The sequence below is a fragment of the Setaria viridis genome, chromosome 2, assembly GCF_005286985.2.
Source record: "Setaria viridis chromosome 2, Setaria_viridis_v4.0, whole genome shotgun sequence".
In the NCBI taxonomy this organism is placed as follows: Eukaryota; Viridiplantae; Streptophyta; class Magnoliopsida; order Poales; family Poaceae; genus Setaria; species Setaria viridis.
In genome coordinates, this window is record NC_048264.2 from 21,143,705 (window position 1) to 21,215,420 (window position 71,716).

General features: G+C 43.9%; 4 protein-coding genes across 4 annotated transcripts; 2 read left to right on the forward strand and 2 right to left on the reverse strand.

Annotated features, from left to right (window-relative positions):
- Window positions 1-28,123: 28,123 nt before the first annotated feature.
- LOC117843582 (serine/threonine-protein kinase D6PKL2) lies at window positions 28,124-32,702 on the reverse strand. The gene is made up of 3 exons (XM_034724228.2): window positions 32,516-32,702; window positions 31,370-32,333; window positions 28,124-29,232 (listed from the first exon to the last, which is right to left on the reverse strand). The coding sequence occupies exons 2-3, from the start codon at window positions 32,227-32,229 to the stop codon at window positions 28,371-28,373; spliced, it is 1,722 nt and encodes a 573-aa protein (XP_034580119.1). The 5' UTR covers window positions 32,230-32,333; window positions 32,516-32,702; the 3' UTR covers window positions 28,124-28,370.
- An 8,465-nt stretch (window positions 32,703-41,167) lies between these two features.
- LOC117843585 (small ribosomal subunit protein eS19) lies at window positions 41,168-44,162 on the reverse strand. Its single transcript, XM_034724230.2, has 4 exons — window positions 44,001-44,162; window positions 41,918-42,008; window positions 41,633-41,816; window positions 41,168-41,542 (listed from the first exon to the last, which is right to left on the reverse strand). The coding sequence occupies exons 1-4, from the start codon at window positions 44,088-44,090 to the stop codon at window positions 41,470-41,472; spliced, it is 438 nt and encodes a 145-aa protein (XP_034580121.1). The 5' UTR covers window positions 44,091-44,162; the 3' UTR covers window positions 41,168-41,469.
- Window positions 44,163-60,613: 16,451 nt separating this feature from the next.
- Window positions 60,614-61,770, forward strand: LOC117845700 (norbelladine synthase). The gene is made up of 2 exons (XM_034726765.2): window positions 60,614-61,046; window positions 61,231-61,770. Exons 1-2 carry the CDS (start codon window positions 60,863-60,865, stop codon window positions 61,530-61,532), a joined length of 486 nt encoding a protein of 161 aa, XP_034582656.1. The 5' UTR covers window positions 60,614-60,862; the 3' UTR covers window positions 61,533-61,770.
- A 1,296-nt stretch (window positions 61,771-63,066) lies between these two features.
- On the forward strand, window positions 63,067-63,996 carry LOC117845408 (norbelladine synthase). The gene is made up of 2 exons (XM_034726445.2): window positions 63,067-63,332; window positions 63,426-63,996. The coding sequence occupies exons 1-2, from the start codon at window positions 63,101-63,103 to the stop codon at window positions 63,734-63,736; spliced, it is 543 nt and encodes a 180-aa protein (XP_034582336.1). The 5' UTR covers window positions 63,067-63,100; the 3' UTR covers window positions 63,737-63,996.
- Window positions 63,997-71,716: the final 7,720 nt, after the last annotated feature.

The following is a 71,716-nucleotide window of genomic DNA, read 5'->3' on the forward strand; positions in this document are numbered from 1 at the left end:
GTCAACTAGTCGGAGGCGATTCTGACTAGTTGTCGATGATGCGAAGTTTGCCCTGACTAAATTTTTAGTCGAGATGAGGAGTTGGAGTAGTCCGTCCTCGACTAGCCTTGTAGTCGAGACGAGTAGTGGAAGTAGTCATCAGTGAGCGTCATGATGTGCTCGGAGTAGTTGTCGGCGAGCCGCCCGTAGTAGTCGGCGAGCGTCGTGACGTACTCGGAGAAGTCATCGGCGAGCGTCATGACGAAGTAGTCGTCAGTGTGTTGCCGAGCGAAGTAGTCGAGGAGAGTAGTCGAAGTCATCGCCGAGATGAGTAATATGCCTGCACCGGCTCCTTCAAGTTTGAGGGATCCGTCAAAGTACATTACCCAATGTTCTGGTCGTTCGACTGGTGTTGGAACTTGATTTTCAGTTCATTCAGCTATGAAGTCGACCAAAGCTTGGGACTTGATGGTTGTCCTTGGCTTGAAGTCCAAGGTGAGAGCTCCGAGTTCAACTGCCCATTTGGAGATTCTGCCCGTGGCATCTCTGTTGTGGAGAATTTCACCGAGCGCGAAGTCGGAGGTGACTGTGATGTTGTGCTCTTGGAAGTAATGGCGCAGTTTCCGGGAGGTGAGCAGAATTGCATATAAGAGTTTTTGTATCGGTGAATACCGAGTTTTGGAGTCAGAAAGTACTTCGCTGACGAAGTAGACAGGTCGTTGGACCTTGTGAGCGTGGCCCGGTTCAGACCGTTCGACTACTATTGCCGTGCTGACGACATGAGTAGTAGCTGAAATGTATAGGAGCAAGTCTTCGTTTGGAGAGGGAGCGGTGAGTACAGGAGGCTTTGACAGGAAGTCTTTGAGCTGTGTTAGTGCCTCATCTGCTTCTTCCGTCCATTTGAACTTGCCCTGGCATTTGACAAGCTTGAAGAAGGGTAGTCCCCATTCTCCGAGTCTCGAGATGAACCGGTTGAGAGCGGCCATGCAGCCTGTGAGTTTCTGCACATCCTTAATGCTAGCTGGTGCCTGCATGTTTGTGATGGCAGATATTTTTTCGGGGTTGGCCTCAATGCCGCGATGGCTAATGATGAACCCGAGTAGCTTACCAGAAGGTACTCCAAAGACGCACTTAGTAGGATTGAGTTTCCATCGAAAAGTGCGAAGACTAGAGAAAGTTTCCTCCAAGTCAGCAATGAGTTCCTCCCAGTTTTTGGTTTTGACGACGACGTCGTCGACATAAGCTTCGACATTGTGGTGAAGTTGCTTTTCGAAGCACATCTGTATGGCCCTTTGATAAGTTGCCCCTGCATTTTTTAGTCCGAAGGACATTGTTTTGTAGCAAAAAGCTTCGAAAGGCGTGATGAATGCTGTTTTGGCTTGATCTTCTTCTTTGAGGCTTATCTGGTGATAGCCGGAGTAGCAGTCAAGAAAGCATAGCAAAGCGCACCCAGCGGTGGAGTCAACCATCTGATCGATTTGGTAGCCCAAAAGGGTCTTTTGGGCAGTGTTTGTTGAGGTCGGTGTAGTCAACACACATCCTCCACTCATTTTTTTTCTTACGAACGAGCACAGGATTTTCGAGCCAGTTAGGATGGAAGACTTCTTTGATGAACCCTGCCGCAAGTAGCTTAGCTAACTCTTTTTTGATTGCTTCTCGTCTGTCCTGAGCGAACCGGCGTAGTCGTTGCCGTTTTGGAGTAGCTTTGGGATCAACATTGAGAGAATGCTCAATCTGTTCCTTGGGCACACCTGGCATGTCAGCCGGTTTCCTAGCGAAGATATCATGGTTAGCCCGAAGGAAGCTAACGAGCATGAATTCCTATTTAGGATCTAGCCCTGTTCCGATCGGGGCTGTCTTGGAAGGATCACCCGTCTGGAGGTCAACTGATTTGAAGTCTTGCTCACTGGCGAGTTTCACCTTTGTGGACCCCGACTTGTTTTCCAGGATTTCTAGTTCGGTTGGATGGAGCTTCTTTGAAGCTGTGAAGATTTGTTGTATGGGACTAGGTGCTTGAGGAGTCGCAGCAATTTCCACGGCTTCGGTGTCACATTCGTAGGATCGCCGTAGATCTCCTCGCAGCGTGAGTTCTCCCTTGGGGCTTGGCATTTTGAGTACCAGGTAAACATAATGTGGTATGGCCATGAACTTGGTGAGTGCTGGCCGTCCGAGTATAGCATGGTAAGATGTCTCGAAGTCTGCGACTTCGAATCTAATGTACTCGGTACGGTAATGTTCTTTAGTTCCGAAGGTGACTAGAAGGACAACTTGTCCTAGTGGTATAGCCGTGTTTCCAGGCACGATGCCGTAGAAAGGTGAATCCATTGGAGTAAGCATTTCAGTAACGTCGAGGCACATCTTCCTCAATGTCTTGGCAAAAATAACATTGAGTCTGCTTCTGCCGCCGATGAGTACTTTGGTTAACTTTGAGCCTGCCACAACTGGATCCAGGACTAGTGGGAAACGGCCTTTGGTCCATTGATCTTTTCTGCTGAAACAAATTGGAACTTCTGACCATTTTAACGGTGTAGGATCCGTTGGTTCGATGGCCATGATCTCCCTGAGTACGAGTTTGTTGGCTCGCTTGGATGCAGTGCCTGGGATACCGCCGAAAATGACGTTGACGGTTTTTGAGGCTGTCTGGAAGTCGCCTTCTTCGTCTTCGTCGTTGCGGGATTTGTTCTTACCCTTATCTCTTTTCTTGGTGTATTCTTCAGGCGGTGGTGGTGCGGGTAAGTCTTGCATGACTCGGCGCATGCTGTAGCAGTCTATCGTCGAGTGCTTGCTAGTCGGGTGCAATGGGCACTGCTTTTTGAGTAGTTCAATGAAAGTTGGCCCTTCATCATTTCTGCGGGATTCCTTTTTCCCGGAGTTGGTCATGGCGGCAACAGTGTTGTCGGGCTTCCTTTTGCGATTGTGATTACTCGAATAATTGTTTCGAGCATCATTATGCTGAGTTCTATCTTGGTCGTTATTATGGTTGTTGTCGCGTCCACGGTTACGGTGGGAGCCGAACCGTTCTCGCTCTTTGTCTTCCTCATCCGTCCACTGCTGCACCATGACTTTGAGTTCTTTGACATCAGCTGGTCATCGACGACCGAAGTCTTGGTACGTTCGTCGATCATAGAGTCCATTCTGGAAGCACTCGATGATGTCTATTTTGGAGATATCAACTATGGTAGCCTTCTTTTCGAAGAATCGTCGCAGATAATCAGTAGGGTTTCACCGTCCTTTTGCTTAATTTGGCTTAAGTCAATCTTGTTGCCTGGTCTAGCCATGGAGCCGGTGAAGTTGTTGGTGAAAGCCTTTGTCAAGTCTGCCCAGGAGTCAATGGACTTGGGCTTGAGCGATTCAAGCCAAGTCAACGGTGCGGGTTCCATGCATATGGGAAAGTGAATAACTTTGGTATCGTTATTGCCCCCGGCTGCTTGGATGGCTAGCGAGTAGCATTGTAGCCATTGGATTGGGTCTTGTTTGCCATCGTACTTGGTGATTCCGGTTGGCTTGAACTTTTTGGGTAATTTTGTTTTCATTACCCGGTTTATGAAAGCAGGAAAATGGTTGTAGTTGTCGACTTCTCGTTCGCGCTGACTGTTGAGAATTTCTCGCAGATCGCTGAAGTTGGACATTTTGTGGCTCTTCCAAGTTGGGCGGATGCTTTTAACCGAGTTGGTGCAGCTGACCTCACCAACATCCTTATGACGAGCAAGGGCCTTATGCTTGCTTGGACCTTGGCTGTGTTGCCGAGGTTGGTTGACTGCGTTGTTGTTTTTTGGGACTGTTATTGTCTGCAGCTCCCCTGCTACCTTCTTGATGAGCTGTGATGCGAGGAACAGATGGGATTGGCGATTCTTTGTCGAGTAACTTGTAAGCTTGCTCCACGAGTTGTGCGATCAGTCCGTTGCCGCGCTACACGAGTTGAGGTGTGGCTGCGTTATCCTTATCCTGAGGCATCAATGTTGTTAAAAGGTTGATTGAGGCGATAGCCATGAGTGGAGTATTGTGCTCCTGAGCCTGGACTGCGTTGAAAGCCCTCTCAAGATTTGTAATGGGAATTTTTGTAGCCATCGACTTTCGTCACTCAGCTCGAGTAGCGTTGCGCGTCCTTCGTTGGTTGCGTTGCTCGGAGGTTTCATCGTGAGGGGCGTTAGCTGTAGACTCATCTTCGGAGATGTTGTCGATTTGTGCTAATCGCCTGGGGGTTCTGTTCTGGCTGGTACCCGGGTTGTTATTCTGAGTAATAACAAGTATCTCCCTGTCCGGGTAGTAGCTCCCGGAGCTTGATGTTGCGATTTCTGTGGAACTTTCCTCGCGGTTGGAAGTGAGTGGAACGCCTTCTTAATATGGGAGGTTGTCTATATGGGCGACAAGGTGCGAGTCATAGCCACGGTCAAGGAAAGACGATCGCATTCCCAGCCAGTGGACGACTCTGCCATGTGATGTTGAAGTTATTACCAATCCTTGGGCTGGACCAGATAATAGTGTCTCTAGCGAATAGGACGAGTCGGAGTCAACGTCTTCATCATGCCCGAGTTCGAATCGGGTTCAAGTAAGAAATCCTTGGTGAACTTTGGTTGTGTTGCGGAGTCAGTGCGAGAACCGCTCTGAAGTCAAAACCGACTCGGGCACTGGCTGGAATCGACTAATCCGATGCGAGTCCGACTCCAAGTTCCGGGGTCAGTTGAGCCCGACCCTTTGGGGGAGTAGCTCTACTTCGCCCAACCCTGAGGGGTGAAACTCCGCCTCGCCCGACCCTGAGTTCTGGAGTCGGGTGCGCTCGACCCCTGAGAAGAGGGTTGGAGTAGTCCGAGGCGAAGTCGAATCCGACGCGTAGTCGAACTCGAACTCGTCGACTTTGAAATCTTGGTTTTTTCCGATCTGATTTTTTTGGTTTCTTCTCCTGAACGTTGACGATCTGGCGCTGGAACAAACCCGAGCCATCGGTGACGCAAAACCAAGATCCGAAAACGAAGGTGGCACCGACTTCGATGAAGAAAATGGGCCTGATGATGATCTTTGCCATTGAGTTCGCGCTGAGAAACTCGACGAGTCCCCCTACCTAGCGCGCCAGCTGTCGGTGTTTTAGACTGGCAACCCGCCTAGGGGGTACCCTAGGTGGTCTTTTATGCGGTAAGGATCGTCGAGAATCAAGGAATCGATGGTGACGCAAGGAACACGATTTAGACAGGTTCGGGCCGCTAGATCGCGTAATACCCTACGTCCTGTGTTTTGGTTTGTATTTGATGAACTGAAGTTGTTCTTGAGAGGGGTCCCTGCCCGCCCTTATATACACGGGAGGGCAGGGTTACAAGTCTGAGTCCTAGTCGGGTACTATTACAGAGTTCTACTCGGTAAGGCCCGAGTAGTTTTCCATAAACATACTTGACTAGTCCGAGTAGGATACGCCCATCCTTGTTCTGATCATGTCCGAGTACGCCCCACGGTGGGTCGTCCAGGGTCTACTCGTGGGCCTGGGGTGTATGCCCGACAGCGAGCTCGCAACATAGTTGAAGTCGTCGATGAGCTGCCCGTAGTCGACGGAGTCATCGGCAAGCCGACTGTGGTCGTCGGCGTGCCTGCGACATAGTCAAAGAAATCATCGGTGAGCCGCCCGTAGTCGTCGACGAGCTCGTGATGTAGTTGGACTTTCGAGTTGTAGTCGAACTCAGAGTCGCTGTTAGACTTCAAGTTAGAGTTGAAGCTGGAGTTGCCGTCGGACTCTGCGTTGCGGTCGAACCCGGAGTCGTCGTCGGACTCGGAGTTGTAGCCAGACCCGGAGTCACCGTCAGACTTCGAGTTGTAGTCGGACCCGGAGTCGCCGTCGGACTCCGAGTTGTAGTCGGACCCAGAGTCGCCGTCGGACTCCGAGTTCAAGTCATGGTCGGACCCGTAGCCGTCGTCGGAGTTCGAGTTTGAATCGCGGTCAAACCCGAAGTCATCGTCAGAGTACGAGTTTGCAGTCGAACCTTGATCCGAGGTTTAATTTGTCGATTTTCTCAATGAGATTTTCTACTTCTTGTGGAAGAGAGTTCCCGTCGAGGCGTTTCTTCTCCTGGTTGCCGATGATGCAGCATTGGAAGGACCTAGTGCCATCAGTAATGCAAAGTCAGAAGTCGAAGACAAAGGTTGCACCCGCTTTGAAAGCGAATGCCGGCTTGAGACGAGGTCCTTCAAGCTCGCCCGATGATCTCGACGATCTGCCCCACGGTGGGCGCCACTGTCGGTGTTTTATACCGGCCATCTACCAAGGGGTACCCGAGGTAGCAGAATGTGTAGTGGGGGATCGCCGGACCTGGAACTTGAAGGTAAAAGCGAGGACACGAGACATGGATTTAGACAGGTTCGGGCCGCTAGAGTAGCATAATACCCTACATCCTGTTTAGGGGTGTTTGTATATTGCGCCCTGCGCTTGGGTGTTGAGGTATGACCTGCCGAGCTAGGTACCCCTGCCCTCCTTTATATACTCCAGGGGGCAGAGTACTAGTCAGATTACAAGGAGGAGTCCTAGTAGGATTACAGGGGATGAGTCCTAGTCGGATTACAGGGGATGAGTCCTAGTAGGATTACAAGGGAATCCTAGTAGGAGTCTGACTTCTTCCTTCCTTGCGGGTATTGGGGATGTATCCCCGACAGAACCTCCTGCAGAAAGCTGATGAAGAAAATGATGGGCTCCAGGTACTCAACAGATGTCTGAGGACCCGAAATGAAGGTAAGTTGTTTGTCCTTCGTTACTTTCAAGTTGTTCTTGTCCTTGGTAGTACTAACTTGTTCTTTGCTTTTGTGCTTGTAGAGCTCTCCAAGGAGAATAACGATAGGGTCATGCCGTTGACTGGCAGAACGTGTACTACCGGGTCACTGATGAAGTTGACATAGTGACCAAGAAGTACAAAACCCTGGAGCACAGATTTGATAAGGAGAAGCAGCTTCGTAAGGACGAGGAGGTCTAGCTTGTCGATCTGATAGAGAAACTTCAAGCGAGGTAGGCTAAGCTGGAGGCGAAGGATCTTGCTCTCAAGGAGCTATCAGAGGCCGCTCAACCCATAGATGACATGGTGGAGCCCCTGGAGGAAGGCGTGGAGTCCCGGTCCTTAGTCGAGAGACTCAAGGATTTACCCAAGAAGTTCACCGGCTACATAAAGAAGACTGCAGAGTCTGTCTCCAAGCATATGCTGGTGATGGTGCAGTCGTTGTACCCACAAGCCAACTTGGCGCCTGTGGCAGAAGGCATTGCTGAGGACTACTCTGATGAGCAGTTCCAGCAGTACTTGGAGGAGATGGCTCCCATTGCTCAAGAAGTAGCTAGTTAGATAGACCTTGAGTAATCTGCAAAACAATTGTTTGTAATATAAACAAGTTATGTTAATGCAAATTATTGGAAGTCTTGTCGCAATTTTTTGTTTGCTTGTTGACTTGTTTGAATTCCTTCGGTTTAGTGCCTCTCACAGACCACCTAGATGTTTGCTCGTTTGGTAGTCGTGAGTGTCCGCGCACAAGGCTGCTCCTGGGAGCCTCTTCAAATACACTATGTAGAGTACCTTTAGGATGTGACTCCATTTTGCAGAGCTCCAGTACTCGTGTATCTGGGTAGTCGAACTCTTCAAGCGAGTAGACTCTTTAGGACTTCCTGGACTGGAGCTTACCTTTGCAACCTTTCTGGGTTGTTTGGGTGCTGTGCTCCGAGGACCTAGAACTTGCAGACTTGTTATTACAAGCTGCGGCTAGAGGGACTCGGGTAGTATAGATCACTCCCAAGTAATTTGACAACTTCTGTTTGAGAAGACTGTCGATGGACAGATTTTGTCCAAGGAGCTGATTAGCTCAAGATTTGTGTGTGCAGGCTTGCTTTTGTGCAAGTTGTTGCTATCTAACAAGTTGAATAACCTGAAAGATAAGTGTGCAGACTTGTGAATACAAGCTGAGAGTGGGCAGAGACTAGTCTTTTTGCGATAAAAAATAACTCTACTTTATTTAAATTGTAACTGTACAGCTGTGGCCGATGGCCGGTTTACATGAGTATGTAGACTATGGGTAGAATCGAGACAAGTGTTCAATGTTCCACGAGTTGTCGACTTCTTCACCAGGGAGAGTTTGGAGCCTGTACGATCCAGGTCCAGTGACCTTTGAGATGATTTAAGGCCCCTCCCAAGGCGAGTTTAGCTTGTGCAGCCCCTTGGTGTCTTGAATATGCTTAAGAACCATGTCGCCTGTGTTGAACGAACATTATTTGACATTGCGATCATGATAGCGGTAAATTCCTTCAAGGTATCTTGCTGACTGGACAAGTGCTGCACAGCGAGCTTATTCGAGGTTGTATAAGTCTAGACACCTAGTTTCTTCAACCGCACCTTCCTCATATTGCTCAACTACTGGGTAGGATGGCTTCTGATTCGTAGACTAGGAAGAAGGGTGAGTACCCCGTAGGCTTGCATGGCTGTGTGTGACGCACCCAGAGGATATTGGGTAGCTCCTTGAGCCACTTGCCTCCTTTGGCATTGCCAATGTCGTGTAGTCTCTTCTTGACAACTTCCAGTACCATCCCGTTCGTGCGCTCAACCTGGCTGTTGGCCCTTGTATGGGAAACAGAGACAACTACTGGGGATTTCCACATGACGTCGGTGGGTAGGATGGCTTCTGATCCGTAGACCAGGTTGTAGGGTGACTACACCGTAGGCTTGCACAGTTGTGTGCGACGCACCCAGAGGATATTAGGTAGCTCCTTGAGCCACTTGCCTCCTTTAGCATTGCCAATGTCGTGTAGTCTCTTCTTGACAGCTTCCAGTACCATCCCATTCATGCACTCAACCTGGCTCTTGGCCCTCATATGAGCAACAGAGATATACCAGATGTCAATCCCGTTGTTCTCGCAATACTCCCAGAACTCGTGATTGTTGAAATTCGAGCCCAGGTCCGTGATGATGCGATTGGGGAAGCCTTAGTGATGGACGATCTCATCAAGGAAGTCAAGTACTCTATCTGCCTTAGGGCAGGTCTCTGGCTGCACTTCAATCCACTTGGTGAATTTGTCAATCACCATGAGTACTCGGTTGAAGCCCCCGGGCGCCGTAGGTAGAGGACCAATCATGTCTAGCCCCCAGCATGCGAAGGGCCAAGAGGGCGGTACGGTGATCAGCTTGTAGGTAGGGATGTGCTACTGTTTGGCGAAGAATTTGACAACCTTGGCATCGGCGAACTAGTTCTTCAGCGTCCTGGAGAGATGTAGGCTAGCAGAATCCTGCTCTGAAAACTTTGCCCACAATTGTTCTGGATGATGCATGGTTGCCGCAGATGCCTTTGTGAATCTCCTCCAGTATGTCCTTGCCGTCTTCGTGTGAGACGCACTTCATGAGTAATCCTGGTGATGTGCCTCATTTGTAGAGCTTATCCCCGACTAGAACGTAGTTCTTGCCACACCGTGAGACTTGCTCTGCTTCTGTCTTGTTGGGAGGCAACTTGTGCTCCTTGATGTAGTCGATGAAGATGGTTCTCCAATCTATGTCGATCATCAGAACCTCTCAGTCTGGCTCATTGTTGCCTCGATCGGTGGTTTTTGAAGGTGCTGGCTCTGCTATGGATGGCTTGTGTAGTTCATGGATAAAGACCCCAACTGGAACTTGAGCACAAGTAGATCAGAGCTAGGACAAGACGTCTGTGGCTACGTTATTGTCACGAGCCACATGATGGAACTGCAGACTAGAGAACTTATTCTCCAGCTTGCGCACTTCAAGGCAGTACGCATCCATGTTGTCCTTGTGGTGATCCCACTCGTCGTTGACTTAGTTGATGACCACCAGTGAGTCGCCGTAGACCAACAATCATTTGATTCCCAGCGAGATTGCTAGGCGAAGCCCGTGTAGTAGCGCCTCGTATTCTGCTTCGTTGTTGGAGACCTCCTAGAAGATTTGCAAGACGTACTTGAGTTGTTCACCTTTGGGAGAGATTAAGAGTACTCCAGCGTCGGCACTCTCGAGCTTGAGTGATCCATCAAAGTACATGACCCAATGCTCTGGTCATTCTGCCAGTGGGGGTACTTGATTTTTCCGCTACTCTGCCATGAAATTGATTAGTGCTTCCGACTTGATGGCACTCCTTGGTTTGAATTCTAGGGACAAGGCTCCGAGTTCTACTGCCCACTTGGAGATTCTTCTTGTTGCATCTTTGTTGTGGAGTATGTCTCCCAAGGGGAAGTCTGTGATGATGGAGATGTTGTGTTCCTGGAAGTAGTGTTGTAGCTTCCGCGAGGTGAGTAGTAGTGCGTATAGCAACTTCTATATTGGCGGGTACCTTGTTTTGGAGTCTGACAACACCTCACTGACGAAGTAGAGGGGCCTTTGTACTTTTTATACATAGCCTGGTTCTGATCTTTCGACCATGATCGCCGTGCTGACAACATTAGTAGTTGTGGCGATGTAGAGCAGCAAGTCTTCATTGGGAGTAGGCGCCGTGAGGACGGTGGCTTTAACAGGAAGTCCTTCAACTGTTGAAGGGCTTGTTCTACCTCCTCGGTCCACTAGAACTTGTCTTGCCGCTTGAGTAGTTTCTAGAAGGGTAGTCCCCGTTCCCCAAGTCTTGAGATGAATCTGTTGAGGGCCGCCATGCATCCAGTTAGCTTCTGGATGTCCTTGATGCACGATCGAGCGTGCAAGTTGGTGATGGCAGCGATCTTCTTGGAATTAGCTTCAATTCCTCGATGGCTGATGATGAACCCGAGTAGTTTTTCAAAGGGTACATCGAACACGCACTTTGTTGAGTTCAGTTTCCACCGGTATGCTCGCAAGCTTGCGAAGGTCTCTTCCAGATCCGCAATGAAGTCGTCGGGATTTCGGGTCTTTATGACCACATCATCCATGTACGCCTCTATGTTGCGGTGTAGCTGGTTCTTGAAGAACTCCTGGATGGCTCGTTGATATGTGGCGCCTGCATTCTTCAACCCGAAGGACATCGTAGTGTAGTAGAAAGCTCCGTACGGGGTGATGAACGTGATCTTGACCTGGTCTTCTTCCTTGAGTGCTATCTGGTGATACCTCGAGTAGCTGTCGAGGAAATAGAGTAGAGCGTCCAGCCGTCGAGTCGATGACTTGATCAATCCTAGAGAGCCCAAAGGGATCCTTTGGATAGTGCTTGTTGAAGTTTGTGTAGTCGACACACATCCTCCACTCATTGTTTTCTTCTTCCGCACCAAGACGAGGTTAGCCAACCACTTTGGATGAAGGACTTCTTTTATGAAGTTAGCCATGCGTAGTTTCGCTAATTCTTTTTTGATGGCTTCTCTTCTATCTTAGGCGAACCGGCGTAGTTGTTGTCACTTGGGTGTAGTTTTGGGATCCACATTTAGTGAGTGCTCGATCAACTCCCTGGGAACCCCCAACATATCAGATGGCTTCCATGCGAAAATATCTCGGTTGGCCTAGAGGAAGCTGATGAACGTGTCTTCCTATTTGGGATCTAGCCCTGCACCAATCAGGGCTATCTTGGAACTGTTGCCGATCTCGAGGTCAATGGCTTTGAGATCAATCTCTCCTGCTAGCTTGACCTTGGTTGCCCCCAACTTCTTTTCTGGGATTTCGAGTTCTGTCGGGGATAATTTCTTGGAGGCAGCGAAGACTTGCATCATGGAGTTTGGCACCTGAGTAGTCACTGCTAGCTCCACAGCTTCTGTATCACAGTCGTATGATCTCTTCAAGTCTCCGCGTAGGGAGAGTACTCCCTTGGGTCCCGGCATCTTAAGTACTAGGAACACGTAATGTGGGATGGCTATGAACTTGGCCAGTGCTGGTCTTCCGAGGATGGCATGGTACAAAGTCTCGAAGTCAGCCACCTCGAACCGGATGTACTTGGTCCGGTAATGATCCTTGGTCCCGAAAGTAACTAGCAAAACCACCTGACCAAGGGGCACAACCGCATTACCCAAGTAATCCTATAGAACAGAGAGTTCATTGGGGTGAGCATATCTGTCACATCGGCATCTTTCTCAAAGTCTTGGCAAAGAGCACTTCTAGGGCTGCTACTACCGTCGATGAGTACTTTTGTGAGGCGAGAGCCTGCCACGACTGGATCCAGGATGAGAGGATAGTGTCCTGGGTTGGAGAAACTAGTCCATTGATCTTTTTTTGAAAAGGTGATTAGCACCTCGAACCACTTATGGAAAGTAGACGTTGCTTGCTCAATGGACATGATTTCCTAGAGGGTTAGTTTTTGGGACCGCTTGGCAGTAGTACTCAGAGTACCGCCAAATATGATGTTGACGATGTTGGACGGGTTCTGAAATTTCCCATTGTAGTCCTCATCTTCATCTTCTTTGGCCTTTCCCTTGTCTTTAGCTCTAGAAGATTCTAGCATATCTTTCATAACTCTACGAAGGCTTATGCAATCGATTGCAAAGTGTTTGGAGTTTGGGTGCCATGGGCACTGCTTCTTCAGGAGCTCCTTGAAAGGAGTCCTCTCTTGGTTTCCACCGCTCTTCTTGGAGGATTGGGATATTGCCACAACAATATTGTCTGGCTTCCTCTTGCAGTTTTGACCACCCGAGTAGTTGCCTCGGTTGTCGTTGGGACAACCGTTACGATTCTTGCCATTACTTTGGTCGTTGCTTTGGTTGTTGTTGGTCTGGCCTCTGTTATGGTTAGATTCAAACCGCTTGATCTCCTTGTCTTCTTCATCTGCCCAGGCTTGTATCATGGTCTTGAGAGATTGGATATCTTCCGGGTGATTTCTGCCAAAGTCTGTGAACATGTGGCAGTCATAGAGGCTGTTCTGGAAGCACTCTATGGCGTCCTTCTCCGTGATGTCCATGATTGTGGCCTTCTTATCAAAGAAACGGTGTAAATAACTACGCAGAGTCTCGCCTTGTTGCTATTTGATTTGCAAAAAGTCAATCCTGTTGCCAAGGCGTTGCATTGCTTCGGCGAAGTTGTTCGTGAATGCCGCCATCAGCTGACTCCATGTATCGATGGAATTCTTCCTTAGAGACTTGAGCCAAGTGATTGGCCCTACCTACATGCAGATGTGGAAGTAGATGACCTTGGTGTGATCATTTCCTCCCGCTGCTTGGACCATTAGCGAGTAGCACCGCAGCCATTGGACTGGGTCCTGCTTACCATTGTACTTGCTGATACCCGGAAGCTTAAACTTGTCAGGTAGAGTTGTCTTGTGTACTCGGCTTGAGAAAGCGGGGAACCCGTCAGTGTCTTCTCCCGAGTAGTCAACTTCTTGATCACGTTCATGGCGGCACCCTTCAATGATGTCACACGCATCGCAATTCTAGTTGATCTACTGGCAAAGGTCGTAGGGTTGCTCAGGTTCCTCGTAAGGTCAATGGGGGCCAAGGCCTCCCGAAGGTCCCGCCCGACTACCTTCCGCCTTGTGTTGACTTGCCTTGGGTTGCTCTTGTTTTTGGTGGCTTCGTGGCGACTTGGATGCCTGCCACTGCTACCATGGTGGGAGGAGGTGCATCGAACTGAGTGGATCGGACTCTGCGATCGAGTAGTTCGTACGCGTGCTCCACCGGGAAAGCTGGTTGGCTAGTATACTTGTCTTGTGCCATCGCCCGAGTGAGCAGGTCAATAGAGCCGACGACGGTGAGAGGAGGGTTATGTTGGTGCGCTAAAACTGCTTCACACGCTTCATCCAAGTTCATGATGGATAGATCATTTGCCAGGCGGCGTCGATGTTCTGCTCGCTTCGCATTTCTTGCTCGTCGGCATGTTCTTTGATCTTCCGTATCTTCTCCTTGAACATTGGCAGAGAGTTCATCCGCTGACATGTCGCCTGGATGACGCTCGCGTCTTGGAGTTCTTTCTAGTTGCTTTCCGCCGTCATCATTGGCTCTTTGAGGAGTGATAATGGCGAGTAGTTCTCGCTCTGGGGAGAAACTACTCGAGCTTGATGTGATGATCTCTGTAGGGCCATCTTCTTCATACATAGGAGACAGAGGTGTTCCATCCTAGTATGGGAGGTCATCGAGGTACGCGATGAGGCATGACTCATCGTCCCTGGCAAGGGCAGATGGTTTCATGTTGGGCCAGCAGACGAATCTGCCTTGTGGAGTAGATGTGATTACAAGGCCCTGTTGCGGACCTAATAAGGGAATCTCCTCATCCGGATCCGAGTTGTAGTCGAAGTCCTCGATCGAATCCGAGTTGGATTGGGATCTGAACAAAGAAGCTTGGTAGACGGTGCCTACGTTGCGAAGTTTGAACGGAAACTTACTTGTGTTGTAGACCGATGCACACGATGGCTCGAGCGCCAGCTCGTGGGAACCAGTCCAACTGGTGGGAGAAATCGAGTAGTACTTCGATTTGCCACTGGGACCTCGGAAGAGGTCAAAAATTTTGTTGAATTTTCAACGAAGTCCTCCAAAGCTTGGCGATGGAGGTTCATGTCGTAGTGCTTCTCCTTGGGGCTTGGAAGGATGTAGCGGTGGAAGTTTCCAGTGCCGTCCGCGACGCAGACCTAGGAGCCGAAGACAAACATTGCGCCTTCCTCGAACGCGATGGTGGGCTTGATGATGACTGGAGCCAATGAGTTCACCAGTGGATTTTCGACGAGAGCCCCTACCTAGCGTGCTAGCTGTCGGTGTTTAGACCTGGCAACCTACCGAGGGGATACCCGAGGTAGTGTTTTGTGCGTGGGGCTCGCCGAAGACCACGAACTTGAAGGTGAACTTGAACATACAATTTAGATAGGTTCGGGCCGCTTATGTTGCGTAATACCCTATTTTGCTTATGTTTGGAGGGGATCCCTGACTCGCATTATATTACCAGGGGCAGGGTTACAGGTCGGTTGTTGTACAAGAGTACTAGTCGGATTCGACCAGAGACTCCTACTCTAATTGTTATGAGTAGTTTCCTAATTCTTGACTAGTCCTTGCCTGCCATGTAGACCACACCGTCCTGCACCGTAGTCTTCGTGCCTGATACGTCTTGGTGTACAGCCTAGTATTCTAGGACTGTCTAAGTCTCCCAGTAGGCCCATAGGTGTATGGCCGACATGATGAGCGGCAATTGCTAGTAATATTCAGATAGCTTCAAGTCTTGCCACCGGTTCAAATGTTTCTCCAAAATCCAATCCCTCAATTTGAGTGAACCCTTGAGCAACCAACCTTACCTTGTTTCTTGTCACCACGCCATTCTCATCTTGCTTGTTGCGAAACACCCATTTTGTTCCAATGACATTTTGCTTGGGTGAGGACCAATGGTGATCACTCTTGGATGATGAGTGATTGACAACGTTATGTTGGAATGATGTTGCTCTTGGCTTTTGATGTGCAAATGTAGGATGCGGTGTGACGGTCAACAGCATGCGGTGAAGGTCAACTGAAAGGTTCATGCTAATGGACCAAGGGCGGTGAAGGATGAACGTGAGTAGGCTTGGACCGATGGACCCGAGGAGTCCGGGCGGAGTCATGGGTGGCACATATGGTGCATGGAAGAGCAAGAGAACATGATGGGATGGAGACTGTTGGAGGTATGCCCTAGAGGCAATTATAGAGATGATGATATCTGATTGTATCCATGATTTGTATATTGTGTTCATTGAATATCCATTAAAGGCTACTTGAATTGATCTGCAATTATGTGAATTGTATGTGGAACTCTTTACTTGTATGGTTATTCTAAAAGTTGTCCCTAGTCGGAGTTCATGTGTGGACACACATGAATATTAGACTAGTACATGTATTAGTTGATGACTATATTTCACAAGTCATGGACATGGAGATGTCAAACTAATAATGTAGGCATATGTAGAGACATGTGCTAGGACTGACCCAACGCGAGAAGTAGTTACCTCTTTACACAACATGTACGCTTTGTCCTTAGACCTCAGATTGTCGCATGTATTCAAGATGTGGATCGACTTACTTAGGGGCTATCAAACGCTACACCGTAACAGGGTAGTTAAAAAGGTAGCTCTCGGGTTTGTCATGAAGCATGCTGTGAGGCATGGTCAATCAAGATGGGATTTGCCCCTCTCTGATTGAGAGTGATATCTCTGGGCCCCTCGAGTGACCGGATCCGAAAATGCATGGCCATGCTACGTACGAATAAGAGTTAACCTACAAAGGGATTCCGAATCACAGGATCGAGAAAGAGCGGTCGGCTTGAAGCTAGACCAAATATCGTGAGGCAAAGGGAATAGCATGTACATGATGTTGTGATGGTTCGTCTGATATGATCTTCGTGTGCGTATAGGAGTGGCACGTCTTGTTAGAGGCCGCTACCGGCTATTGGGCTGAGTAGTACTCAGGCCATGTCTATACGTATCCGAACCCATAGGGTCACACACTTAAGGGGCTGGAAGCTCAATTCGGATATGATCCGAGTTGGATCAGGTTTAGAAGTACTAATGGGCCTCGAACCTAGAGGCCCGTCAGGAACCTCTATAAATAGAGGGGTGGGGTGCCCTAGGGTTTCATCCCTTTTGGCCGAAACACATCTACCACGCCTCCCACGCCCTCGCCCAGTTGCAACTCGCGGACCTAGCAGTCCGGCTTGCGATGCTTCCTCCCTGCACGTGTGGATACCTTGGAGGTGCTGCACCTGCAGCACTTGGACGAGCCACGACGAGCCGCCGACGAGCCACAACGAGCCGACGACGAGCCGCGGTACGAGGACGACCTTGCTACACGTGGATGAGTTGCTGAGGAGCTGCTCGACATTGACGTGATCGACTTCGTGTTCGACTATGTTGATCGACTTCGCTACCCTGACGCGATTCGACATCTTCCGCACCAGTGCGTCAAGTGGTAATCCCGTGATCCATATATGGCAGTTTTCCTGGTTTACATGGTAGAAAAAATTTATTTTGCGCTAGCTTAGCCTACCTCGTAGCACAATAGAGATGGCATCGGTCGAGTCAAGCAGGACGGAGACGAGTCAAGTAGGCGGCCTGGGAGCCGGGAGCGAAAGACTTGGAGGCGTCAAAGGCTTGGCGGAGACCGAACACGCATCGACATCAAGGAGGTCATGTGGCGGCCAAGCGGAGATAGACGGTTTGAGTGGTTTGGGCCTCAAAACCACCCCACGCACTCAGGTTTGCCAGTTTGGGCCTCAAAACCGAGGGCGAGCCCGGTAAAGGAGGGCACGTGGCACAATCGCAAAGCTTGCATCGAGGCGAAGCAAAGTCGTGAAGGTGGCGTGTCCATCTAATGAGCGCAGAAAAACTTGGACCAAAATTCCCCTGCGTGGGTAATTATCCTAGTTGTAGTTATAGGGGTAGTTTGGTCATCCATCCCAGACTATAAATATGGGTGGATGGCTGTTCATTTCAAAATATCTTTTCAAAAACCCTAAATCATTTGGTTAGAAGCTAGCCAAGTGCTTAGTGAGAGAGCAGAGAGGGAGATTAGAGGGTGATTTACTCCTTTTCTCTTGATTTCTTCATCTTTAGTGGGTGGATGAAGGGAGGAGGCTATTCCTCATCTTGTAAAGATGATTTCCTTGTGATTTGGCTTTAATAGATGTCTTGATTCGTGCCAAATCTTTGATTCCCGAGCGTTTTTCCTTTTCAGTATTTTCGGAGCATTTTTCGTGGGATTTGCATTCTTTGCGTTTGAGTCCAAATCCTTCGAGGTTTGTTGGGAGAATATTTTGTTGGGTCCCTTGTGAACATCTTTGAAGTGATCCCCCCCCCCTCAAATCCTCCACGGATTCGGATTAATTTGGCTTTTCCCCAAAAACCACTCCTTTCTTGTGTTCTTGACCGAAATCATGAATTCAAAGGGGGAAGTTTTGATCTTTTTTGAGGAGATCTTTTGGGAATAGCTTTGGTATGTTTTTGAGGATCTATGGTTAAAATTTCATGAATTTTGGAGGTCATTTGATCGAATTTTGAAGTGTTCACCTAAATTTTTTGGGTTGTTTTTTCTGAGCTGTCGGAAGTTCCGACACAGGACCGGAAGTTCCGATGAGTTAATTTTTGAAAACCCAAAAGTTCCTATCAGCAGTTTCTCAATACTTTCGATAGGTACTGGAAGTTCCGATATGGGGTCAGAAGTTCCGACGAAACCACGGAGGACCCCTCTCGGAGTTTTCAAGACAGTTCCGATCCCACCTTCGGAAGTTCCGATAAGATGTTGGAAGTTCCGATACCTGGAAGGTGTTTTAGGTTGTTTTTGCATAAATCTTTTGTGTTTGCTTCCGTGTTGCTTCTGAGCCTTCCTAGCATTGTTCCTAAGGTCAGTAGGTCCACTGTGACTACATGATCTTGACAATAGCTAGAAGAGAGGGTTGAAGGTTACTTTGAGACTTAGATCGAATTTCATGGAGAGTTTTTGAATAGGCTCCCATTCACCCCCCCCCTCTGGTCACCTATTTTGCTCCTTCATTGGGGCATTCCACTAAGGACCAAACTTCATTCCGAGTGAAGTTGTTGAATTCTTCTTGCATGGCCACCACCCAATCCGGATCGTCCAGCGCCTCATCTACCTTAAGAGGTTCCAAAGAGGAAACAAACGAGTAATGTTCATGAAAATTTGCTAATCTAGAATGACTAGTTACCCTTCTTTGGTACTTCCCAAAATATTATCGAAGGGATGATCATGTTGAACACTTTGATGAACTCTTCGATGTGGGTTAGGAGCTTGATGTTGTATCAAATCCTCGTTCTCATCTTGATGTTGTGCACTTTCATCAATATTTCCGGAATTTCCGGAAGTTTGTCCAGAGTTTCTGAAACTTGTGGAGTTTCCGGAAATTTCTCCAAAGTTTTTGAAAGTTGCGGAATTTCCGCAAGGTTCTTTAAAATTTCCAAAACTTGCAGCGGTTTCTTGATTTGTAGGTCCATGACTTATGACACAATCATCTTTCTTCTCTTGAGGCTTGATTTCTCTTGTGGCCATCTTCTCAATAGCTTGCGATGGAGGTTCTTCATCATCTACAACATGTGAAGTAACTTGCTCTACTCGAGAGCCGTTAAATTCATCAAATGTCACATCACACGCAACTTCAACACAAACGGTAGTTTTGTTGAAGACACAATAGCCATGAGCATTTGAGGCATAACCAAGAAAAAATCCTTCATCAACTTTAGGTGCAAACTTAGAGCTTTTGGGCTTCTTTTTGAAAATGAAGCACTTACTTCCAAAAACTCTAAAGTAAGACATGTTAGGCTTTTTATCGGGTAAAAGTTCGTAGGCGGTTTCGTGCAACATCTTGTGAAGATATAGATGGTTGATAGCATGACATGCCATGTTGACTGCTTCCATCCAAAATTTATCCGAGATCTTGTATTCATCAAGCATTGCCCTTGCGGCTTCAATAAGAGTTCTATTCTTTCTCTCCACAATCCCATTTTGTTGTGACGTGTATGGGACAGAGAATTCATGACCAATGCCTTCCTTGTTAAGATACTCTTCAATATCTGTGTTCTTGAACTCGGTGCCATTATTGCTTCTTACTCTCTTGATCTTCACTTCAAACTAATTTTGTGCTCTGGTTGCAAATTTCTTGAATATTCCTTGAACTTCGCTCTTGTCATGCAAAAAGAACACCCATGTATACCGAGAGTAATCATCAATAGTGACAAAGCCATATTTGTTTCCCCCAATGCTAACATATGCCACGAGACCAAAAATATCCATATGCAATAATTCAAATAGTCTTGTGGTAGTGAGAATATTCTTGGAGGGATGAGGAGCACCAACTTCCTTGCTGGCTTGACATGCACTGCAAATTCTATTTTTCTCAAAATGCACATTTATTAGTCCTAGGATATGTTCCCCCTTTAGAAGCTTGTTAATATTATTCATCCCAACATGAGGTAGCCAGCGATGCCAAAGCCAACTCAAGCTAAACTTTGCCATTAAGCATGTATCAAGTTGAGCTTTATCCGAGGTAAAATCCATTAGATAAAGTTTTCCCTTGATTTCACCCTTAAAAGCAACGGAGTCATCACTTCTTCTAAAGATGGTCACACCCAGATTAGATAACAAACAATTGTGACCCATCTCACAAAATTGTAGTCCAAAGATTCAATCAAATAAACATTGGAAATTGAATGATCGGTTGAGACGGCAACATTACCTAGACCAATAATGGTTCCTTCACTATTATCACCAAATACTATCTTCTCCTTTGGATTTTTTTTCATTTCACATGAGGAGAACATCTTTTTCTCACCGGTCATATGATTTGTGCATCCACTATCAATCACCCATTTCGTTCCACCGGCGGAGTAAGCCTACAAAACAAATTAGGCTTGTGTTTTAGGTATCCAAAGAAATTTGGGTCCTAGAGCATTAGTCATAAGAATCTTGGGCACCCACACGCTCCTTTTGATAAAAATGCTCTTGGTGCGGTTACCCACATACATAGCGATCACTTTACCCTTGTGATCCCAAGTCAACACATAATCGGCATAGAAACCATTTTGTGAAGCATATGGCTTGGGCTTCTTGGCTTGCTTTGGTTCAGTGATCTTGGGCTTGTTTTGAGAGACATGGGGCTTGCCTTGTCTTTCTTGGGAGTTGTAGAAATTGATGGGCTTGTTGTACTCAAGTTGCTTACCATCAACTCTTGACCTAGTGGTTTCATACCATGTACCACCTTCTTTAACCCCATGCCCATAGTGTGGTTGTTCTTCACGAATGGAATGGGATCAAGTGATCCTTGCTCATACTTATCTAGTCCCTTTCCATCCTTGAAACCAAACTTCTTCATGTAGCTTGACCCAAAGCCATTTGTGTGATTCTCAAACTCACCCCTTTTGGAGGTGTCTTTTCTTCATTGAGAAGTGAGTTTGATAACCTAGCAATCTCTTTCTTCATAGCATGCATTTCGGTAATGTTAGTAGCACAAGTGATGAGGACATCCTAGAAAATGTGCCAAACCATGGACCAGTTGAAACAAGTCAAGCACCAATTACACCAATACAAGGACCTATCACACGAAGTCGTGCAAGGAAACTGCAGCAAGAGGTGAACTCTCTCCTTACTAAATTTGATTACCATACAAATGAGAATTTTATACTACCTAAATGTTCTACTTTTGTATTGCTAAGGTTTACGCATATTGGAGCTGCTGCTGGACTAAAGGAGACAAGTTACACCGAGAAGGAGACGAGTCACGCAGAAGCTGAACCATCACACTGACTCCTGACATCAGAGCCATGTTCCAAGAGACACACACACAAACTGGTCAAGATTCACCATGCATAATGCACATGGACAGAAAAATAATCAAGTCTTGCTTCACCTCTAACAAATGGCTTGTCTTTTTGACTTTCCATTAAGGAGTAATGACCATTTAAGTGAAGGCTGCTGGGGAGGCTGAAGATCATGCGAGGCTTCTCGGGAACCCCTATTTTCACCTTTTCATATTCCTTTATTTTTGTAAAAACTTATGGAACTTTCACACCTAGCTAGGAGGGAGCACGATTATGAATTAAGAAAAATCCATCAGATGGTGTTTCCAGCCAAGAGCTGTTGAGTGACTTACCCTAAAATTTCTTGCGAGTTCTTCATCGACTTGTGAGAGACTGATTCACCGGTATATATGTGAAGGTTTCTCTGGGACCCCCTAATTCATGCTCTATGGTTTCCAGTTAGGCTGCACTGTTTTGTGTGGATTAGTCCCAGTTTGTGGTTCTGCAGTCGTTCGGAGGTAGAGTCAAAGTCCATCAAGGTTTCGGTGCCTCTCTCCCCGTTGCTTGGTCACAACCAACCTTGACCAGGTCTAAAGCTATCCAGTTTGTGTTCTTAACTTCGTGGAGATCAAGTCAAGTCCAAGGATTCGGTGCCTCTCTCCTCGTTACTTGGCCACATTCCAAACTTTGTCAGATATAAAGCTAGTTATCCCACTGCATTGTTCAGCAAGTTATCTCTTGTCGTACCTACTACTGTGAAGATTGGGCCAACCCACGGGTTTTCCCCTATCAACAAGCATTTATAGCAACATTATAACATCTTGTACAACCATTGCTTGTAGAGGCACTAGAAGATATGGATGCATCATTAGAGTTGGATGATGTACTCTTCTTAAGAGTGTTGAGTTGAGCTTCAAGTGTCGTGTGATTGGCTTCCAAACTTTTGAGGTTCTCTTGAAGCACAACCTTTTCATTCTTAAGACTAGCACTAGTGTCCTTAGCTAAGGATAGTTCCTTAGTTAATTCTTCCACTTTCATCTTCTTTTTAGTAAAGGGATTTTCAAGGCTAAGAATTGTGTCAATTTTAGTCTTAAGCAAGTTCTCTTGCATCTTGAAACACTTCTTTTCATTTTCAAGGGAATATACCTTAGGTCCTCTAGCCATGAAGCAAGTATGAGTAAAGTCATCTTCATCATCGGTAAGGTCTTCAAACAAAGATGACTTAGAGGTTGGCACTTCAATAATCATTGTTGCCAAACCCACATTTTCATCAAAGTCCGAGATTTCTTCATTTGAGTCCCATTCTTGACCCAAGTGAGCTTCACCAACATTTTTCTTGTACTTGCTCTTGTCAAAATTGGATGAGTCATTTTTCTTGATCTTAACTTCCGGGCAATTAGCAATGAAATGACCTTACTTGCCCTATCCAAAGCATGGTCTCTTTGACTTCCTCTTAGTTTTTCTCTTATCTTTGTTCTTGTCAAAGAAACCTCTCCTTTTCATCACCTTCTTTATTCTTCTCATGAACAAGACTATCTCTTCCTCATCCATACTCTCACTATCACTATCATCACTATCCTTCTTGATAGTTGCCTTGGATGATGTGCTTGCTCCCTTCTCTTTGTTATTGTTGCTTGCCTTGAGAGCTACCCATTGTTCTTTTCTAATTGCTCATGAATCTTGGACATTTCTTGGGATAGCTTGGATTCCTTGACGATGATAAGATGTTCTTCAATTCTTCCAATCACATTCACCGGAGTGAAATTCTTGAACCCTCTCTTCTCCCTAATCAAGATAGGGAGTTGAACATCTCTAGCCATATAGGCCGAGAAAATCTTATCAACTACCTCTCTTCTTCCCCACTTGTCACTTTCAAGAGATTTTATCTTGTTAATGATCTTGTTCAACCTATTCTAGATCTCTTGTGGTGTCCATTTTCCTTAATGATGAAGCGGTTGAGTTCACTTTCCAATGCTCTTATCCTTCCTTCTCTAACCCTTCTTGCTCCTTGATGGTTGATGAAGAGAGTGTCCCATACTTCCTTAGCGGATTGCAACCTATCAATCTTATCAAATTCTTCAGCACACAATGAGCTCTTGATAAGATGCAAGACTTGATAGTTGCGTTGAATATCAATTCCATGTTCTTGTGTAAGAGTAGCATCTCCGCGTGGAAAAGTTATACCTATTTCAACAACATCCCAAAGTGCGGGGTTGACCACTATCAAATAGTCCCTCATCGAGTTTTTCCACTTGTAATAGCTTACCCCATCAAAATAAGGAGGATTTCCCAAGTTGATAGACCCGGATAAGGTGTTAAAATTTAAGCGACCATAATTGAAAGGGTTTGGTAAAACTCTCTTCATGGACCACGACGTCTGGAGCTGGTTGATCTTGCATCATCATAGTCGAAGTCGTCATTGGAAGAATCTTCACTTTCTTGATGCCTCCTTGCACTTGTGCTTGCTCCACCATCACCTTCTCCTTGAGCACTTGTTTGTGCTCCTTGTGGCAGCACGGGTTGTTGAGTGACATTTAGATTGGTGATATCACCTCCTTGAGGCACCTCTTGACTACCCTGCGTCGACACCTCGATACTCCAAGCGGTTAAGCTTTAGTCCGGAGACCAAAACTCTGATACCAATTGAAAGAATCTAGGATGTCGACTAGAGGGGGGGTGAATAGTCGAACCTGAAAATTTTTCACAACTTCGAACAAGTTTATTAGCAACTTCCAGAGTTTCCGGAGATTGTTCTGGAAATTCCGCAACTTACGGAATTCCTAGAGAAATCTACGGATTCTCCGGAGATACAAGATTTTGAACTACGACCTTATGTAAGACTTCCTCAAATGTAAATAAATGAATATAGGTTAAGCAACACGATATTCTAAACCTTTGGTACAAGATAGAACAGCTGAAACCTTCCTAGAAAAGTAGATTGAGCACAAACACTAAAAATATGTTCTATTCTTGAATATGAACAAACTTAAGAACAACAGGCATAAGAGACAAAGGATTTGTTTACCAGAGTTTAGCCTCACACCTTGAAGCCTACATCTTCGTTGAGGACCCACGAAGGATGGACTTTTCACACATAAGCCACTTTCCTCACTCTAGCGACCACAAAGATCAAGCTAGAGTCACTTACTCAATCATTGGGTAATACAAACTTCCCATAGGCAGCCACAACTTTGGATGCTCCACGGGCAACGTCTAGCCGGCTAGGAGCTTGAAGCTCCAAGACTAACAAACACGAAATCACCGGCTTGACGAAGAACAAGGTGCTCAAGAGATGGGAAATCAGTTCACTAGCACTTTCCCTTGCTCTCCCTTGAATCCCTCCTTAAATCCCCACCAAATCTTCACCTAAAGGCCAAGAGAGTAGTAAAGAGGGGCTTTGAATGCTTCTGAACAGCTCAAGTCAAATTTAGGTCGAGAGAAAGATTGTGGGAGAGGGTGAGGGGGTATTTATACCCCTTCACCCCGAAACTAGCCGTTGGGGGTTAAGTTTCGGAGTTTTTTGAAACTTTTTCTGGAAACTCCAGAACCCCTGGATTCTTCCGGAATAATTTTCGGAAATCTCTAGACCTCCAGAATTTTCCAGAATACTTTCCGGAAACTCTATAATCTCCAGAATATTCCGGAAAAATCCGAAGCTCTCAAATTAGCACCATTCTAAGTATCCCCATGTGATGTGCAGGTACAAAGGTTTCCTCATAGGTTGGTTAGGTCATCTTGAGCATCTTTTTCAATGTAAAGACCAAAGATTACACATTTCTCTTGATAGTGCGGCATTTCTATACTCAAATTCAAACAAAAATAAATTTAGCCATGCCCTTTATCTATTCATTTCCTTTTTGAGGGGTCAATCACAAGTGTTCCATGTCCATCATTCCTTTTAAACCTGCTTATGTACTTGAAAGTTCATTAGACAGTTAAGCTCGCATCATTAATCCACCAAAACCTACTTAGCGGGCCAAAATACTCTTCATTACATCGTGATACTTTGATAATTATGTGACATAAACCATCATTAGATGACACTAAATCATCTCCACCGTAATCTTGAAGTTGAACATCCGGGGATATCAAAATATTGAATCAGTGGTTAAAAATAATGGCAAGTCAGCAGTTATGCGGTGACTTCAGAGACTTGAATCTTGCCACTCCAAAGGATGTGTGTCAATGCCGATAGCTGACCTACTAATAGATTCGGCACTGAGCCTCTTGGATTGGATGCCCACTCAGATATAACTAGGTGCCAATCATCGAAGAAGATATTAACAAGACCACATTTAAATGCTTTGGTCAATATAATTAGTTAAGAGATTAATTTGCACCAACTAAAACATAAATAACTAATATCACACTTTCAAAATACTTAAGAGATAAAAATATATTTTTTTCCTTTTTCCCCGACTCCTCGAGGAACCATGAGCCAGCACAGGTTGAGGCAGAGTACGAAGTTGATTTTCTAGTTTTTTTAAGAAAAATGCAAATTTGCTCTAATACTTCCTCCGGAATTCTTGGATTTTTTTTTAACAAAGTTCAAGCCAATAGAAAATGACGCATACACCTTTTCTTAAAGCCCGTTGGATAGGTTTTACTTGGTGAAGCAACGATATTATCAGTTGGTGCTTCCTCCGTCTTAAATTATAGACCGTTTTAATTTAGCATTTCTAAATTTATAGATTTTTATTATAAATTTAGATATAGCGCATATCTAGGTGCATAGTAAAATCTAATCTATGATCTAGAAAAGTCAAAACATACTATAATTTGGGACACGATTAATTTAGGATGTACTCCCTCCGTCCCAAATTATAGGTCGTTTTAGTTTTTTTAATTTATAGATTTTGCTATGCATCTTGATATATATTATGTCTAGATGCATAGTAAAATGTATGGATATAGAAATACAAAACGACCTGTATAGAGGGAGTATCAGAAAATTAATCGCCGTGGGGTTGTTATTTTGCACGGGAAGTTATGTGTATACCTGAAATGCATTGTGTTCGTGCATTTAATTTAAATCGCATGATAATCCTTATATTTGTAGACGGACGCATCACTAAATTTGCAATTGCTTTTTTGCTATACTACAATCTGAGTCCTCGCCATCGATTCACTCCCATCCTCTGAAGCAGTAGCGGATGCAAAGAATGTAGCAAAGGAGTGCTTGTCCTATTTGACAGCGCTCTAGAAAAATTTTAGATCACTTAGAAAGGTATTTTGTTTATAGAAGCAATTTTGTAACTCAAAAGCAATTTATAAGAAGAGCGAAATGCAGGTCCATCAACTGGAGGTGTCACTTAAATCCATGAATTCTGAAAGTGTACTCTTAGATCCATAAACTTGTTAAGTTGTTCGTCGCAAGTCCATATCCATCCACATGTACATGTATCTCCTCTCTCTCTCTCGTCCTTCTCCAGCTTCCTCTCTCTCCATGGTCTATGTCTGGTACATTCCATGGAGCAGGTAATGCACGCTCTCCTGCCACCTCCCAACTCATGTCGTCAATGCAACTTGAGCGCCTGCACGCCACCGGTCGACCACCCCACACCGGCGCTAAAATTCACGGTGAACATCTGTACGCAGCTCGCTGGTGGGCATGCGTGCGACCGGCAATCCGCGGCAGCTCATGATGACCTCACCGATGTTGTGGCTGACTGGCTGTACTGGCAGGTGTCCATATGTGCGGCCAACAGTCCACAGCGCGGCGGCATGCGACATCTAGCTCCACCGCGCCTATCGCGGCGGCGTGCACCAGCGGTTAGCGTTGCCGCTTCCAGGTCTGCTCCAACCCGGTGCGTTGCAAACGGGAGCAGTTGGATTAAACAAAGTCATGAGCATATATATGATCCAACAATCTTACAAAGCCATGAGCATGTGATCCTAATCTTAAACGGCAAACATGAATTTCATAGCACAAGAAAGCAATCTCGACGGCCATAGGTGCGGTCCTTGTGCTTGCCTCTCTCTTCTTTGTCTCTTCACTCACGCACACCTGAATGCGGCCGATTCCTGTGCGACCTATTTTGCCAGCCGGGAGCCGTTCCTGCCAGTCGCCCCTTCCAATGCTGCTAGATTTTTTTTAAATAATGTCCAATGCCGCTGGCTACGAGCACACTGTGGCTCGCCATCATTCCCCATTCCCAATAGGCCATAGCGACGTCGCCAGTGCATGAGGTCAGGCAAAGGCTCGCCTGCTCGCTGCTATGGTGCAACTCGTCATGGAATGCGCGTATGATGAGAAGGAAGCATATTAGCAGAACACAGCCATGGACGTGGTAGCGGGCCGGAGAGCGAAGCTCCGAGCAGGCCACCGCAAGGGAGGAGGGCGTGCGAATGGAGAAGGAGCTGGTGCGGGCGTTGGAGGTGAAGAGGTGAGAGAGCCCATCTCATCTACAACATGCTCGATGAAATGCTCCAAGCAGAGGACCATGGGTTCAGAGACGAGATGGAGTGGGAAGAGAGAAGAAGCCCAGTCAGCATGCCATGGCAGTATTAGATGTCTATGTGAAGTATCATGAACCTAAATAATACAATTTAAAAAGTTGATATACCCAAAAATGCACTTTCAAAGTTTGTGCCTAAGTGCCACTCTCTAACTAATTAATGGACCTCACTCTTATAAGAAAGCGTAGCTATTCCAAAACGTTTTATAAGAAATCTTGAACCATCATCCAGGTTCTAACTCCGAAGCAATTTTCTGTGAACCGATCCAAAACTGGATCAATCTGATTGTACACATCTTTCGAGTAACACAGTACAATCTTCAGATTATTCAGCATGCCACTTGCTCATTATTATCACAAAAGACAACGTAGTATGATTATCACCGAGGATTCTAAAGGTTCCTTAAGTTCAAACACCATGATGAGCTCCTTACCTGCCAAGTATTCTGAGAACTTGTGCAATGAGTGGACACAGGGCTAGCAGATGCCAAAAATCTAAAGCATTTTGTAGGGGCATGCAACTGCCACGACTGATATTTTACCATACTAACAAGGTGTGATGAGCTTCCATGCACACCATCCAGATTGCAAAATCGCAGTCACATATCGAACGAAAAATGTTTCCATGTTATTGAGAGAACCTAGTGCAAGGTAACCAATGACAGATTACAAACTCCACCGGGTAGAGGCTCCCATCTAATGAAATGGACTGCAAGCCAAACTGAAAGAGAACGGCACTAGGGACCATATGCATCTACATATAAAGTTATTAGGATCCAGAGAGAGAAAAAGAAGTCTAAGGGGAAAAGGATGAACTTTACAACTTGCACATGGGAGATTATAGATGACTCTCCACTAAAAGAACTCCAATTCAAGATAGTCTGAACCTTTCTCAGCTGCTGATGTAGCCTTCTGGCTTGACGAGGCTACTGAACGAGGGATCTCGACTGGCTTGGGGATATCTGGTGGTGTGGCGCACCTTATCAGTGCCCAGTTAACACCTTCGAAGAAGGGGTGCTGTTTTATTTCTGTGGCTCCACGCTTATAAGCTAATCGATGCTGCGGTTCCTTGATGAGCAACCCCCTAATAAGATCCCTTGCAGCGAAACTCACTACTGGTGATTCTGGGAACCTTAAGGGCTGTCCAACTACATTGAACAAAGTCGCCCTATTGCCAGAACCTTTGAATGGAGTCTTGCCAAAAAGAAGTTCATACAAGAATATCCCAAATGTCCACCAGTCCACAGCACTTCCATGCCCCTCGCCCTTTATAATCTCAGGTGCCAAGTACTCATGGGTGCCAACAAAAGACATAGACCTTGCATCAGTCGGCTCTGCAACAAGCTCAGGAAGTGGTCTGACCTGATTTGCCAAGTCTGCCTTTGCCTTCTTCTCCTTTTTCTCTTTCTTGGACTTGGAGGAGAAAAAGCGAGGAGAGAAGCATGTGGTCGTCGTAACACAAGATGGCTGAATGCAGGCTGGCTCAATGCACACAGGCTGCACACAGTAAGCTGGATTGCCCTTTTGGTTATCAGCACTGGGATTAGAATATCTCAGAAGTGCAGGGCTCACAGCACATCGGAGGGACAAATCAAAATCCGACAGCATGATATGGCCATCTTCTCTCACAAGAACATTCTCTGGCTTCAAATCACGGTATATGATACCAAGCATGTGCAGGTATTCCAGAGCCAGAAGAACCTCTGCTACATAAAACCTGCATTCATTTCGACGTCAATGTAAGTTCTTAAACCTGCAGTTGTCCATATACAAGAATCAAGGCAGCATAGCATGCTAAATACAAAGAAAGAACGAGAGTAATATTCTATAGCATCAGAAACTGGTGGACGTATCAAAGCAACTAAAAAACTGTCAAAAGTGGCATCATTTAAGAAAGAAAACATAAATGAAGTTCCTTTACACACATCCACCTTATTATAGACTGAAATGGAGGGGAAACAATTGAGCCTACGAACTAGTAATGAATACCTTGATAAGTTAAAGGGAAAAAGGAAAGATCAACATGAGATGAGAGATAGTAAAGCTAAGTTAGAACAAAGGTTTCACACACACGGTTCATCTGAAACACAAGTATCAAAATCAAAGCACAGCATGAGGGGGCAAAATGAATCGGACAATAAAAATAACATTTGCTAAAGAACTTGATACATGTGCTGCAGTGTCACAAAAAGAAATTGAGAGTACAGCTAATATCTATGCCAAAATCAGATGGCATGCAGAGGTAAGCTAATACACATATGCAGTCCCCAAATAGCAGCAAGAAATAGGCACTACTATTCATATGCTGTTGCTCAGAGCCTCAGATGCTGGTGTTATTCCTTATAAAAGTTTGCCAATGAAATTTCTTATGTTGTACCCATGAAAGACAGGGCCTTAATGTTCATGATCCGAAGGTATGCCAGACTTTTAAAAATGAGACATGATTTAAAACCCAGAACAAAGATTCCATCCAGACAAAAATAGGCACTACCTCTGTTTTTATTTAATTGATGTTGGTTAGTTCAACAACATCAAGCATTCAAGAATGGAGGGCGTACAATTATAGATTACAAGGTCCACTTTCTATTATTATATATTTGTAAACCTAAATCATTTATAATATATGGAAGAATTTTACATGTTAAAAATCCCAGGGGAGGGGGGGTTCTAAACTTAATTAACAATTTAATATTTCACTGAAAAAGCATTGTACAAACAAAATAGTGAAATACCATCATTTATTATTATATTACATCGCATCTACTATCAGAATAAATATTTCATGCTGATATGTATTTTTGGGATACCTAACTAGTGCAAATGGATGTGTTTTCTTCCAGCAACAATCATATCAAATGATAAAAGAATAGAGTAGCTACAAATTATCCAAATGCAACAGGAGACAAACCATATGCCACATCAAATCCTTAAACTTGCAAAGTTTAAAACACTTTTGGTTGACAACTCAAATAATTTGAACACAGAAAATAGATAAAAAAAATGGTTATATTAGAATTGTATCAGGCATGGAACAAACTGAAAGTCCAAAGACCTTTAAGCAAACTATGCTAATAAAAAACTCTTGCATGAGTACACTCCCAAGACCCAAGAGTCTCATACAACCATCAATTCATTGACAGATGAAAAGCTGACAGGTCTACTGATTTCAGTATTTTGTTGCTCCACTGCACCTTCACTTTTTACAAATATGTAATCTAGTCAGGTAAATTCGTCCTTTTGATTCCAATAAACATACACATCAGTGCTCAATTTTCAACAAGCAAACAATCAATAGGAGAAATTCAATTTCAACGGTTCCTTGGTAACATCAACTAGGGAGAGGCAACCAAAACCGCTTCTCAAAAAAGTAACTGTTAACAAGAAAGATGATCCACACAAATGAGTGCACTTCCCTTGTAAAAATAAAAGACTCGGGATAGCCATACAGTTCACTAACAAAAAACTCATCATTCAACACTTTAACAGGATAACAGTAAAAGCCCAGAACAAATAATGCTAACTAAATTGCAAAAACTGGCACATGAAAGGAAACAGATTGTATAACTACCTTTCACGTTTTTGAAATGATTGGGAGAACAGTATAAGCACAGCACCAACGTGAGGTACAATGCTGACAGTTATCCTCTAATTAGGCGTTACTATGTAATCCTGTCCACACTAATGATTACATAGTAAGAAAAAAACAATTTAGACGTTATCCTCTAAGGGTCGCCAAAACTAACCGCATTGCAATATTTAGTATACGCCAAATGAATGCTTTATCAAAAAGAATGAATGGAAGAATTTCCATGCATAGCTGCCAAACAACAAGCGATTGGAAACAAGGCACTTACTTGGCAGCTTGTTCGGGGAAATACTTGCCAGGCTGCTTTTGCCTTAGGGTATGCAGGTCACCTCCAGGGCAGAACTCCATAACCAAGCATGAGAACTTGTCCGTTTCAAAGTGAGTATACAATGTTGGAAGAAAAGGATGGTCCAGGCACTGCAATATCTCCCTTTCAGTCTGTGCCCTCAGCAGCTTTTTGCGGCTTGCTAGAGATGCCTTGTCCATAATTTTCATAGCAAAGTAGCATTTCGTGCCACTAAGCTCTGACAAATACACGCTGCCAATGTCACCACAGCCAAGCCTCTTGAGCAGCCTGAAATGACCTAGACCTACTGAGCCTTCTTTTGTTCGGACCGCCTGAATGGCTTCCCACTTTGAGTCATTCGATTTGTGAGGCTTGCTGACACTGCTGCATATGCTGCTGCAGGTGCTCTCATCGCTCACATCACTACCACCACTGGCCCGATAGAGGCTACTCTTGCCGCTCTCAATCATATCAGCAGCTTGGTCGCTGACCTTGGCGCTCCCGCTTGCTTTTGACAGGCTGCTCCCCCTGTCGCTGCATTTAGCTGACACTGAGCTATCCTTAACGCTACCCCGCAGCGAGCTCTTCTCAGCATCTTCACTGTCATCCAGCTTCACAGAACCATCAGCAGAATCGCTGATATCCTTGCTGCTTTCTCTCACCCCAATGGATGTAGGCGCATCGCCGTCCGTGATTTCACTCAGCGAAGCAGGCCCCAGTTTGCTGGCGTTCTCAGCCGATTCTTTGGAATGTCCTTGGGAAGTCAATGGTGCGGCGTTACCCGCGACGGTTTTGCCGCATTTCTTCTCCGCGATGACCTCAGGAGCGGCAGCCGAAGCCATCACGACACGGACGCAATCGAGAATTCCCTATGGAGACCACCACGCCCCTCCTGCCATCGCCGCGGCGACTAACCAATCAGGAACCGCGGAGGCAAAATCCAATCCTGCCACAGAGATTGCGCGCAGATTAGGTTGGGGGAAAGGGAGATGGATGGATGAACTGATCATGAAACCAATCGAGAACCCAGAAATGCCTAAATATCAGTCGATGGATCTGGACTGGTTAGGGTCCCCCGTCACTCGAGGAAATCGGAAGCAACATGGGGGTGAGGAGAGGACTGATTACCGAGTAGGTGCGGTCTCGGGGAAGTTCGCCGTCGCCACTCGCCTCCGCCTCCGCCGCCGCCGCCAGTGGGTTCGGGAGGGGATCGAGGAGGGTGGTTCCCCACGGGGAGGGGGTGGCAGCGCAGTGGAGGGGAAATGGAAGGGCGAATGAATGGGAGGAAACCTAAAAAAAATGGGGAACGGATTATGGACGCCGATTGAAACATCACGTGCAGCTTTATTAAGAGTGAAATACTAAATAATACAGTACCCGTTTTGTAGAGTTTTATTTTCTATAAAAAATTACCAATCCTCCTTCACCTTAATAATAATAATAAATTATAGCAAATTGGCTCAACTAAGTGAGGGGTGAGAAAATGTAACATATACTTTGAAGTCACTTTAAGGGCCAACGTAAATGTATCATAGCCATCGAGTTCATCTAGCTTTGATTTATTATTTTCGGATTACAAGGTCACATCTCACATGCACCTATCACATGTTTGAAAATACAGAGCAAAGCAAATCTGGTTTTGATTTATGATTTACTTGCATATCAATGTCTTTTTCATGCTACAAAATTTATAAGTAAAAAAACTCATGCTACCACATGGCTTTAAATTGTACTCCCTCCGTTCCAAATTGTAAATCATTCCAAGAATCTTAGAGAGTCAAAGTATCTCAAGTTTGACCAAATTTATATGATAATATAATAACATTTATGATGTCAACTAAGTATCATTAGATTCTTTATCAATTATATTTTAATGTATATCTATTTGATGTCATAAATCTTTATATTTTTCTCTATAATTTTGATCAAACTTGAAATGTTTTGGATCTCCAAGATTCTTGAAATGACTTACAATTTAAGATGGAGGGAGTACCTGATAACCCATTGGGCAACAAAAGTCAAGCAAAAACCGCCTTGAGATCGGGTTGGATCTCTTGCTTGAATATAGCCAAATAGAACTTTGACTTCTACCTATTACCTATTACACTATAATATTCCGATCCTATAAATTTAAATTGTGACCACATAAAATAAGAATTTATGTCATATAATTTTTTCATTTATAATAAACTTTGGACTTCCAAATTTTGAAAAAGTTATAATCTATAAATATTATATGAAGCTTATATTATAGAATTTTGTTTTGAGAAAAGAAAAGATTATTAGCATTAAGGACGGAGACAACCGCTACGAGAGCCATGGCACCCCTACGATTGATTAAGTTCACTAATTAGTACATTATAGATATGCACGCAACAATGATAAAACTTAAAATAGAAATGTTCTAGCTCCGTCCGTAACCACCAGCATCGTCCGTGATGGGGCCGGCTGCTCCGATGAGAGGTTGCTGGATGGGAGGGGCTGATTTAGGTCCTATTTGGCATAACTTCAGTTTTGGGTGAAGCTGCTCCACTCTAGAACTTCAGTGAAGTCAGCTCCACTTCAGAACTCCAGAACTAAAATAGGATGTTTGATTGGATGGATGCTATCAGCCCCAAAAGAAGACCGATTTTAGTGTGGATTGCCATTGTTGCTCCTCAATTCAGGCCCACTTGTCATCTTTCTGTCCCATCTTCTTCTTCCTCGGAACCTACACCCCACTGATCGAACACCAGCATCCCTACGCTGCCCAGGACCTCCACGATGTTGCCACTACCTGGCCGCAGGGTGCGAGGAGCCACCACGGCCAGCCGCGGGGATGGCCACCGCCGCTGACGCTGTTGTTGATGTCGGCCTCGCCGCACAGGCGTGAGAGGAGGAGCGGCAGCACCGGCAGGGCCTCGTGGAGGAAGACGGCGCGGACCTCAGTGGCGAGTCGTGTGGCGGCGGTGGGGGTGCGGACGAGCGCGAGCACATGGGGGACGACGTCGACGCCGGCGCGGCGGTGGAGCCACATGAGGAGCGCGGCGACGGGCTTGCGCAGGATGGGAGGGGCCATGGCGGCGTGGCCGATGGGGAGGGAGGGGGCACGACGGCCGGCGGCATGAGGGAGGGGCTCGTGCGGCACGCAGCGGTCGGTGAGGCTAGGCGGTCGGCGGGGCTAGGCGACTGAGCGGGGCAAGGCAGCCAACGGCGGGGGTCGACGGCGGTCGTCGGTCGGGGTGACGGCGGCCAAAACCCTAGCGGCTACCGTGCTCGGGAGAAAGAGGAGTCGGGACAGAGGAAACAGAAGAGGCGCGAGATGGAGGAAACAGAGGTGCGGGGGAGTCTCGGAGGAAAAGAACAAACTATTTTTTTAATCTTAGGTGAGGGCTTTCTTCCCTCTTATCCATGACATGTAGGTCCCGCGGTACAGTATTTAAAAAATTCTAGAAAAAGTAGGAGAGCCAAACATCTAACTTTTTATTTGCTTATCTTCCCCGGCAAGCTGGTTCTTGGGCAGCTGGACTTAAAAATAAGTTGAAGCTCTGCAATACTAATTTGGATGCAGCTAATATTAAACATTATGCAATAATTTTGGATACAGCTAATATGATTCATTATGCAATAATTTTCTTTTCTCTCCTAACCCAGAGACCGAGGCCTCCCTTTATCACGTTTTCATATTTTATGCAATGTTTCATTAGCAGTTTCATGCATGTTTTCATATTTTACTGACATAATAGCTAAATTGGTTATTTAAATTTTATCGAAGACTCGTACCCCACGTTTCCAAAAGGCCCTCAATTTTTCTTTCTTATATTAATCTAGTCCCTGGTGCTTCTTGGCTTCCGCCTAGTGCCAAGTCAACCAAGATGTCATAGAGGCTTCCACTCTAGACCAATCTCAATTTACATTGGATGCCGAGGGGTTACATAATCAATCTAAGGCCACTAAAAATTCAATAGATCAATAACATAAACTAACCAATTTATGCCAGGATCCTTTTCTCCTACGAGCATCTGTGGCAAATTGATCTTCCCCTTTTCCCTTTATCCTCCCATAGGGAAATCCCCTTTCACAATTTCTGGATTTCATCTCTAGCAAATTGATCTTCCCCTTTCCCCTTTATCCTCATGTAGGGAAATCCCCCTTTCACAATTTTTGGACTTTGAAGATGAGCACTACAACAGATCCCTTTTCTATCCCCTTAAAGCCTCCTTTGGAAGCACAGGGTTGATTAGGCTATGGAAGAAATGCCCCTACAGGGATTTTTCTTGATTTTCAAATCCCTTCCACCAGAGGGTTTTTCTGGCCCCTCTCCCCCGTCACTGTTTGGCTGCTGCTAGTACAACCCGATGCCACCACTAGCCGGCTGCTGCTGCTGCTACTGTTGCTGTACCCCATCGCTGCTGCTGCTGCTGATTTTGCTCATCGCTACTGCTGCTGCTGCTATGGTACTCATCAGTACTTTCCTGGAATCCTACTCCGTTCATTTGTTTAACACAAAATCATCGACCGTTCAACCGCAACCACACACACAGAGAACAAAAAGAGAAACTATGCATAACTCGCCAAAAATAATGAATACAAGTTGAACAATAGTCACTTGGGTTCACAAGTTTTTTAACTTCAATAGAAACGAATAGACAGAACATCAACCGACTCACAAGTTTTTTAACTCACAAATAGATAGAACATCAACCGGCTCACAAGTTTTTCAACCGGCAAATAGACAGAACATCAGAAACGCGCTCCACAAGTTTTTTAACTTCGTTGTTAATGCAATACAAGTTTTTTTAATAAACGAAGCCAAAGATCTTCCCCCAACCATTCTCTTTGTGCCTCTTGGTTCTCTTCAACACTCACAAATTTTAGTAAATAAATACTAGAGTTGGTTCTCTCCATCTTGAACTTCACTTTGCACCAATTCTCGTGCCCTTCCAAGATTTGTGTGACCTTTTCAGCACCAGGTAGAGTTGAGGTGTGCTTCGGCCTTTTCTCCTCATATAGACACTGTTGAAGCGCGGGGACCATAACTAGGAATAGCTCGTCATCCTCTTCTTTCATGCTCTAGCATGAATCTCCTAACTTCATCCTTCCAAGATTCCATTATCTATATATATAAGCATATGGTAAGGCAAGTAAACTATGTCACTCAAATGCATATTGTCTAGAAAAAAAAAGAAAAAGCTCATAGGTTATAACAACTGAAATACTTGCAAGAATATATGATATAAGCTAGCATTTTGGTTCGGGATCAAAAAGATGGCAAACAGATCAAGGCATACACTATTTTTCTGGAAAGAGCACTGTTGGATCAAGGCATCAACTAGGAAAAAGAGATAAATTGACTAGAGAAAAGAGATGAAAACTTCACTTAGAAGCGAACTATGTGATTACTGAACTCTACACATTTTTCATGGAAAATTAACTAATTGTGGAAAATTCAGTTCAAGTCCCTGATAATATCAAATTCAAGGAATCTCAACTGAACTCGGATAAATGAAACTAGAGTCTTCTTGCATGGCAATCTTGATGGTGTCGAGACAAGAAATCAACTGAAACCTAAGTAGATATACTGTGCAATTTTTTAAAAAATGAACATACAGTGATCCCTATACTTGAATTTAGCCAACATGGGAAAACATAGACATGCAAAAGTTGTGCAGCAAAGCAGGCATGTAAATTTCCTTCTCCCAAGAAATATTGTTTATAAAAAAGGGACACATACAAAAGGAAAACAGATATTTTTGTTCAGTGTTTCTAGGTCCTTAACTGAGTAATGAACTAAAAAGTGAAAACAGATAGAAAAAGGGGGTGGGGGGGGGGGGGGGGAGCGTCAGGAAGCAAAACTATCTCCCAAATCCCAGATACAGAGTGTAGCCTTTTGTAGAAACATCTATTTGCTGCATCAACCACTCTTGCTGTAAACGATGTCCCTCTTCCTGTCAAACACAGGTTCATACAAGAAGCTAGCCATACCATTCTAAGAAGATGCCATCTCCAATAGTATTTTAAGACGGTGTGCCGAAGAACATGATGTCCTCTCTACATGCTACTTGGAGCCATTGAACTACAGAAAAACAAGCCACTTCCTCCCTATGCTATCAATCAAAAAAACACTCTTTGCAGAGACCATATCCCTACTGGATTGAACTATCGAAGGGGGGAGGAGATCAAAGTAGCAGGAGCTCGATCTGGGGAGGACGAGGAGGAGAGAGGAAGGGCTCACCGGATCTTGGGACGAGGCAAAGCGGGGTGGTCACGGAGCAGTGGTAGAGATCGAGCCGACGCAGGGATGGAGAGCCGGTGGGGAGGCGACGGCGAGGACGAGGAGGCGACAAGGAGCAGCGATGAGGAGCCACAGGGAGGCGGAGCACAAACGGCGAGGTTCTAGATGAGGAGGCGGCGCGTCATTCGCAAAGAGCACAGGGAGGACACACCTGATGTCTCTAGGTGGGAGAGCTCCGCTCCCGGGAAAATGCGTGGGTCGGGTGGGCGAGGCCCGTCGCAAGAGTTTCCAAAAGCTGGGTTAATTTAGCCCGTGGCCAATTAACGTGTGGGCTTCCAGCCCAGGGAAAACAGCGGGATCCCCGTAGGGATTCGGGCTTCCAAATTCACCCTTAGAAATCTACGTCCCTTTCCTTCTCTACCTCTACAACCGCAAGATCTACAAGCCACACGACTTTTGTGGCCGTCCGATCCCCCGCACTGGCTTGACGATGTCGTCCGCAAGCTCCGCACCAGCCGTCCTTTGCGCACGCCGTTGGGCTGGCGTCGCTGTCCGCGAGCTTCGCAAGGCCGTCGGCACCGGCCGCACGACACCATCCCGAAGCTCTGCAGGGTGTCGGTCGCGCACCACACCGCCATCCACGGCTGTCGCAGCCGCGCCACCGCCGCCCACCCCTGCCTAGCTCGAACGGGCCTGCCCCGTCGCTGCTCCACCCTGGCCGCTGCCGTGCGGGCTCGCCGTTGCCATTGCTCCACCCCGGCCGCCACTTCGCCCCGTCGCTGCTAGCCCGCAAGCTGCCGGTGCCGTTCCCCTCTTAGGTGCTAGAGGTCATCCAGCCGGCCAGCCTCTTGCACGTGCCGCCAGCCCCCATGAGAGGAGTGTCAAGGGAGAGGAGAGAGAGGGAAGAGGAGAAGGGAGAAGAAGGAAGAAGATTGAGTGCTCACTGACAGGAGGGTCCTACATGTTAGGGTGAATTTGGAAGCCTAAATCCCTATGGGGATCCCGCTGTTTTCCCTGGACCGGAAGCCCACGCGTTAATTGGCCACAGGCTAAATTAACCCAGCCTTTGGAAACTCTTGCAACGGGCCTCGCCCACCCGACCCACGCGTTTTCCCTAGGGGCGGAGCTCTCCCACCTGGAGACATCGAGCACGTCCTCCCTGTGCTCTTCGCGAGCGATGCGCCGCCTCCTCATCTGGGACCTCGCTGTCGCTGCTCCGCCTCCTTGCGGCTCACAGCTGCCGCTCTGCCTCCCTGTGGCTCACCGTCACTGCTCCTCATCGCCTCCCCATCCTCACTGTCGCCTTCCTATCGCCTGCTCGTCCTCCCCGTCGCCTCCCTGTCGTCCCTCCATCCCTGCGTCGGCTCGATCTCCACCACTTCTCCGTGACTGCCCCACCTTGCCTCATCCCAGGATCCGATGAGCCCTTCCTCTCTCCTCCTTGTCCTCCCCAAATCAAGCTCTTTCTACTTGGATCTCCTCCCCCCTTCGATAGTTCGATCTAGTAGGGATACGGTCACAAAGAGTGTTTTTGTGATTAATAGCATAGGAAGGAAGTGGCTTGTTTTTCTGTAGTTCAATGGCTCCAAGTAGCATGTAGAGAGGACAGCATGTTCTTGCTGCACACCGTCTTAAAATACTATTGGTGACATTAAGTTCTCGATTGTTGCCTGCCTCAAGTATGCTCTCATCTTAAGAAATAGTAGAGCTTGTAGTATGAATGTATGATAGATGTAGAGATTAGAGGGTAACTTGTTTTTCTTATGTAGTTCACCTGATAGTAAACATATCAAACGTTTCACCTAGGAGATGGCATCTTCTTAGAATGGTATGGATAGCTTATTGTATGAACCTGTGTTTGACAGGAAGAGGGACATCGTTTATAGCAAGAGTGGTTGACGCAGCAAACAGATATTTTTGCAAAAGGCTACACTCTGTATCTGGGTTTTGCTTCCTGATGCTCCCCCCACACCCCCTTTTTCTATCTATTTTCACTTTTCAGTACATTACTCAATTAAGGAACCAGAAACACTGAACACAAACATCTATTTTCCTTTTGTGTGTGTCCCTTTTTTATAAACAATATTTGTTGGGAGAAGGAAATTTCCATGCCTGCTTTGTTACACAACTTTTGCGTGTCTATGTTTGCCCATGTTGGCTAAATTCAATTATAGGGATCACTGTATGTCCATTTTTTTAAAACTGCACAGTATATCTATTTAGGCTTCAGTTGATTTCTTGTCTTGACACCATCAAGATTGCCATGCAAGAATACTCTGGTTCCATTTATCTGAGTTTAGTTGAGATTCCTTGAATTTGATATTATCAGGCACTTGAACTGAATTTTCCACAATCAGTTAATTTTCGATGAAAAATGTTTAGAGTTTAGTGATCACATAGTTCGCTTCTAAGTGAAGTTTTCATCTCTTTTCTCTGGTCAATTTATCACTTTTTCCAAAATGCTAGATTATATCATATATTCTTGCAAGTATTCCAGTTTTCATAACCTGTGAGCATTTTCTTTTTTTTTCTAGACCATATGCATTTGAGTGATATAGTTTACTTGCCTTAGTATATACATACATATAGATAATGGAATCTTGGGATGATAAAGTTAGAAGATTCATGCTAGGGGAGGAAGAAGAGGATGACGAGCTATTCCTAGTTATGGTCACCGCGCTTCAGCAGTGTCTATATGAGGAGAAAAGATCGGAGCACACCTCAACTCTGCCTGGTGCTGAAAAGGTCATACAAATCTTGGAAGGCCATGAGAATTGGTGCAAAGTGGAGTTCAGAATTGGTACAAATCTGTGCAATTAGTTTTGTAATTAGTCTATGTTTAATACTTCTAATTAGTATCTAAACATTTGAGGTGACAGGAATTTTAGGAGGGACTAGAGAAACAAACACCCCCTTAATACGCATACGTGGAATCCATGTAGGACAAGAAGGCTAAGATTGACCCAAGATAAAAAATCAAAGGATTTAATTGGTCCATTTCAAAGATGAGGTGTGAAATTGAGACTGGACGAAAGTTGGGCTATTCCGCCTATTTTACTCAATATACCTAAGTGAGTTAGTTCCATATAAATCTATAGAAACTCGCTAGTTCCATATAAATGTATAGAAACTCGTTTATTTGCTTTTTCTAGGATAGCCTAATCTACCGAACCAAGTTTTTGTTAAAACTCACTTTTCTAGGATTGCCTATACCTTATTTTAGATAAACCCACTTGGAAAGCCGTCACCAGGCTGCCTCGGCCGTGTGTTAAAATTGTCTCGCATGGTGAGGAGATTATTTTTAACGGCAGAACGGGCCCAACCAATGATAAATTATTGAGAATACCATAGTATAAATTCATTCGTTTGTGCCAGCACGGTTCCAGTATAAATTTACTGAGAAATATTATTTTTGTCGTACAAATGTCAATAAAATAAATATAATTTCCAGGTACCACTTTACAAAGCACACTATAACACATCACCAGTAATTAGTTAACTCTGGTTTTCATTCAGCATAGCAATCACAGAATATGCAACAGGTTAACATCATGAACAATTCAACCTGCCATACGAACAATCAGATCACTTCGATATATAGCAATCAATGAGTCTGATGTGATTACTAACAAAGGGATATAATTGCAGACTTCCATAACCACCTGACAGCACCAGTCATCGCTATGAGTTCATATACATATGCATAACAGATAGCTAACTTAGTTCAGAAAATATGAAACAAAGGCATAACTTGATGCATCCTACATCCAATTCTTTCGGCCAACAAATGCAACAGGTGATACCCTCATCCAAAATTTTAGACAAACTCTGCTACCAAACATGACACGAACGACAGGATATAACATGCTCAGGGGACAACAGCAACTCTTCCAGCAACTTGGTCAAGATCACGCCTTCCCACAGAGGTGATGAGCCTTCCGCTGTAACGGAACAAAGTAAAAGCATAAGCAAACAACAGATACAAGCAATAAAACACTAATGCACAAACAAGCATAGAAGAAGCATATTACCCCTTGGGGTCAACATCAATTATGCCCATCTTCTGCAACTGCTGAAGGATGTTCCGAGAAATGGCACCACTGCTCTTGCAGAAGTGCGGAGGCCGGGAGCCGTTCCTCTGGCGCCCACCATAGATCTTCTGAAAGCCGCCCACACCAATGCCCTGCCTCAGGTAGATCTTCCTTGCAATGGAGGCTACAGCATGGCACAAATGGCACATTAAAATTAATATGAAGGCCAAAAATGCAGCACACAAAGAAATAACAAATTGGTTATACAAGATAATGATTCCTTACCAGCACGGGTGTAGTACCAGTCAGGGTCATAAGGCGGGAGCTCCTTGAACCTTGCAGTCTTGACGATGTCAACCCACTCTGGGAGCTCCATCTGCAAGAGAAGAAATACTTTAGGTTAGGAGGACTCTGGCAACCAACAGAAAACAGTGAAGGTTACCAAGTAACATATATTATTTGCTGAAGCTAAACTCCAATAGAATTTTCAGACAGAAATAACTCCAAAAGGTCCTTATGTGCAACAAATCCACTTGATTCTTGCAAGCAAATACAAGCAGGGCCAGAGAGAACAGTAACAAACTATAACCGTTCATATAAATATGGTTATTTCTCCAAATGTAACTACAATGCATTGGTCCAAAATTTGAAAACAGTAGCTGTCTTTCTTGATTCACAGACAATTGGTAACACCATTGAGTAAATGAGTAGTCATAGTTTCAACACAGAATGATGTCTACACAGCACACCATTCTGTCCACCATTTCAAGCTAATTTACAAGGTACCAACCTGACCACAGATTGTCCATCCCTAGCAACGAGATGGTCATAAACTAAGCAGAACACAGGCAAAAAAGTACCAAGCTAATGGCAAAATAGCCAATTTCGTCCATGAACTCTTGCCCTTGGGTCAACTTCGTCCCCTAACTCTCCAAAATTCCAATTTAGTCCCCGAACTCTAGTAATCCGGTTCAATTCCGCCCCTCATTCGAGCTGGCTGTCCACGTAAGCATGCCATGTCACATGAGCACAGGGTCCTCTGTTATAAATGTCCTATATGCCCTTGTGCCCTTCATTTTTCCTTTCCTCCTTACACTCTCTTTTTTAACTCTTTTTTTCCGCTTGATCCACACTAACTGGCACTTGCGCTGTGCGTGCGCATCCAGCCCAACCCACGTCCTCTTGGGTCTTTCTGTTTGTATATCAATCCCTCCTTAAAATTCAGTCAAAAAAATCCCTCCTTAAAAAGATTGTTTAGGTCCGGTTGGTTTCAGGTTATATATACAGTGTAGAAATCAGCTTGTAATAAACAATGTAGAGGCTAGGAGAGAGAAACGTTGGGTGTCATAACAATATGGCTTGTGAATTGTAACAAACTAACAACTCAACATCTAGTCTTCTTCAGATTGTGAATTTTTACCATCTGAAACTTTTGTTTTCTCAGTCTACAAAGCTGAAACAAACATTTTGCTTGCTAGTTTATGCTACTCCTTTCTAAAAACAAGTTGCTTTGCTTCTACCCCTTCCTTTGTCCCCAGAAAAAAAAGGTTCCTCTTCTTCCTCTGTCCCTGAAAAAATAAAGTTGCTGGGACTACCAATGGCATAGACAACTAGACAAGAAAGTAGCATCAGTAAAGGATGGGAAAAAAAGCTTGTGTCAGACATTTACAACAGCGGACCCTGCGCCTAGGTGATGTGGCGTGCCTATGTGGCCAGCCAGCTCAGATGAGGGACGGAACTGAACCAGAATAATAGACTCTGGGGACCAAATTGGACCTTTGAAGAGTGGAGGACGAATTTGATCCGAGGGCAAGAGTTTGAGGACGAAATTGGCTATTTTGCCCAAGCTAATCATCAGTACTAAAACTCCTTAATTAACCAGCAACGAGGATAACTTTCTCGCACAAACAAAAATATACATTTTGCCTTAACCAAGTCGACCAACAGCCCTGACTAAATGCTGATCTGAACCAATCAACATTTCAATAAACAACAGGTAATGGCAACAGGCCACATGATTTAGACCATCTAAACTCACAGGCAGCAGTGAGCAAAATTAATGAATTAGTGATCTTCTATAAAACAAGAAAATATACTGAAGTGCTTACAGTCCAAACGAACCGGAAAAGGAAAGAAAATTTAGCACAACAGCGACGATGCGCTGTTGTTCAGCCTGAACCCTCCGCCGCCAAGTTACAAACTAATCCTAGACTAGCAGGTGCTCGCCACTGCATTCACTGGAGCTCGCTTTCACAGCCTAGACGATGCAAGATTCATCGGGACCCAACGAAATCCTCAACGACGCTCGTAACAGCCGCTAGATCTGACGGAACAAGGTGGGGAATGAGGGGGAGGAACAAGCGGGTACCTTGCCGGAGCGCTTGAGGTGGGCGGAGTAGGCCTTAACGAAGTCGTGGGGGTTCACGTCCTTCACCGTGCGCGCCGTCGAGGTCGCCATCCTGCGGAAGGAAGAGGCGCGCTGCTGCGGCTGCGGGGGCGCTAGGGTTTTGCGGCGGCGTGGGGGGAGGACAGAGAGGCGGAAGGCAATTAATACGGCGTAGGTTGGGCTTTGGGCCGTGTGGTTTTGAGCACAGGCCGATTTGCCAGGCAGGATGGACGGTGGGCCTAGTTTATTTTTCTCATCAGTGAGCAAATGCAACGAGCAGGCCTTCAATTCTTTACCTAAGCCAGCGCATGTGCAGTTAGTTGTGCACGCGGCCAGATAGGGCGAAAAGCTACATGCAAAGGAAAATAGCAATATTTTTCTAACCCAACATTATCGAAATCCAATTATTATACTATAATGTTTTTATAACAACTTCAAAACATGATCACACTTAATATGTTTAGATACACTTTTAGCCTGAACGATTTTGATCTAGAGGTGAAAAAATTATTCTAGTTTCACAAAACAATTTTTGCACATTCAAAAAATATTACAAACAATATTATCAAATATAATTAAGTGTGGATTTTCGAAGACACACGTAGTACGATCAAAATTTGGTTTGAACTTTCATTTGGAAATTTTGGTTTGAACTCACATTTGGAATTTTTCGTTTAAACGGAAATCAATGAGGTGTGGAACCTTTATGCGACACTCTGGGCATGAGTGTGATTATTCCCAATGGCACTGCTTTCGTTAGCGGTCGGACGCTTTCGTTACCAACTGATTGGGTGCGTGCATGGATCAAATTCCCATTGCGACATCAAGCAATGTTTCAAGCAACATCATCCGCGTGCATGGATCAAATTCCCACTGCGACATCAAGCAATGTTTCAAGCAACATCATCGGTACACTTCCTATGGAAATCGGAAAATTCCCACCGCAACATTATGCAATGTTTCAAGCAACATGAACATCATGAAAAAATTCGACACTCTATCAGTTTATTGCAACATGAGAAAGCATCATCTAAAACAACAAACAATAATATTTGCAACATCCAAAACATGTATAAAAAATACATCTTTACTCTTACTCTTCCATCTGATTCTAGGATAGAAATTCCAACTGCGAAAATTCAAAAATGGATATTGCAGCATAAAAAAATATGAGTTGCAACATTGAATAAAAATAATCTTGACCGAATCACCTATTGCAACATCACAAATCAACTATTGTAACATTCAAAAAACACAATTGCAACATGCAACATCAAAAAATATGAGTTGCAACATCGAATAAAAATAATCTTGACCGAATCACTCATTGCAACATCGCAAATCAACTATTGTAACATTCAAAAAACACAGTTGCAACATGCAGCATCAAAAAATATGAGTTGCAACATCGAATAAAAATAATCTTGACCGAATCACCCATTGCAACATCGCAAATCAACTATTGTAACATTCAAAAAATACAAATGCAACATCTCAAACCCAGAGTCAATCCATCACGATATGCTCACCAATGTACCTTCGCACGACTATCTCTGTCGCGATGGCTTGACATAAGCTTGCACCGATGTCAAGGTTGAGGCCGTCCCGAATGGAATTAAGCCATAGAGTTGCGCGGTAAGAGAGGTTGCCGAGGCCCTAGACAGTAGAGCCAAAGAGGAGGCTACCCGCGGCATTGGTGAGGGGAGGTAGGTTGCTGAAGCTCCTCCCGCAAATCGACGAAGAAGGGAATGAGGAAGGATGGTGTGGCACCAATTCGTGGTGGCTCTTGCTATAGTGAGGCCATGATAGGTTGTAGAAGCTCCTCCATGCCATTTTGCTGATTTTTGGTGGCCAAAGGATGGGGCAAGACAAATATGGTGCGAGCTCAAATGGCGATGGAGAAGCATATGAGAGAAGAAGAATGGTAGACTGCGTGGATGAGTCAAAGCCACATCGCTTGGAGAAAGGATGGGTGGGATGGCTCAGTCATTTGCTTTGGATGAGTACGAGTCTTGTGGATGGAGCGTCTGATGCCGTCGTTTCTATCGGATGTTCTATAGGGAGCATTGCCGTATTCCCAACCATATCAGGGGCTGTAATGATTTGTGCATGATCGAAAATCACAATGTCATTGATGCCACCTCTTCTTGCCCTAAGGAAGAATGCAGTTCAATTGCAGAAAATCTTAAATTAAGCACACAAAATTGGAGTCTCACAAACCGATAAACGATGATTGTACAATGACAGATTAAATCTAAACAAAACCCAAACCCTAACTCAGGTGACTCTACTAAATATAACGTGTTGAGGGGCGCGTGCAAGACCCCTGGACGCTTCCCTAATGGACTCCAACATGATACATGGGCCAAAAGCCCAAAAGACGGTGATGTAGCACCCTGATAGAATCTGGATGCACACTTGTTTCAACGATTCCGATTGACTCAGAAGGAATTTGGATATAAGACCAATGCCATTGGAAAGTGTGTCCTGGGCGTATGTTGAATGTTGAAAATGGACTCTGTATGTGGCCTGGGTGTTGATTCTAAGGCGGACTGCTCCTAAACTCCGAGATGGACTCAAATTTGATGTACATTGGGCTTCCACGTGGCTTGGACGCCCCTTGCTGGTTCTCTTCAGCTCCATGCTTGTCCTCAGGTACTCTCTGGTCCTCTCCATTGTTCCTAAATGTAATAATGTTATTAGGTAGCAATCCATTCTAAAAATATTAAAATAAGTACTTAGAAACAAGCTCACATGTTAATTAAATTGTCTAGCTCGAGCTCTAGTTGAAAGAATTTATTGTGAAGGGTAAACAATTTGATTGTAAAGGAAAAATAGTTTTCCCACCTTCAAAAATAAAAATAATAATTGTTCCTCAAAATAGTAATCGATCTCAGAGCAAAACAAAATATTGTAAGAATAAAAACTATTCTATAAAAATATTTTATTGTCGATGCGATGCAGATATTAGTGGCACATAATCGCTCAATCACGTAGGGATGCAGATCTTCATACATAGTGCTAGTACACATAAAGTCTAAGTTGGTTAAGATCCTTGGGCTATTGTGTTCTTACCCCTACTTTGAACTCAAAATATAATTTTACACTTATTTTTATTCATTTTATCACTATAAGAAATCTTCCAATCTAAGGACAGATTTGGCCTAGGGCCACTAGGGCAACGACCCTAGGCGTGGCCCAAATTGCCCCTTTATACCCCACTTCATTTTTGTGCGCCGCCGCCCGTGCGCCGCTCCTCCCTTCCTCCGCCTCTCCCGGCCCTCGGCTCGCCATCGGCGAGACCCGGCCGGCCGGCCGCCGCCAGCCACCCTCCACCAAACCCTCTCCAAGTTCCTGGAGAAGAAGATAAGAATGCCCCAAATTTTCGATCCGACCCCTCTTTCTTCCTATTTACAAATCAGTCCTTCCACCACTCTCATAACTCTTTTCGCAGATAAGCCCCTCCACCTCCAAAAGTAATTACAAAAAGGTCCCTGGTTCCTCGCAAATCAGTCCTAAACCTCCTTTTTAAGCTCCTAATCCATGTTTAACTCATCATTTCATGCGCCAAACTTCCTCCAATTAATCCCAAATTCGACCACGTCATCCTCCAGTATACTTCCGCCGATCCATATCCAAATTTCCAAAAAATACTCTTTTTACCTATTTTCCGTTCGCGTTTTCTGTTCGGAGCTCAACGGGTAAAAACCATTTTTCTTTTATTTATTTGTGTGCCCGTTTGTGTGTGCCGTAGATCGCGGAGTACCCGAGGAGGAGTTTGACCGCGAGCCCGAGCCCGAGGACCAGCAGCACGAGCCGGAACTCCCGGAAGGCTTTGAAGACGGCAAGTCCAATCTCACCCTTTGATGCATACTTAATACCTAGTTTTTCAAACACAACCCATTGGCCTATTTTATAAAATACATATTGTTTTATTGCAAGACATGGTTGGATAGCCACCCCTTGATTGCTACGAACATTCCTTGTTGTCCTATGTTTATCTCTAAATATGACTTGCTCTGTTTAGATGATAACTACTGCTAGAAATCTTAGGAAATTGCTACTCAACCTCAATCGTTAATACAATGGTTTATTTGGAGAATAAATGTGTGTGTGTGTTCAAATGGGAAGATGGTTTTCTGGGTTCAAAGGCAAGGAATGTGTAGATGAGATGGACGGGTGTTTCTTGTGTGAAATACCAGGATGTTGTGCTCGTACCTTAGTGGTTGAGCAATGTCGGGAGATATCCATCTTGTCATGGTTAAGGACCGAGTTGATGTGTCATCTTGCCTAATTCAACCATCATGCAACCACTCGACCGTTGTATGGGCAACGGCTTAGCATAAATCCCACTAGCTGAACTGTTAGTCTTCAGGTGTGCTGGTGAGCAACGGGAGCCCATGGAAAAGGAGTAAGATCTTGGTGACTTAGGTCTCGGTTACAGTCTCGTGGATGAGCCATGAACCCCTTGGGTGCTTCCGTGTGGACTAGCCAGTCTTAGCTAAGGTGGGTAATGGCTTTGTTAGGATCCGCACCGGCACTAAGGTGATCGTGCTGCGGTACCCTACTTGTGGGAAAAGTGTACAACCTCTGCAGAGTTAAAACCTATCCGGGTAGCCATGTCCACGGCACTGGACGAGTTACGGCTTGGTCACATAACTAGCATTTAGGGATGGATGGTTATAGGTGTGTGTGTGTGTGTGTGTGTTGGATTTTGGAAGTGTCCGGCAGTTGTGCTGTGAGCTGACGGGGAGTCCGATAGTGATAAAATTTGGATCCTTTGTGTAGGATCAACCCCACTCAATGTTTTCGTTACTAAAGAAAAGCTCTACAAAAACTCCTTTGAAAACAAGCCCATGCATGTGTTGAAAATCTAGCTTTATTGCAAATGAACCTTAGCCCATCCTTGTTATACCCTGTGCATATACTTGTTTGTATCCCCCTCCGTGGATGGGGTTGGACTTGTTGAGTACTTTTGTACTCACCCTTGCTTCGTTGCTACAGAGGAAGACCCGGACTTCATCGCTGAGGACTTTGAGTAGGAGGTCGTGTCCGCACCCAACGCTGCCTGTGGTGTTGGCCTTTCCAAGATGCTTCTGCTGCCGTGTAGTCCCGAGTGCTGTCTTTTGGTAGTCGCTTGGTTAGCCGCTGTTGTTTATTTACTTCTTATCGCTGCGTGGCTTTCATGCCCACTCCCTCGGGAGTTGTACGGTAACTGAATTATCTGTCGAATAAATGTGTTATCAGCCTCTTAGGACTGATATTTGCATCACATTTAACCTCTACTTATGTGGGGACGCTTCAGGTGGTATCAGAGCCGTGGTTGGCTGTAGGACGTGACCTTAGGACCGGACTAGCCCTTTTGACCAAAATAAATAACTTACAAAATTTCTTCCTACCTCTGCTCTATTGCAAAACTAATTGGCACACCCGGTTCTTTTCCATATGGACGAAGGATTGTGGATCCACAGCCGTTGCACGGAAGAGCCCGGTTTTCCCAAGTTGTTGCTTGTTTGCCTGAAGCGCCTTGGCATCCGCGAGCCCTCGGAGTATTCCAGCAGAGAATACAAGCGCTACGGTATCCCTCAGTGTGAAGTAATCATTCACATTGTTTATTTACTTCTTATCGCTGCGTGGCTTTCATGCCCACTCCCTCGGGAGTTGTACAGTAACTGAATTATCTGTCGAATAAATGTGTTATCAGCCTTCTGGGACTGATATTTGCATTACATTTAGCCTCTACTTATGTGGGGATGCTTCACCGTCGGAGCTAAAAATGGGAAATCATAACAGCAATGTGAAAGCTGAAAATGATGCAAGGATGTGGAAGGAAGAATGTGCAAAGGCTAACATGGAGCTTGAAGCAATTGCCGCTGAGCTGCAGAAGGTAAAGGGACACCTGGAACAGACCACCAATGTGGTGAAGAAGGTCAAGCAATCGCTGTTTTAGGCCAAATATAAGGTCATTCAGGGATGATTAAATGCATAATGTGATGTTTGGTGTTATTGCTAGGTAGATGGTTGAGAGGTGGGATCATGCTTTTATTTTGGTAGCTGATGATACTATCTGGCAAATTATGATAGCTATTAATGAAGATTATGAACTTTGTAATGATGAATGGCTATGACATGCCATCTTATGAAGCTTGTTGTTGTTGTGATGTTTGCTGCTTGTTACTGTTGTGATGTTTGTTGTTATTGCTGAGGTAGATGGTTTAGAGGTGGGATGGTGCTTTGATTTTGATACCGGATGGTACTATTTGGAAAATTAGGATAAATAAGAATGATGATTATGAACTTTGTAGTGATAAATGGCTGTGACATACCATCTGATTATGCTGCTTTGGTTTAATCTACTTTCAATTTGGTTCCAGCCTATTTACCATTCATAATTCAGATACGGTGCATACTTGAGGAACACTGATAATATAGATATTGGTAGTATATATACAAATGTGTGTCTGATAATACAATGGGCGGCACGGGTGTTACAAAATGAAAGATCACTAATCTACTCATAGCTAGGCAACAACCACGTTCGTCGCGACCAAATCCAGTTCCCAGGAACCTGTGTAATGTAGATCGCAGAATCATTGTTGACGCCTGCCACATTTCAGAGTCCATGCTGGTAAAGCCAGTATTGCTCTTCTTCATCATACCAATCCGTTTCTAGGAAGTAAATGTGATGTCCCTTCAGGTTAGGCAGGCCACAAATGGCATGCTCTTGTACAACAATGACTTGCCAGGTCCAAACAGGATGATCTTATTCTAGAAGTCTGGAGCTGTCTCCCAAGGAATAAGCTGCCAAATGTCACTGCTGAATGAATGCAGAGTAAATTCCACCACCTCAACATCTCTCTCGTTGATGTTCTAGCTCGAGGTGTAGTGCATCCTCTTCTCCCGAACAACAAAGAACAATTAGTCCTGACCTTGGAGTAGAGAAGAGTTGCTCATGTCAAGAACCCATGATAACTGGAGTCCAACTGCTTGAGGAGGTGTTGGAAGATGATGCCCCAAGTAGATCCGCATGTGTTTAGAAGAACTGCACTAGAAATCTTTTGAAGGTATGGTATTCCAGTCGGATTGGCTTCCCAAATGCCAGATGCAGATGGGCAATGACCCTAGTGCTAGAGTCGGTTTTATGGGCCAAAAGTTGGATAACACAAGAAATGACTCTGTGCTAGTTGATGTTTCCAAGCCCAAAATACAAGCATCAAGAGCACCCATATTGCAACATGTTGGAAGTCGAGGAAGGATAATGTGCTCCTGATAAGACAAATGATTCAGCAAGAGTGTGGTGCTCTCATCTCTATCATCTACGGTGACTAGGCATCTAGATCTACCACAACCAATCAACCTAGTCCTTTTCCAAGCTAATGCTGGAAAGGAGACCTCAACACACCGGTAATCCACGACAGATGTGAATGTCACTGCTCTAGATTTCAGAATCTAAGGATAAAAAGGGCATGCCTCACCTGAACGAGCACAGTTCCGACTCTTACAGACTGCTTTGAACCTGATGGAATCTGTTGCATCACTGATCTTATTGGTGATGCTCACAACAATATCAGGCATAAGATTTGCCTAGGAAGGAACCTTGATTGAGGAGATATTGACTGGACAACCAAACAAGAAGATAGAGGGAGAAGAATGGAGGACTCGTAATAGATAGAGAAGGGTGTTGACGACAGTTAGCGTGCCAATTCTTGAACCACAAGCGCACAGATCACTTGTAGCTTTTCCCATAGAGTATTCCCCCATGGTTTATCAATATGTGGAACAAGTGGATTGCTAGCTCTCACTTTATACCAATCTTGCTAATGAAATTGAGTGTATGTATTGTGTAGAGAGACAAACTAGACTAATAACAGAGATTGAGACAATATAGCAAAGGTTAACACAAGATAGGAGACTGTTGACGGCTCTTAAGTGCCAATTCTAGGCCGTCAACTCCTGCATAAACACAAAAAAGATGAGCATCAACCTAGTGGTAGGGGTTTATTACTGTTGGTATAATTAACAAATGCAAATAAATCTACAAGTGCACGAATACCGTTGTAACTTTCACCTCAGAGTATTTCAAGGGTACCGAATCCAAGGGAACATGTGTATACTAACTTCTATTCTAGTCGGTCCAAGGACACACCAAGATAGGTGGCGAGGGTATAGAGGATTCCTAAGGTAGTACTATAGGTGAGTTAAAGGTCGATCTCTCGGGTCAGAATACTCGCTTCGGGCAACGAATTACCTTGAATGAGTCAGGTGCCTCCGGCCAACAGCTCCATCATATATCCAAACATGGAGGATTACAAAGGACCAATAGGGCTATCACCACCTATGGCCTACCTCTGCGGCCCGTGGGATATACGGCCAACGAAGGATAACCCTTAGCCTAGACACCACGTCTGCGCTATTGATTACTACTGCAGCCTAACTACGTCTGGATCCCCATAGTAGACTACAACAGTCTGTATAAATACAAAGTGATGAACCCACGAGTAAGAGAATTGATCTCACTCAAATATAGATACTACTAATGTATACTATATCAAACTCTAAAGGCATACATGAGAGCATACAAGCCTATACTATGATAGCAAGGGTATGTGACTAGTATATGAGCATATAAGCTAAGCATATAAACATAGCAAAGATATAAGACTACTCATGCATATAAGAACCAAGTATAATGTTATAAGAAGGAATCAAGAATACAAACTTACTTTACTCAAAGTAAGTTAGCATCCGTAGAGGTACAGCTGAGAGGAGAGTGCCGACACCCCGGCACTCCTCCCGAACTACCCCTCACTCTCTCCCTATTCTAAGCATAAGCTAGGCAAGGCTTTGCCTTTGGAGTGGAGCACTAGTTCTACTCTTGGATGGTGTGTCTTGAATTGAGACCCCTCCCTTTGTATTTATAGGCACTTGGGGTCGGTTCTCGAGGGGAATATTTAGGGAATCTTCCCTAACCGCCATTACAAGGTCGGTATCTAGCAACACGTGGCGGCTGGAGGTGAGCGGCCCCACCATGGGTTCGGCCAACCCCTGGTAACCACCTCTAGCAACCGCCTTTGGCTAGGTGGTTGCCAAGTGGGTCCACACTTGGGTACGTGATATTTTGCAGTGTATCTAGTTGGTTTACTCCTATTTGTGGGCCCTTCAATCCGTGTGCTTGCTCCTGATTGGTTGAGAGTGTGTTTCCTTGCTCCTTGAGGTGTGTTTTCTCCTCTAATGGATCTGCATAGAAATATTCACCAACACTAGTGGAATTTGTTAGTAATAACTCCTACCACTACTGTTGATGCTCATCTTTTATGTGTTTATGCAGGAGTTGACGGCATATTTGGTACTTAAGAGCTGTCAACAACACCTCCACACTTAGCCTTTGCTCGTCCTCGAGTGAAGGAGAAAGAACTAAGATGAAATATGTCTTCCAAAGGTATGAAGCGGGCATAAGAGTTATTCCAGGTCATACCTTGCACTTGTGAACTTTGAAGTGTCTATCATACCATCTTGGGTAGTTGAAGCATGGAACGGTCCTGAGTCAAGTCACTTCTACTCCTCATGTCAAGTAGCTTGGGATTTTTCAATAAGTTTTCAAAATAAATCTTGCTTACCTCCTCATTTGATTCTCTTAGATTGCTCAATGTGTATATGTTCACACCAAGGCATTAGACTTGCCTTTCTTCATCTTACTTCTAATGATGGCTATATGTGGAGCTTAAGGTAGGGTATGAAGGATAAGGCATACTTGTATCACATATATTGCAAAGTTAAAAACAAGATCCTAGGAGAAAAACAAGTCATACAATCAGATCAAGATGTGCTCTCCCCCTTTTTGTATGGTGGATGAAATGAAAACTCCTTTTTGTATGACCTCTCCCCCTTTGTAATTTCTTTTGAGACATGGCTATCTTTCTTGTTTTTTTCCTTCTTCGACCTTCATGTGTCCAACTTTTTTTTCAATACTTGGACATTCATGCTTCCATATTGTCGGTGTTTATACCTAGCAACCTACCGAGGGGGGCCTGAGGTAGTGTTTTTGGTTAGTGGGGCTCGTCGAGACTAGGAACTCGAAGGTAAAAGCAGACACATGATTTAGATAGGTTCGGGCAGCTGAGCGTAATACCCTACATCCTGTGTGTTAGTTGGATTGAATTGCTTTGGAGGGGGTTCCAGCCTCGCCTTATATTGCTGGGGGCAGGGTTACAGGTTGGTTGGTTACAAGAATACTAGTCAGATATGACTAGGGGAGTTCTACTCTTATTACAATGAGTACTTTCCTAATCCTCGACTAGTTTCTATCTTTCCATGTAGACTACGCCGCCCTGCGCCATGGACTCCATTTTAGATGCGTCTCGGTGTCCAACCTTATATTTAGAACTGTCCAAACCTTCTGGTGGCCCATAGATGTATGTACGACAAGCCCCCGAGTACTTTTTAGTCAAATGTAGCAGTTCTGAGTACTTTTGTAGACTTCATCGGACTAGTTTTGGTGTTGTTTGAGTACTTCGTCTGGTTGAATCTTCAAAGGTACCCGAACACTGCCATGCAGTTAGAATGTGCTCAAGCCTCATTTAACTTTAGTCTTCTATATTTCAAAACTAGTTCTAAACAAAACACACCTAAACAAAACACTCGCAAAAAGGAATAGGGGGTGACATTTTTCAAAAAGAAGAACAATATTTATTCCTTTCTGCTACTAGTTTTGTTACACCTCGAAACCTAGCGGCTCTAGAAGCTAAGGGGCTCGAAGCCTCAGGAAACACTGGCACAACAACCAAACATAGAACACCCTTAAAGCAAAAAGTATTCGTGAGAAATAGCGTACGGACAAAAAGCACGAGAGATGACAAGCACCACAATTAACAACTATGCTTAAACAGCTAAGGTAGAAAATACATCCTATACACCAAATGTTTACAGCCACCAAATATTACAACCAGCAAATGTTTTACTTCCCAACTCTAAACATTACAGCAATCCAAGTCAAGCCTCGAGCCTACGCTCCATGTTGGATCCACCAGCTTCACCTTTCTTCCTTGATCCCTCTCCCTTGGCCTGATCACAACAACTTAAGTAAGAAAACAACTAGAAAAGGTACAAACATGAAACAAGAGTTAAGAACACAAACCTTTGCAAGCCATTCGCGAGCAACTCGCCTCGCATGATCATGCCCAGAAGCTACCCAGAATTGTTTCAAGAAATTTTTCTTCACAATTTTAATATTTTTGGACATCTCTTGTTCATCAAGCTCCGAGGCTAAAGGAAATTGATAGCTGCTCGCCCCGAACTTTAGAAAGTCAGAACAACCCCTATTCTCCAATAATTTTAGCATGCCCTCGCAGCAAAAGAGGCAGCGTAGTCGCTAGCTTCGGTAATGACCTCGAGCAAGTACTCAAATTCTTGGTCCATCCAATCGAACATTTCTTTTGCCCCCTTTCATTGGGAAAGGAAGGGGCTCAGCTCCAAACTTTGATAAAGCAAGTTTGTATCCACCATGAATCTGAGCAAACCTGGTCTTCAGCACCTATTCCGCTTCATCAATAAAAACTTTCTGGTCCTCAAGACTCTTGCCAAGCGTGTGCATCATCGTGTCCTTTTCAGTGCAAGCATTCTTCAAGGATAAGATAGTTGTTGAGTCTTTCTCGATGGTGCTTCGTAACTTCTCCACAACACCAAGATTATCTTGTGAATTTTTCTCCAAACTTTCCACCCTCTGAACGAGGTCATTACATGTCTTCACAAGCAATTCTTTGTTCTTCTTCAAGTCTGTGTTCTCCTCAAAAAGTAAGGTATGGAGGTCATTTAAAGCAGTGTTCTGTTTCTTTAACCTCACAATCTCAGCCTCGAGTTCTAGAATCTTGGTGCTGCGGCTAAGTGTAGCTTTCTCCTTTTCTTGAAGCCTTTCAACGGCAACCTTGCCAACGATTACAGCCTAAAAAGAGGAGCGACAAAAACAAGTAAAAAACTAAGAAAAGGAACAAATTGCTAAACCACCAAAACCTTGATGGTTGCAAAAGCAATACCTGATACCCGAGGGTAGCCGTTATTCTTGCCAAGTGATCAAGGTCGAAGCACCGTAAAGACTTCTTGTACTCTGTCAAAACGGCAAACATCATATAAGCAAGCTAGCAAGCAAAGATCAAACGAAGCAAGAGACATAATCAAAATTCTAACCCTTGGGGTCGAATGCATTGCCTCGAGTATCATCTTGAGTAGAGGACTTAGCCATGGTAGGGATCTGAGGAATTTTCTCTTTTTCCTTGGCAACCTCACCCTCCTCAGAAACCTCATCAGAAGTATCAGCTTTAGCCTTCCCTAAAGCTGCCTTCGCTATTTTATCTACAACACGGAGTGAGTCCCTCGAACCCCACAGTAGCCATGGATTGTAAGGATCATCATTCTCACCTGACCCAGGCACATGGACAGACAATAACTTCTCCCTAAGATCAGTGGCAAAAGTCTTGTTGTAGTCAACCACGAACTGAGGCAGAGTGGAGCCCTCGGGTAAAGGATCTACCCTTAAAAGCATCGAGGGCTTGTTGTATGGCTCCCCAGCTGCGCCAATAGTATTTTGCAAGTCCATCAAAAATTTAATAGAAGTGCCGCTAGAATCTACGAAGCTTAATCTAGGTGAAAATTTGACGACATTTTTACCTGGCTCAGCAGGCATCGGGTCAGGTTTGTCCATCTTAGCAGCAACAACAGCCTCAGGGTGTACCACTTTTTGAGGAGACCTTTCCTTAGCCTTAAGGCACAAGGATGAGGTCAAAGACAAGTCATCTTTCTTCATCATCGTCTTCATTTAGGACACTAACAATTCTAACCCCGATTTTCTTGCTAGCCTTCTTCAATTTCAACCTAGCAAGAGCTCTGGTAGCTTTGAGTTCTGACCTCATGGCATCTGGCCTAACCTTAGGCTCGCGCGCTATAGGCACAGAGCTCTTGACAACCCCGGGTTTTTTTGCTAAAAATACTCAACTACTGGTCAGCAGAGGAGCCCTAACCAAGTAAGATTTTCTTCTTAAGGGCCTCAAGGCCAGAGGTCTTGGACTTCTTGCTGATCTTGACCACAAGCAAAGAAGCTGAGTCCTCAGAGTTCTTCTTATTGTCCCCCTTGCCTCCATTCCCACCAATCTCTATGCCCATCTCTGAGAAAACACGATTCACTCGAAGACCATGCATAACAAACTTATGAGTAGATATAAATTCATTCTCGTGGCAAGGCCCAAGATATCCACAGCCTGCCTTTCAATCTCGTCAACAAAAACACCGGCATTAACTTCCTCTGGCAAACTCAAACCAAAAATAGGAAAAGGGGCTAGCCTAGGGTACCACGACACTGCTTTCATCACAATCTCCTTTGGCACCCAACTGAGAGAGAGGGGCCAGATGTCCACAGCCAAGAATTCCTCAAACAGGTCTCGCCCGGCAATTGACGAGCAATAAAGAATGAAGGCATCCTCGCAGGCCTAGAAAGCCTTTGTTCTTAGGAATGGTGGAGCAGTTGTAATGTTCAAAGGGGACATCGAGCTGAAAAATGGGTAAAATGGCTGACCATAGCCAGAAACCTTAGACATGTCCACCTTGATGTAAAACCAGTAGCTGAGCCACTCGTCATCCCATCTATTCTTCTGTGCCATAGAGAGCTCTACCCTACAAATTTTCTTGCTCTCATTCTTCCTCCGGATCGTGAACGTGCAGCAACTGAATTGCATCTCAAAAGCACCCTCGTCATCATCAAACTCAACCCTCTTCTTATGAACATGAAGCTCAAAGAGCCTCGCAAAACCATCAATATCGACCACACCTCCGAACGTGCACTCGATCCAGTAAAACTTAGAAAGGGCCACAAAGGAATTAGGCTTAAGCTGATGAAGCTTAGCACTATATCTATCCAAGATCTGAGGCAGCATCTTATTACAGGGAAACCGCAAGCCGGCGGTAAAGAAATCCCTAAACACCACAGCCTCGCCAATATCGAGTTTTGGCACAAGCTCATCACCGGGAGGCCTAGCAACACCCTCGGGGAAATAGCCCTTGCTGACATAAAAATCGATTGTGTTCTGTGAAACCAAAGACCGCCCAAAATGAAGGGTCAGAGGGAAAGCATCCTTGCTAGCCATTAGCTCTGTTGGGTCAGCCTCGACGTTTGTAAGATCCTCCCCGCTATCACTATCGGAAGGAACCACAACCTTGTGAGCCTCGTGAGCCTCTTGTCCCTTGGGAGTGCCACCACGCAACCTTGCTTGTTCTGCTAGCTCTTTAGGAGTTATCAATCTCTTAGTTTGTATAATACGAGCCAGCTGAACAAAACATAAAACGTAAATCAAAGAAAAACAATAGAGCAAGAGGTGAGAAAGAATGAACAATATGAATAAGAACAATACCTTCAAAACTATGAAGATCGACGAAACAACCGAGGAAGCACGAATCTTAAAGCACTAAGCAAACAGTACGCAAATCCACAGCAAGACGCGAGGGTAAACCCGAGCGACCCGCACCCCCCGCCTTTTATAGGCGCGCTAATGGGCATGAACGGATGCCTCAAACCTCGAACCAAGCCAAAGCGACAACCAATTAGAAATCGACACGTAAGGCGCAAAAAGTAACCGTTGGCTCATCTCTCCTCCGATGCTCGAGGGTGGCGTTTTTAATAGAGTGATCCTTTGTTGCCGGTTCAGCCCGTCGGAGTCGACCCTCGCCCACGAGGGGCTACTATTGGGGATCGGTAAAAAACCAAACACCCTCGAGCGCCGTTCGTAGATAAAAACTCGCTAACCTCGTAAGTTCTTGACCAACGAATAAAACTTAGTTAACCTCACAACTTGTTATGGAAACCATTATGGCAATAAAACTCTTACCCTCGCATCTTCTTTTCTATTTTGGGGACTCGAAGCTGGCAACTGATAGCTGATGACTAAACTCCAATTGAGCTAACCCTCGAGTATTCGAAGCTAGTCTTGAACACTGAGTTTTCAGCTTTTCACTCTTTCTTCAGGAATGGAACCTGAAGGTGAAAACACGAGGCTGGAGACTTGGTTTGGCATGAAGGCGAAGTACCGAGGTTGGAGGGATGGAAGCGTGAGAAACGTGACTATATGGAGGCATGATAAACGTGACTGCGTGGAGGAATTCAATTTGTACAAGTTATCCCCAATGACCTTTATGTACGGCATATCCTAGGATTATAATAGTTGAGGAGGGACATTTTCAGGATGTAAAATAGCTCCTGAGTCACTATAAAAGGGGAGCCCTACCCCGTTGTAAAGGGAGACCCATTGTTTTCCAAAACTTCCAAGTGTTACCTCTTTTCATTCACAAATCTGTTTGGTATCAAATTTGTTTGAGACCAACAAGAAGTCGGATCGTTTGTGTTAAGTCTCCACCAAATCAAGAGTTATCCTCACCTGATGGTAGATCGGGCACTCTAGTTCCCATGATAATGATATGGGAAAATAGAGTCTTCAAATTTAGGAGTGCTAGAAAGTTACAAGTGGTTAAATACCGTATGGAAGATCTTAGTGAGTATTGTGTTCTTTCTCCTACTCTAAATTCCAATTGTGATTTTGCGCTTATTTTTATTCACTTTGTGATTTTACTCCTTTGGAGACTCTATTTTCCCATATGCAATGTTCACCTAAACGGTAAACACTGAATGGTTGGTTTAGGTTGGTGTAGCGTGTGGACTGTGTACACGTCATGTACACAATATTACATGGATTACACATTTTTATAATCTATTGAAAATAAATATAGTAATATGTATATATATCTAAAAATAATTATAATGACAAGATGCAAAGAAATAATTTTAAGTGACAATGACGTACTATTGGAGAGTTTTGCAAACAAACCTTGCATGAATTTAAACTGAATCCTTAAACAAGGTCCATGAATGACATGCTCTTTCTCCTAAGCAGCACGCTACTCACCCTAAACGGCACGCTACTCACCCATTTTAAGATGTTTTTTCCGTATCCTTTTAGCCCGTTTTGCCCTACACGATGTGTAACCCGTGCAATCTCGTGTAACGTGTAATGTACCATTTATGGTCTAAATTGCACAGCTGCCCATCGTGTGTAATGTTACGCAGCGTGTACACGGCCGTGTACCCCGTGTGGGCGAACACTGCTCCTAATGGGCCTTTGCATTTATTGATTGAATTAGAATAAAATAGCCCATGTAAATTCAAAGAATGGCATGACAGAGACGACAATAGGGAGTAGCATGGGAGACTGTACATTTGGAATCGGTATAGCACTATGGTGACCGGTACCCAATCAAGCAGGACGTACTTTACATGAACAAAACAAGATTTAGCTGAACCAATTAACACGCTATAATATAATCAGGTTGCGTTACATTTGGCCGATCCAAACACTGTCGGTATGATCATGCAAGCAAGGCTGCAAGAAACAAACTAATATAAACACGGACTATATCCAAACTAGCAAATACATAGCTAGCCCCAAGCCAGCAGACAAAGCAGAGAAACCAAAGGCGCCCAATGCAAGTGGCTGATTACTCTAGAACGTCTCGGCAGGCCACACGTCTATATATTTCAGGCCTGCCCAGCACGATCATTAGTTTATTTCCTCCTCAGAGACAACACCAAGATGACTCCACAGCTCCAGACAAACCAACGCCTTGCTCTTGCGAGATCGTCTCAATGTAGCGAAGAGATCAGCATCTTTAGTCGAGCCACTGGCTCAGCTATATATACAACCCACCAGAGAGCCCAGTGATCTTCACAAGCTAGCAACACCTACACAACAGCTCAGAGTACAGAAGCACCTCATCAGTCAGCTGAAGGCCGAGTGAGAGGACTAGAGATCGCCATGAAGGGGAGCAAGGTCCACGAGCACGAGACCGACGTCCCCGCCTCCGATCTGTGGGCGATCTACGGCACGCTCCGCGCCGCCGAGCTGCTGCCGGAGCTGCTCCCGCACGTCCTGGCCAAGGTCGAGCTCGTCAGCGGCGATGGCGGCGTCGGCACCATCTTGCAGCTAACATTCCCCCCTGGTGAGGTTCCAGCTGATTAAATCGATCATGCCGTTCATAAGTATATAAAGACACGCACGCAGATATCCTGTGTCTTCTTTGGTAAAAGAAGTAAGGCAATAAAACAAGATTCTGAAACCGTTGTGCTAGCTAACATAGGAGTATGTAACATGCAATTAATATAATCGCTCTCTCCTCTTGCTAGGGATTCCTGGTCTGGAGAGTTACAAGGAGAAGTTCATCAAAGTGGACAACGAGAACTATATCAAGGAAGCACAGACAATTGATGGCGACATTCTGAAGCTGGGGTTCCTTTCCTACATGATACGGTTCGAGATCATCAAAAAGGGGCCCGATTCGTCAGTGATAAGGTCGACTATCGAGTACGAGATCGATGACGCGCACCCGGAGCTTGAAGCCATGGTGAACACGGCGCCTCTGGCTGCAACTGCTGAGAAATTCTCCGAGCATGCCAAAGAGAAGAAGGCCCCTCAGGCAACCTCTTGAAAAAGCTCAAGAGCAAAGCTTATCACATGAACTACGGTTTCGCTGTTTCTATTTTGCATTTCGAGTGTTGCTGTGGAATGGGAAATAATCCAGATCGGGCAAATTATAGACACTTGGTTTATTTTGGTCTGCCATGCCAATGAACACAAATTATATCCATTGTTTCTCATAGCTATTGTAAGGCACCACTAAGGTACATGTACCGTAATTTCCATGAATCAAAATTCGCCACCATAAATCTTTGATAGCCTTATGTACTACTCCCTCTGTTCTCATGTATTTGACGTTCATTATTAGCTCAAATTTGAGCTAGCCAGCGTTAAATAAAGGAGAACGGAGGTAGTACATCACTCGGATTTGTCGGGTTTAAAGTATCCCATTGTCTCTGTCCTCCATCATATCAGCGGTACTTTGGATCGGAACATATACCACCAACTTTAATCTGCTGTACTCGAAATAACTAACCCCTTGTTTACTTCACCTCCAACTCCCAACTTTAACACTATGCAAAAAGAAGATTCCCCATCACATCAAACTTGCGGTACATGCATGGAGTACTAAATATAGACGAAATTAAAAACTAATTGTACAATTTTGTTGTACTTTGCAAGACGAATCTTTTAAGCCTAATTAGTCAATATTTGGATAATAATTTACAAATACAAACGAAACGCTACAGTATGCTACAGTGCTGTAACAGTAATTTGGCACCTCCCAATTTTGCCAACTAAACAAGGCCTAAATATTTATCTATTTTTCAAGATCTATGGTGCAAGTTTTGAAATGGTGCACCGAGGCAATGGGCCGGTTGAGAGTTCTAGCTTCACAACATATTCTAAAAAAGATCTTGCAGCATAGCTTACCAATAGAGAATACGATGCCTGTGTTGTTTCTTATTCTTTTCTCGATATTCGCATAACTGGGATTGGGGATCGGGTCAGAAAAGCCGTAAGATGCACCATTATATTGCTTTTCATTTTTTTATTTAGATATAAAGGAACAGACCATTGCTTTTCATTTGGCTGCAAAATGTTTACTACCTCCCGTTGTATTGTAACGGTCTACACATGTACCTAACAATTACTCTATTAATATTTTATTTATATAATATAAAAATACACTAATAAGTATTTTGAAATACGGATCTAGAAAACTTTGTAACATAAAAATTACGTATTAATAGAGTAGTGGTTTGTTAAAGGCAACCTAATTAAATGAAAATACATCTTATAGTTCAAATGGAGGGAGTAGTTTTGATGACGTGTCTCCTAAGTCCAATTAATGGGGAGTTTCATGGTATTAAATTCAATGCCACGTCAGCCAAATTGCTGACTTGGCAAGGTAATTAATAGAAGGAGTTTCATCAGATGAGAGAAGAGTTTCATCCTCACGACACTTATCTGGCATAGTTAACTAGTTCTCAGTCTAGATAACTTGGCCGGAACAAAATATTCTGGCATGGAAAGCGGGACAGCACCATTGACTCTGATTGATTAAATGAACAGATCATCAATATGTCTCATTCTTGGATGACACTTCCTGATTGCAACTTCCATAAAGAAACCACTATGCAGAGAGAGCTCCTCGCACTGCACCCCACAGATCTCACCAGGTCAATGGAAGGGAGCCTCTGCCATGAGTTCGAGACCGACCTCCCAGCCGCCGATGTGTGGCAGGTCTATGGTGGGCTCCGTCTCGGGCAGCTAGTCCCCCAGTTGCTCCCTCATGTGCTCCCTAAGGTTGATCACCTGGAGGGAGATGGCGGCGTTGGGACAGTTCTGCTCGTCTATTTCCCTCCTGGTTAGTATTTCGCACATGAGCTTCAGTTAGGTAGCATTACAATCTGATCTCGATCAGCTTAGTATAATCCGTTTCGGCGATTCATGTTGCTAGGAGCTGCTGGGCCAAGAACACACAAGGAAGTATTCACCAAGATTGACAATGAAAACTACATCAAGGAGGCAACCGTAGTTGAAGGAGGCTTCCTAGATCTTGGCTTCAAGAAGTTTATGTTTCGCCTAGAGATTATAGCGAAAGAAGAAAATTCGTCACTGATACGATCTAGCATTGAGTATGAAGTTAACGACGACCATAAAAGCAATGCCTCCCTTGTCAGTACTGGTGCTCTAGCTGCCATCGCTGAGGTCATCACTAAGTATATCAAGGAGCAGAAGAGTTCCAAGCAAGGGGCGGACAAAGATTAGAAGCAGACAGGATCCAGCAGAGGTGGCGCGCAAACTAGTTCAAGAAAATTACCTTCTTATTTTTATCCACTGTGCGTTGATTCGACTTGTTGTCATGCTAACGGACATCAGTGCTCTGTTTCCTTCCCTCTGTTTCTCCCTTGCTCTTCTCCTCTGCTTTTGTGTTCAGTTGAACATCACATGTTTGATCGTCCACCTTCCTCTACTTCGAATGTATCGAGGTTGTATCTGTTAATTAGGTTTGGTTTGTGATTGTGTTATGCTGCCACATAATCTTCTGCGATTGGTTTTTTACAATGCGTATTTCATCTTGTTAGAACAGGCCTCGACTGATAATTACTTTATTAATATTTTTATTGAGCAGGAAGTATGCCCATACGTTCGAAGTCCATATGAATATATTTTGCGTTTAATCCATGGTCAATTAAGTAGCACGTAATTGTGATAATTCACCATTTGCTAAAGTGCAATTTGGAACGGAAATTGCCAATGGACCTCCGGATCACAAATCTAAGTTGACCTAGGTATGTGTGTACTAAGTTCAACTTCTTTACTTTTGACTATCAATATTTAGAATGTATATATATTGACACTATATTGTGGACATCGGTTAGATTTCTATAAAAATAGTTTTATTAGTCGAAGTGTTGTACCGTGACCAAATCGATGTCCTAATAGACTTTTGTTTGGTGAAAAGTATAACAATCGTTACAAATTTTTGATGAGAGGATGGCTTAAAATGTCTCCCTTCAAAGGTCCTCTTCGTCCCCATGAAGCTGCTTCTTGTCTCTCTTGCAGCGCTCCATCATACTCTGGTTCCTCACTTTTGTTTCTCTACTGCTCTTCTCCGTTGCTTTCGTACACCATGTTTGATCCTCCAGCTTCGGTCTGCTTATAATTTACTGTAAACCTAACTCACCCTTGATTTGTGGCTGTATTTGTGATTAGGTTTGGCTTGCGATGCCGAGCTACAAAATCTGCTAATATCTTGGGCATTGGTCATTGGAGCCTGTCCTGCTTTGAAAGCCATCAGCATCTGGATGACGAATAAATCCAACGTTGCTATTTTGTCCATGCGCGTGTTTGAACTTTGACTTTTATTTTCTTGTTGTAAGACTGTTTCGTAGCGAGAGTAGGCCCGCCACTGGGTATCCATACCCTCTCCCTAAATCCACATCCTGGGAAGGGTATGGGTAGAAAATTATATACCCATTAGATATGAAGAGGGTACAATTAATCAATTGAATATGTATATATATATGTAGTACAAAGTTAGGGGTGTTTGGATCCTGGAGCTAAAGTTTAGTCCGTGTCACATCGGATATTCGGATGCTAATTAGGAGGACTAAATATGAGCTAATTACAAAACTAAACTAATTGCAGAACCCCTAGGCTAAATCGCGAGACGAATCTATTAAGCCTAATTAATCAATCATTAGCGAATGTTTACTGTAGCACCATATTGTCACATTATGGACTAATTAGGCTTAATAGATTCGTCTCGCGATTTAGCCTAGGGGTAGTGAAATTGGTTGTAATTAGCCTATATTTAATACTCTAATTAGTATCCAAACATTCGATGTGACAGGAGCTAAATTTTAGCCCGGGGATCCAAACACCCCCTTAATTATCCATTTGATATGGGTAGAATTGGGGAGGGTAAAGAGGAGGTAATAATTATATAAATTTAGCTATAAATCAGAGTGGGTTTACCCATACCCTCCAGTAGCAGGCCCAAGCGAGAGGGACATTGCCTTCAATTCCTTCCACAAAAGATCCAATATAATGGACTTTACCGAGTTTCCATGATCCACGTCAAACTTATTAGGAACGCATGCGGACGGCTACCTATAAGCATTTGACCTGAGGTGCATCTCACGTGAGAAACACTTAATGTAGGAATGGAAAAGGAGATGATAATGATTGATATATACGGGTAGAAATACATATGTTTTTTAATTGTTAAAATTAGGTACGGACAGTGAAAGATGTGTTAGATATAGATATGAGCGGATAGTTTTGGGCAACGGATACATATTGAATATACAACGAACTACACAAACATTTTTTCGGATATTAAGTTAAAGCAACAAAAACATACGATTTATCCAATGCTTCATACTGTGCATTTTATATTAAGTCAAAATTAGAAAAACCAATTAAACTAAAAATTCTACAAAATCCACCCACATCTAAAAAGAAAGTTGGACTTATCTAAACATTTTATTCTATTATTTATTTATAAATTTTATTAATTTAATGAAGTTAAAATTTTAATATGAATAATTTAATATTTGAAATTTCCTTTCCTACACTTTGTTTTGCATTTTAGGAATATTTAAGTGATGTTAAAATTTAATCTCGGTTTTTGAAGTTTTATATTATATCGATGGTCTTGTACATAAAATTTAACATTGGTTTTTATTTAAGAGAAGTTAAATTAATGTGATATTTATTTATACTTCTAATTTATTATTTTTAATTGATGATAAAATATTTATTTTTAAAATTAATTTTGAACTTTTTAAAAATGGACTGACCCAATTATTGAAATATTATCTAATTAATAGTCGGATATCCATCCAATATCTATATAATATCCAACTTTTGAGTACCTAGATATGAACACAATATTTTTATTTTTGAAACCCAAGGATTTGGACATAGTATTGGACATTAAATAGTCTAGTTTTGATAATCTGAACCTTTCGAATGGACAAAAGCGCCAAAATATCTATCCCATTTTTACCCCTAACTAAAAGTATTTATAATTTTGATAATTTATAGAAAGTGTTATCTATATAAGCCTTTAAAACTTATACTGGACAGCTCTCGATGAGAGATTATGTTTTATGTACCAATCTGTCCTCAGTTATACTGGTAAACCGTTGAAGCCTGAGGGGTCAATGATGTTACAAAATATGAGATCAGATGATCTCATCCATTCATGCATCAAGCGTGTCGGTTCTAGGAACCAACATCGACGGGGCGGCATACGGACACGACGGTTGCCACAATGTTTGTATGACTCATCCCTCCTTGTTGTATATATATGTAAACCACATATTGAATCAATGAACAATTCATCTTCATATCCATTCTCTTGCTCTCGCTCGTTTCTCTCAAACACGTTATCAGTACTGCTTGAGAGAAATGGAGAAGGAGAAGTTGGAATTTGATGGGAAGAACAAGGAGGCAGCAGCCTCCAGCGGGTGAAGATGTCTCATGATGTCAACTCAACAGAGGAGGAATTATGCCTTGTGGATAGTTGTACCACAATCTCTATACTTAGAGAGCTCTAAGTATTTTCAGACTCTCAAGAAGAGAGATGGAAAAATTTTGACACCGTGATGCAGTAATAGTTGGGTCTGGACGAGCCATTATTACACTCCCATGGGCACACAAATTATAATTGAGGATGCACTCTTGTATCCCGATTCAACTCGTACCCTACTAAGTTTTAGAGATATCCATCACAATGGGATTCATGTTGAAACCCATGAGGACAATCAAGGAGAATTTCTTATCTTGACTAAACAAAATGGATATGTCAAACGCATGTGCCAAAGAATTCCATCACTCTCGTCTGGGTTGTACTATACATACATTAAGCCCATTGCACACGTTGCATATAAGGTAATTTTTCAGAATGTCAATCCATTCCACACCTGGCATGATTGACTTGGGCACCTTGGAATAGGGATGATTAGAAAAATTATCGGCAATTCTATTGGTCATAATTTACTCACTACAAAGTTTCCCAAATCCTCCAATTTTGTGTGCACTGCATATGCCACTGGGAAATTGATTTTGAGGCTATATCCTCTCAAAATCAAAGCTGAACCACTTAAAGAATTCAAGGAGGTATTTGTGGTCCGATTGTGCCATCTTCGGGACTGTTCATGTATTTCATGGTATTGATTAATGCATCTACTCCATGGTCACATGTGTGTCTACTTTCAACACGCAACCATGCATTTGCTAAAATAATGTCTCAACTCATAAGGTTGAATGCAAATTTTCCTGAAGATAGGATTCAATCAATCCATATGGACAATGTTGCAGAATTCACCTCTCATGCTTTCAATGATTATTGTATGGCATTGGGAATTCAAGTTCAACACTCTATTCCATATGTCCATACCCAGAATGGTTTGGCTGAATCATTGATCAAAAGGATCAAGCTCATTGCAAGACCTTTGTTAATGAATTGCAAATTGCCTACGTCGTGTTGGGGTCATGCAGTACTGCACGCTGCTGACCTTGTCTAACTACGACCAATTGCATATCATGATACTTCCCTAATGCAGTTAGTACGTGGAAATCTCCAAGTATTTCCTATTTGTGTAAGTTCAGATGTGCTGTCTGCATCCCGATCCTAGCACCTCAGCATACCGCTATGGGCCCACACAGGAAAGTGGGGATCTACGTGGGATTTCAATTTCCGTCGATCATTAAGTATTTAGAGCCCCTAACAGGAGATCTATTTACTGCCTAGTATGCTGATTCTATATTTGATGAGGACATTTCCTGGCATTAGGGGGAGACTTCAAGTACTAGAAAGAATGCTAGGAAGTTGATTGGAACGCTTAAGGTATTCCAGCCTCTAATTCACGTACTACGAAAACTGAACTATAGGTTCAGAAAATCATACATTTCCAAAAACTTGCAAATGAACTGCCAGATGCCTTCACCAATTACAAGGTGTCACTGCTCGGAATGCGCCAGAAAGAGTGGAGGTACCTAAAAAACCACTCAACTCCCACTCAACAATAAGAGAGGGAGAAGTATGGCTACCAAGCGAGATTCTAATGCTAGCAAGTAAAGAAGATGTTGAATACAAGTCAACCTTTAGTTGACGGACACCAAATGGATACTTAATATCAAATGGATTGTGATGATCCACGGCATAGCTCGGTTGTGCACATTGCTAAGACTGGGACATCGGAAGACCCTAGATATATCATTTCAGGAAGTCACGATGAGTCTATAAGGATAGACGAAATTGCCATCAACTATGTTGAGACTGGGGAGACTTTTGATAGAATTGCTACAATTGTCGACTCATATTTCTCCGAGAAAATTGTTGAATGCCTTCAAACTGATCCAGATCCTAAATCCATGGTAGTGTGCTAAAAGCGCTCGGACTGGAACAAATGGAAGGATGCAATTGCAGCAGAGTTAGCCTCGCTTTACAAAAGAGAAGTATTCTTGGCTGTAATGCCTACCCCTTATGGTATCTTTCCTGTAGGATATAAGTGGGTTTTCATCTGAAAACAGAATGAAAATAATGACGTGGTGAGATATAAGATATAAAGCAAGGCTTGTAGCACAGGGTTTTCCACAAAGACCTAGCGTTGATTTCAGCGAGACCTACTCTCCAGTCATGAGTGCAATAACTTTCCAATATTTAATATCATTGGCAGTACAAAATTGTCTATCTATGCAGTTGATGGACGTAGTGACCACATACCTCTATGGGTCACTGGATTCTGATATATACATGAAAGTTCCTGATAGAATCGATGTACCGAATCCTAAGGCAAATCGCAAATGTATTGCGTCAAGTTGCATAAGTCACTTTATGGCTTAAAACAATCGGGCAGGATGTGGTACAACCGATTAACTGAATTTCTCCTGTAGAAGGGATACACCAAAAATAATGATTGCCCGCGCGTCTTCATTAAAAAATCCCCCACACAATTTTGCATTATCTCGGTCTATGTTGATGATCTTAATATTATTGGCAATGAACTGGATATTGATGAAGCACATCATTAGTTAAAGACGGAGTTTGAAATGAAGGATTTGGGTCAAACCAAATTTTGCTTAGGTCTACAACTTGAGCATTTACCTTCAGGAATCCTTGTGCACCAAAGTGCATATACCCAAAAGATATTGGAGAAATTCAATATGGATAAGCCATATCCATCTAAAACTCCCATGGTGGTCAGATCTCTAGATGTAGAGAAAGATCCATTCAGACCAAGGGAAGATGGAGAAGAGATATTGGGACCTGAATTCCCATATCTTAGTGTTGTTGGTACGCTTGTGTATCTTGCTAACAGTACCTGGCCAGATATTGCTTTTGAAGTAAACCTGCTAGCAAGATATAGCGATGCTCCTACCAAACGCCATTGGGCTAAAGTTAAGAATATCTTTCGATATCTCAATGGCACAAAAGATCTTGGCCTCTTCTTAAGGGGAATAATGATATGACTTTGATTGGGTATACCGATGATGGCTACTTATCTGATTCTCCCCACAATGCCAGATTGCAAACAGGGTTTGTTTTCTTACAAGGTGGAACTGCTATTTCATGGAAGTCTTCCAAACAGACTTTGGTAGCTACATCCATCAACCATTCTGAAATAATTGCATTATTTGAAGCATCACGTGAGTGTGCATGGCTTCGCAGAATGGTAAACCACGTACTTACGTCTTGTGGTATTGGTTCACTCAAATCACCAACCATTATCTACGAAGATAATACTGCTTGTATTGTTTAGATGGAAACAGGTTATATTAAGAGCAATATTACCAAACATATTGCTCCTAAATTGTTTTATCCTTATGACCTTAAGTAAATGGGGACATAAACATCTTGCAGACAAAGTCTTGTGATAATCTTGCTGATTTATTCATAAAGTCTTTGCCATACTCTTCTTTTCATAAATGTGTTGAGGTGATTGGTACGTGACAACTCAAAGACTTGCAAGAATCAAGGGGAGTACCTCTCTCTAGTAAATAACTTGTTATGTCATCATATTACACTCTTTTCTTTGCATGAGTTTTTTCCCTTGAGGTTTCTCATCCAAAGTTTTTAATGAGGTAATATCAACATAAGCTATATGCTTCATCATTTATATTTCCCCACTAGGGTTTTTAACAATGATGATTATAAGAATATACAATTCTTTGGACTACACTATGAGCTTCACTCACAAGGATCCGAAGAAACATTTATATATCATGATTATTCTCCTAATTTTCCCATCAGATTTTGAGGAGTTTTACTTGATATATCTATCTACATATACATATTTCTTAGATTTCTTAATAGATATCTTGAAGGAATAAATCTTCTAATTGGAGGACGATCAAAACTGGATTTGATAAAGAGGGAGTGTTACAAAATATGAGATTAGATGATCTCATCCATTCATCCATAAGCGTGTTAGTTCTAGAAACCGACATCGCCGGGGTGGCGTATAGACACGACGGTTGCCACAACGTCCATACGACACATCCCTCCCTATTGTATATATATGTAAACCACATATTGAATCAATGAATAATTCAGTTTTCATCTCCATTCTCTCGCTCTCACTCGTTTTTCTCAAACAAATGAAATCCCGTCACCAATACGAGTTTGAAGGCTGGTACAATCTTCTTAAGGGTGAAATCTGGGGGATGTCTCTCCCATGTCAAGTCTTTTTTTAGGTTATGTAGTACATACATGAAATTTCAGATATAAACATGATACGTGTGGCAAAAAAAAAGTAAGCAAATTTCTGATGTAGTATCGCCACAAGATAAATTGCTGTCATTTACACGTGAAATTTGTCATGAAATCTCAGAAATGGGATTGAATTCAAACTTCAAATTTTGTATAGGTATAGAACGTAACCTCATCTACAACTCAGAGATTTTTTTTAATTTTGTGAACATCTAAGTACTCGCTCCGTTAAAAAAATGAAATTGTAGTATTTAAAATTTGTCCAATAAAAAAATGCAATTAATCAGACTTAGGACAAAATAGTCCACTGAGTGAAAACGACTCTGGCTGCTCTTTGAGTATCCTGCTCAAACTCTTATCAGATTCACGGGTCTGACACTGACATTTCAACTTCTGGTCCACAAAACCAACAGTTGTCGCAAAGCAATGTATATCATCTCAGTGAGGCCACAGTGGTCACAAAGTAATGTAAGGGAGCTAGTTCTGCCGTGAGTTCAGACAGTACATAAAACACCAATATA

Bases quoted from the DNA above. Each gene is read 5' to 3' on its own strand.
- LOC117843582 (XM_034724228.2), bottom strand. From the start codon at position 32,229: ATGGCTTCGGCTGCCGCTCCTGAGGTCATCGCGGAGAAGAAATGCGGC. The intron at 29,233-31,369 runs GTAAGTGCCTTG...AAATGAATGCAG, and splicing joins TTCCCCGAACAAGCTGCCAA to GTTTTATGTAGCAGAGGTTC.
- LOC117843585 (XM_034724230.2), bottom strand. From the start codon at position 44,090: ATGGCGACCTCGACGGCGCGCACGGTGAAGGACGTGAACCCCCACGAC. The intron at 41,817-41,917 runs GTAAGGAATCAT...GCCATGCTGTAG, and splicing joins CTGGTACTACACCCGTGCTG to CCTCCATTGCAAGGAAGATC. The intron at 41,543-41,632 runs GTAATATGCTTC...GTTCCGTTACAG, and splicing joins ATTGATGTTGACCCCAAGGG to CGGAAGGCTCATCACCTCTG.
- LOC117845700 (XM_034726765.2), top strand. From the start codon at position 60,863: ATGAAGGGGAGCAAGGTCCACGAGCACGAGACCGACGTCCCCGCCTCC. The intron at 61,047-61,230 runs GTGAGGTTCCAG...TCCTCTTGCTAG, and splicing joins GCAGCTAACATTCCCCCCTG to GGATTCCTGGTCTGGAGAGT.
- LOC117845408 (XM_034726445.2), top strand. From the start codon at position 63,101: ATGCAGAGAGAGCTCCTCGCACTGCACCCCACAGATCTCACCAGGTCA. The intron at 63,333-63,425 runs GTTAGTATTTCG...TCATGTTGCTAG, and splicing joins GCTCGTCTATTTCCCTCCTG to GAGCTGCTGGGCCAAGAACA.